At 39.4% G+C, this 72,089-nt stretch overlaps 1 long non-coding RNA gene and 1 pseudogene across 2 annotated transcripts; one reads left to right on the forward strand and one right to left on the reverse strand.

The window, feature by feature from the left end:
* Window positions 1-2,971: 2,971 nt before the first annotated feature.
* LOC138923613 (uncharacterized) lies at window positions 2,972-14,365 on the reverse strand. 2 transcript variants are annotated; one of them, XR_011437485.1, is made up of 5 exons: window positions 14,124-14,323; window positions 13,769-13,991; window positions 11,904-11,997; window positions 5,239-5,327; window positions 2,972-5,114 (listed from the first exon to the last, which is right to left on the reverse strand). It is a non-coding gene; the product is annotated as an uncharacterized lncRNA (long non-coding RNA). The 2 variants fall into 2 exon arrangements; XR_011437484.1 differs by having other exon boundaries at window positions 2,974-5,114; window positions 14,310-14,365.
* An 11,592-nt stretch (window positions 14,366-25,957) lies between these two features.
* LOC111772994 (all-trans-retinol dehydrogenase [NAD(+)] ADH7-like) lies at window positions 25,958-57,355 on the forward strand (annotated as a pseudogene).
* Window positions 57,356-72,089: the final 14,734 nt, after the last annotated feature.

Below are 72,089 nucleotides of genomic sequence, written 5' to 3' on the forward strand. Positions count from 1 at the left end.
AGAGAGAGTCTAATGGCTAAGTCCCACCTACCTTCATTCCAGGCTGCACTCAGTGTTTGGAGAATTCCTCACCACCTCCCACCCCGCGGCCTGTCAATACAGGGGTTTAAATGACCCTCCAGTAGCACATCCCTACAAATTAAACGAAGGGAAATAACCAATCAGCAGGCCAAAAAGGAACACAAAATCAAGACTCGCTGCATTGTAGATGTCTTAAAAATGAAAGAGAAAAGCAACAGCGGGTACGTTTTCATGAATAGTTTCCAAATCTTTTGTAGTCAGAGGGACTCAAACTAATGATCCTCTCTCAACCTTCAGAACTTTCAAAATCAGTTTTCTATAGGCAGGGCGCCCAAGGACATGTAACACCGACAGATGCAGCATTCTCCCACAAATGCGTACACAAAGCCACTTACACTAAGGAGTGGTATTCATATAACGCACACCTTACGGAAAAAGACCTGTAAGAAGATTCTCCAGCTTGTTAGGAGTGGTTTTTCTGGATACAGTGATGACAGGTGATGTTGAATTTTTTCTTTCTAGTCTTTAAGTTAATTTTCAGATTGAATGGTATAAACCATTTTGCTTTGATGTTCTTTTTGTTCATATTTAATTATAAAGATAATATAAGAATCCATTTTCAGTGTAAAAAATTGTAATGGATATTGAGAATATAGAAACTGTAGAGCCGTGCTGTCCAGTGTGGTAGTCACTGGCCACACATGGCTATTGAACACTTGAAATGTGGCTGGTCCAAATTAAGATGAGCTGTAAGCTTAATGTGCAATATCTGGTTAATACTTTTTTATCTTGATCACACGTTAAAATGGTAATATTTTTGTATATATCTGGTTTGATCAAAACCAGATACTATTGAAATTAACATGGCAATTCCTTTTTACTTTTTATCGTATAGCTGGGGAAAGTTGAAGTTTCCACGTGTTTGGCCTTTGCTGCGTGTGGTATTTTTGTTGGTCGGTGCTGGTGTGGAGCGCACTCTCCCGGCTCCCAGGGTGCTCTCTTCCGCAGATGTAATCACTAGTAGTAGTGTAGTCGCATCCTCTACTTCCATGCGTTTGACTCCTTTACACATAGAAAAAATCTGCTCTTTTCCCACAAATGGAATCACACTCTCAATACTGTGGTGGGGTTTGCTGTCTGCACCGTCAGGTGTGGCAGATAGCATGTATCTCTGTTGTTTACTGCTGCTTAACAAACCGCCCCCAAACCTAGTGGCTTAAAACAAGAGCAAGTTATTTTTTCTCATGATGCTGTGGGTTGACCGAGAGGTTCTGCTCGTTTCACCCGGGCTCACTCATGCGGCTACATTCAACCAGAGGCTGGGCTGGGCTGGAAGACCCAGCAGGACCTCATGCATATTTCTGACGCTGTGGTGCTGGCTAATGGGCAAGTGTTTCAGTTCTTGACTACATGGCCTATCGCCATCTGGTAGGCTACAACAGCTCCTTTATGTGGTAGTTTAGAAATAATGGTTTAATAAGTTACATAGCAAATTAGCACTTACTATAGTAGCTGTTCATTGAATACTTCCTCTTTTTTCTTTTTTTTTTTCAGGAAGATTAGCCCTGAGCTGACTACTGCCAATCCTCCTCTTTTTGCTGAGGAAGACTGGCCCTGAGCTAACATCCATGCCCATCTTCCTCCACTTTATATGTGGGATGCCTACCACAGCATGGCTTGCCAAGAGGTGCCATGTCCACATCCGGGATCTGAACTGGCGAACCCTGGGCCGCCAAAGAGGAACGTGCGCACTTAACCTCTGTACCACCGGGCTGGTCTCTTTTTTTTGTTTTGTTTTGCTGAGGAAGATTCGTCCTGAGGTAACATCCATTGCCAATCTTCCTCTTTTTGTATGTGAGCCACCACGCCAGCATGGCCACTGACAGACACGTGGTGTAGGTCTGCACTCTGGAAGCAAACCCAGACAGCAAAAGTGGAGCATGCCGAACTTAACCACTAGGTCACCAGGGCTGGCCCTGAATACTTCCTCTTTTTAACGTATTTGCTTTTTCATATTGATATCTTGTCTATCCAACTAGATTATAAATTTCTGAAGAAAGGAAACTTTTTATATTATTTCTTTGTAGATCAAGAAGCACTTAACATAGTGTTTTCCATATAATTGCTTTTAAATTAGTAGTTTGTTGATTGATTCATTAATCTTCAAGAGTAGACATTAGAATGCTTAGGGAGCTGGGCTGGCAATGGAAACGTGTAAAGCCAGTGGAGGATGAAATGAGATGGAGTCGCATGGATTACAGTAAACTGAGGAATGCAAGTCTGGTCTTGAGAAAAAAAGAATGTTGTAAGTGAAACAAATCATATCTCCTGGCCTCATTTAGCCTAACATGTGACAAATTGATTAGTACTTTTCAAAGTGTGGTCTGCACACCTCCCACATCAGAATTATGTGGGAAGGGGGCATGTTAAAAATATGACTTCTTTGGGGCTGGCCTCGTGCCTGAGTGCTTCCCACGCTCTGCTTCGATGGCCCAGGGTTTTGCCAATTCGGATCCTGACCGTGGACATGGCACCCCTCATCAGGTCATGCTGAGGCGGTGTCCCACACAGCAGAGCCAGGGGACCTGCACCTAGAATATACAACTATGTACTGGGGGGCTTTGGGGAGAAGAATAAAAATAAAGAAGAAGATTGGCAAAAGATGTTAGCTCACGTGTCAACCTTTAAAAAAAGTCTTCTTTTATATAAGCACCAGGATGACTAAAATGAGAAAAATAGATCACGCCAAGTGTTGGTGAGGATGTGGAGTAACCATCTCTCATCCTCTGATGGTGGGAGTATCAATTGGTGTAACCGCTTTGCAGATCTGTTTGGTAACATTTACCAAACCTGAAGACATGCGTCCTTCCACGACTCAAAAGTTCCACCCCAAGGTACACTGTCAAAAGAAATGTATTCATACACACATCAAAAGATTCGAACAGCAATGTGTACAGCAATATTAGTTTTAATAGCCAAAATTGGGAACCACCCAAAAGCCCAACCAAAGTAGAATGAATACATAAGTTGTGGTGTAGTCACACAGTGGAACACCATACAGCAATGAAAATGGATGGTGCGTGATTACACACAACAGTATAGACGAATCTCACAAATGTGTGCAGTGAGAGAAATCAGAATCCGAAGAGTATAAACTGTATGATCTTCCATTCATATGAAATACAAAAAGAGGCAAAACTAATCCACAGAGTCAGAAGGGAGCATAATGGTTATCTTCGTAAAGGGAGAGTGAGAGAAAGGAGCATGAGAAGTCTTCTGGGTACTGGGAACATTCTGTTTCTTGAACTGGGTTCTGTTTACATGTGTGGGTTCAGTTTGTGAAAACTCATTAAGCTATTTATCAATGATATGGGTACTTTTCTGTCTGCATATTATACTTAGGGTAAAAGTTTTTAAAAATGTAGTTTCCTGGGCTCCATCCCTCAGACTTACTGAGTCAAAACTGCTAGGAACAGAGCCTGGAAATCTGCATTTTAAACAAGATTCCCCCCCACCAACCCTAGAGATTTTAATGCCCCCTAATGTTCAAGAGCCATTTGTCTAGGAACCTTTTAAACAAAGACAGAAACGTAATTAAAATTATTTTTCTGAGATCCCATCAAGATGGCGGTATAAGCAGACTCTGAACTCATCTCCTCCCACAAACACAACTAGGTTTCAGCTATTTTTGGAAAACTTACCCTGGAGAGAAAACTGAAAACTGGATAAAAAGAACCCCCACAACAAGGGACAGTCCTGACTAAGGCAGAAGAGGCAGCAATTCCTGCTGGAGAGGAAAAAGCCACCTTTGGGAGCAGCAGAGCTTCTCAGCTGGCCAGGCGGGAGCCACCCTAAGGTACGCAGCCCTCCCTGGAGGAGTGAAGACTGGAGTGGGGCTGATACTGCTATAAGCATCCTTCGGACTCAGCCCAACTGAGATGGGGGTCTCATTGTCTAGCTTTGCTGGCTATTGACTGCAGCGAGGACACCCCCAGAAAAGCTATCAGTGGAAAGCTGAAAAGATCCGGGTCTGAAAGGGCCCACGCACAAACTCACCATTTCAGCAGCCTAAAATCACCAGAGAGAAGGCTGACAGTCCTTTATTGAAACGAGACTCACCTGGTGGGTTCTGGGGGCATCTTGGTGAGAGGAGGAACATCTCCGGAGAATGAGACATTGGTGGGGGCCATTGTTCTGAACTGGTCCAGGCGTGCTGACACGGACCCCAGTGGGCACCATTGAGGTTCATCCCTTGGCCTGTTAGCCCAGGGGTCTGCCACACCCACTAGAGCACAGATTTAATCTAGTTCAGCCAGGGCAGGCAACCTGTCCTAGGGACTGGCCCCACCTAACAGCAAGCCCTCAGGCTACTTTTCAGCCTGCATTGACTGAGTGCCTTGATCCTCTACAGGCAGGCAAGGGTGTCTCCCTCTGTGGGGCAGGGCCTGTGTGAGGACCAGGTGAACTGTGGGGGGCATTGGTGGAGAGGTGGGGGCCTCTGCAGTGTGGCATGAGGGTACACTCCAGGGGGTTGAGAAGTGTGCACGGACCAGGACTGTGTTGACAGTGTGTGTCAATGTCAATGTGGTCCTGTGGGGGGTGAGGCTTTTCAGCGGCAGAAGACCCATGCTTCACAAATAGCCATAAAAAGGAGCAGCCTCACCTTCCAAAGCCTGAAACAATTGAGTGCTCCATGACCAGGGCCAGCCCCACTCAGCTGTACTCCTAAGAGAACTGACAACAGCCTTGTGGGCCTGAGGCCTATAGCAACTGTAAGCCCCTGAGCCTAGCAACCAGCTACACTGGGTACCAACCCAATTAAGAGGAAATCTGCAATAGGAGTGTGCAGATAGACTTTGTGGCCAACGGTGCTGAGGCTCCCCAAACCGGATTTGCAAACAGCTGGCCAGGGAAGGAAAGACTAGACTCCCTGGGTACCTGCAGTGGCAGCAACCTTGCCACAGCAGAAGGACACAAGTAGTCCACAAATGGGTCACTCCTGGATCTTCTGGTCTGGTGATGAGAGGGAAGCACACTGCTGGGCCTCACACATAAGGCCACTTCTCCAAGATCAGGAGACACAGCCAACACACCTAACACATAGAAATAAGCACAGAGAAAGAGGCATAATGAGGAGACAAAGGAATACTTTCCAAGCAAGGGAACAGGACAAAACCCCAGAAAAAGGACTAAATGAAACAGAAACAAGCAACCTACTTGACAAAGAGTTCAAACAAAATATCACGAGGATGCTCAGAGGTATGGGGAGAAGACTGGATGAAGACACTGAGGACATCAGCAAAGACCTGGAAGATATTAAAAAAAAAACAATCAGACATGAAGAATACAATACTGGAAATGAGAAATTCACTAGAGGGACTCAATGGCAGAGTAGAGGATACAGAAGAACAGATCAGTGAGCTAGACAAAAGACTGGAGGAAATCACCCAAGTGGAACAGAAAAAAGAATTAGACAGAATGAAAACAGTCTAAGGGAACTCTGGGACAATATCAAGTGTGCTAACATTCGGATTATAGGTGTCCCAGAAGGAGAAGAGAGACACAAAGGGGCAGAAAATTTATTTGAAGAAATAATAGATGAAAATTTTCCTAATCTGAGGAAGGAAACAGACATCCAAGTTCAGGAAGCACAGAGAGCTCCAAACAAGATAAGCCCAAAGAGGCCCACACCAAGACATATTATACTTAAAATGTCCAAAATTAAAGATAAAGAGAGAATCCTAAAAGCAGCAAGAGAAAGGCCACAAGAGGCATAGAAAGGGAAGCCCATCAGGCTATCAGCAGACTTCTCAGCCGAGATCCTACAGGTGAGAAGAGAATGGCATGAAGTATTTAAAGTGCTAAAAGGAAAAAACCTACAGCCAAGAATACTCTATCCATCAAGGTTGTCATACAGAATGGAAGGAGAGATAAAGAGCTTCCCAGACAAGCAACAATTAAAGGAGTTTATCACCAAGAAACCAGTTCTACAAGAAATGCTGAAGGGACTTATTTAAGTGGGAAAGCAAGGACCACAAATAGAGATTTAAAAAAAACTATTATCAAATAAAACAAAACAACAACAACAAAAACCAGGAAATAAAGTCACTTGTAAAGGTAAAAATATAGTAAAGGTAGCAGATCAACTACCTGTGAAGATAATATGAAGGTTAAAAGACAAGCATACTAAAATCACCTATTTCAATAATAATAGGGTAATGGATAGACACACACTAAACAAGAGACTATATATGATTTGAAAAACATAAAGTGTGGGAAGAGGGGAGTGAAAAAGTAGAGCTTTTAGAAAGAGGTCAAGCTAAAGAGTCTATCTACTTGATATAGACTGTTATATGCATAGAATATTAAATAGTATCCTCATGGTAATCACAAATCAGAAACCTATAATAAGCAAGCAAAAAAGTAAGACAAAAGAAATCAAGCATATTACTAAAGAAAGCCATCAAACCACAAGGGAAGAGAGCAAGAGACAAAGACAGGAACAGAGAAGAACTACTAAAACACCTGGAAAAAAAGTAACAAAATAGCAATAAATACATATTTATGAATAGCTACTTTAAACATCAGTGGACTAAATGCTCCAATCAAATGCCATAGGGTGGCCAATTGGATAAAAAAACAAGACCCATGTGTATGCTGCATACAAGAGACACACTTCAGACCTTTATAAAGACACTCACAAACTGAAAGTGAAAGGATGGAAAAAGATATTCCATGCAAATGGCAAAGAAAAGAAAGCGGGAGTAGTCATACTTATATCAGACTTTAAAACAAAAGCTGTAACAAGAGACAAAGATGGGAACTACATAATGATAAAGGGAACAGTCCAACAAGAAAATATAATGCTTGTAAATAGCTATGCACCCAACATACGAACACCTAAATATATAAAACGTCTATTAAAAGATATAAAAGGAAAAATAGACAGTAACACAATAATAGTAGGGGACTTTAACACTCCACTTACACCAATGGATAGATCATCCAAACAGAAGATCAATAAGGACACACTGGCCTTAAAGGACACATTACAGCAGATGGACTTAGTAGATATATACAGAACATTCCATCCAAAAACCACAGAATACACATTCTTTTCAAATGCACATGGAACATTCTCCAGGATTGATCATATATTAGGCCACAAAACAAGTCTCAATAAATTTAAGCAGATTGAAATAATACCATGCATCTTTTCTGACCATGAAGGTATGAAACTAGAAATCAACAACAGGAAAAAACCCAGAAAAGCCACAAAAATGTGGAGATTAAACAAAATGCTACTGAACAACAATTGGTCAATGAAGAAATCAAAGGAGAAATCAAAAAATTCCTGAAGACAAATGAAAAGGAAAATATGACATGCCAAAATCTGTGGGATACAGCAAAAGCGGTTCTACGAGGGAAGTTTATAGCAATTCAGGCCTACCTCAACAAAGAAGAAAAATCCCAAATAGACAATCTAAAAGTGCATCTAAAGGTCCTGGAAAAAGAACAACAAAGCCCTAAATCAGCAGAAGGAAGGAAATAATAAAAATCAGAGCAGAAATAAATGAAATAGAGACTAAAAAAAACATAGAAAAAATTAAGGAAACCAAGAGCTGGTTCTTTGAAATGATAAACAAAATTGACAAACCCTTAGCTAGACTCACCAAGAAAAAAAGAGAGAAGGCTCAAATAAATAAAATCAGAAATGAAAGAGGAGAGATTACAATGGACACCTGAGAAATGCAAAAGATAATAAGAGAATACTATGAAAAGCTATACGCCAACAAATTGGATAATCTAGAAGAAATGGATAAATTCTTAGAAACATACAACCTTCCAAAACTGGATCAAGAAGAAGTAGAAAATTTGAATAGACTGATCACCAGTAAGGAGATCGAAACAGCAATCAAAAACCTCCCAAAAAATAAAAGTCCAGGACCAGATGGCTTCCCTGGTGAATTCTACCAAACATTCAAAGAAGACTTAATACCTATCCTTCTCAAATCTTCCAAAGAATTGAAAAGGAGGGGAGGCTTCCTAACTCATTCTACGAAGCCAACATTATCCTGATACCAAAACCAGACAAGGACAACACAAAAAAAGAAAATTACAGGCCAATATCACTGATGAACATCAATGCAAAAATCCTCAACAAAATACTAGCAAATTGAATACAACAATATATTAAAAAGATCATACATCATGATCAAGTGGGTTTTATTCCAGGGATGCAGGGATAGTTCAACATCTGCAAATCTATCAATGAGATACACCACATTAACAAAATGAAGAATAAAAATCACATGATCATCTCGAGATGCAGAGAAAGCGTTTGACAAGATACATCATCCATTTATGATAAAAATTCTAAATAAAATGAGTATAGAAGGAAAGTACCTCAACATAATAAAGGCCATATGTGACAAACCCACAGCAGATATCATGCTCAACGGAGAAAAACTGAAAGCCATCCCTCTAAGAACAGGAACCAAACAAGGATGCCCAATGTCACCACTCTTATTTAACATAGTATTGCAAGTCCTAGCCACAGCAATCAGGCAAGAAAAAGAAATAAAAGGGATCCACATCGGACAAGAAGAAATGAAACTGTCACTCTTTGCAGATGACATGATTTTATATCTAGAAAACCTTAAAGATTCCACTAAAAAACTTTTAGAAACAATAAAGGAATACAGTCAAGTTGTGGGGTACAAAATCGATGTACAAAAAGCAGTTGCATTTCTATACACTAACAATGAAGCAGCAGAAAGGGAAATTAAGGGGCCAGCCCAGTGGCGCAGTGGTTAAGTGTGCACGTTCCGCTTCTCAGCGGCCTGGGGTGCGCCGGTTCGGATCCCGGGTATGGACATGACACCACTTGGCACACCATGCTGTGGTAGGCATCCCACCTACATAAGGTAGAGGAAGATGGGCACGGATGTTAGCTCAGGGCCAGTCTTCCTCAGCAAAAAGAGGAGGATTGGCAGTAGTTAGCTCAGGGCTAATCTAATCTTCCTTGAAAAAAAAAGAAAAAAAAGAAAGGGAAATTAAGAATACAATCCCATTTACAATTGCAACAAAAAGAATAAAATACTTAGGAGTAAACTTAACCAAAGAGGTGAAAGATCTGTACACCAAAAACTATAAAACACTGTTGAAAGAAATCCAAGAAGAAACAAAGAAATGAAAGATATTCCATGCTCTTGGATTGGAAGAATTAACATTGTTAAAATGTCCATACTTCCTAAAGCAATCTATAGATTCAAGGCAATCCCTATCAAAGCTCCAACAACATTTTTCACAGAAATAGAACAAAGAATCCTAAAGTTTATATGGAACAACAAAAGACCCTGAATAGCCAAAGGATTCCTGAGAAAAAAGAACAAAGCTGGAGGTATCACACTCCCTGATTTCAAAATATACTACAAAGCCATAGTAACCAAAAAAGCATGGTACTGGCACAGAAACAGACACACAGATCCATGGAACAGAATCGAGAGCCCAGAAAGAAACCCACACATTTACAGACAGCTAATATTCGACAAGGGAGCCAAGAGCATACGATGGAGAAAGGAGAGTCTCTTCAATAAACGGTGTTGGGAAAACTGGACAGCCACATGCAAAAGAATGAAAGTAGACCATTCCCTTACACCATGCACAAAAATCAACTCAAAATGGATTAAAGACTTGAATGTAAGACCTGAAACCATGAAACTTCTAGAAGAAACCATAGGCAGTACACTCTTCAACATTGGTCTTAGCAGCATATTTTCAAATACCATGTCTGACTGGGTAAGGGAAACAAAAGAAAAAATGAACAAATGGGACTACATCAAACTAAAAAGGCTTCTGCACAGCAAAGGAAACCATCAGCAAAACGAAAAGACAACCTAACAATTTGGAGAAGATATTTGCAAACCATATATCAGATAAGGGGTTAATATCCAAACTATGCAAAGAACTCATACAGCTCAACAACAAAAAAACCAACAATCCAATTAGAAAATGGGAAAAAGATCTGAACAGAGATTTCTCCAAAGAAGATAGATGAATGGCCAACAGGCATATGAAAAGATGCTCAACATCATTAGCTATCAGGGAAATGCAAATCAAAACTACAATGAGGTATCACCTCACTCCAGTCAGAATGGCTATAATTAACAAGACAGGAAACAACAAATATTGGAGAGGATGTGGAGAGAAGGGAACACTTGTTCACTGCTGGTGGGAGTGCAAACTGGTGCAGCCACTATGGAAAGCAGTATGGAGTATCTTCAGGAAATTAAGGATAGATCTACCATATGATCCAGATATCCCACTGCTGGGTATTTATCCAAAGAACTTGAAAACGCAAAGGCATAAAGATACCTGCACCCCTATGTTCCTTGCAGCATTATACACAATAGCCAAGACTTGGAAGCAACCTAGGTGCCCGTCAAGGGATGAATGGATAAAGAAGATGTGGTATTTATACACAATGGACTACTACTCAGCCATAAGAAATGACGAAATCCGGCCATTTGTGACATGGATGGACCTTGAGGGTATTATGCTGTGTGAAATAAGTCAGAGGGAGAAAGTCAAATACCGTATGATCTCACTCATAAGTAGAAGATAAAAACAACGACAAACAAACACATAGCAACAGAGATTTGATTGGTGGTTACCATAGGGGAAGGGGGAAGGGGGGAGGGCAAAAGGGGTGATTAGGCTCACATGTGAGGGGATGGACTATAATTAGTTTTTGGGTGGTGAACATGATGTAATCTACACAGAATTCAAAACATATTATGATGTACATCCAAAAGCTGTATAATGTTATAACCCAATGTTATTGCAATTAAAAAAAAATAAAAAAATTATTTTTCTAAAATGAGTAAATATTTATAAAACTAAAACATCTTAACAGCCTTGTTAGTAACTAGTCTTCTGGTAACATAAAAATGTGATCCGATACAAAATCTCCATATTTTGGCACATGTTCTGTTTTGTTTTGATATTACTTGTTTTCGCTGTTGAGGGAAAAGATGGTACTCTTAAACTCGTGTCTGATTTTATGGCCAAAAAAAATTAATGTGAATATATTGATAACTCATGTGTTGCACATGGAACAAATTCAGGAAGGAATTGACTTGCATCATTTGCAAAAGAGGTGTGTGTTAATAGAATACTCTTCATTGAATAAAAAGAAAGAATTTGAACTGAAATTGAAATAACAATATATATCAGTGTATTTTATAGGTGACATCTATTCATACATTTCCAACCTACGGATACTCTGTTTCTAAATTATCACAGTAGTTAGCTTTTGTTTTATTCCCGTTTTATACCTGAATAAAGTCTTTTTCTACTTTTCTACTTTTGTGTATTTCTAATACAGAATGTTCAAATTAAGGAATGCAAGCATAATAAATTCTCATGTGAATATATTTGCATTCTCCATATGCACCACAAAATTATATAAGCAATGGTTAGATACCCTTCTCATCGTTCACTTGTTTAGTACCTTGAGATGTTTCTTTTGTGTTTCTCTTATCATCTAGGAAAAAAGAAGGGGTAATTAAATCTAGAATGCCCAGAGAAGTCTTCATTTCTAGGTAAGTCTCACTGAACCATGGCTCCAAGGATTTTTAAACTGCATTCAAACTTGAGGACACCTGTTCTGAAAATTTCCATAGCTGATTGACTCGCAAGAATCCCTTCAAAAATCTTTGACAAGTGCTAGGAGGAGGGAAGACCCAAAGAATAGGAGTCAGTACCCATTTTAGACGGCAGGAAATATTAATTTTACAAGTACTGTAGCAGTGTTAGCAGCAGAAAAACAAAAAACACAAGTATTGTAAAAATAAGGCATGACAAGTCTATCTTTCTACCTTAAGATTCTTCTGCTTTCTCTGATATTGGTTGTGCTGACTGAGGGCAGGTCCATGTGCAATGAAGGCAGACAAGCAGGTGCAGGATCCACATCTAAATTGTGAAAACCAGAGAGTTCTGTGGTACTCATGTCCAGGCAGCAAGCCAACTCATCTCTGAACTGAAGTGACTCACAGGAATAACACGAAGCCAGAATTTTCATCAGGAAGAAACCTCGGTTCTGCTCCAGCATACAAATAGTGATCAACTGTGTGTATTGGGGGTAGGGGAGTGTATACAAGACAAATATAAAATTTTACAAATGCTCTGAAGAAATGAAAATGGTAAAGTGATCAAGAATAATAAATGTTGGGTTTATAATTTTATAGGTATCTGAAAAATTATCTTCATCTAGGCAGGACTTGATAGGATTGTGTAGGAGAAAAGGAAAAAGCTCTCTGGATTCAGGAAATTTGGATTCAATTCCCGGGTTTAAATCCCAACTTAACCACTTACTGCGACCTCCCTGCACCTCAGTTCCCTTGCCCGTAAAATGAGAAAAATACGATTTACTGCATTGGGCCATATCTGAGATCAGATAGGGAACTAGCCTAATTAAAGAGCATTATAAAGGGGATTGGGAAACAGTATAGCCTTACTTTGTCCGTATCGTAATGCACTGCTAATAAAATGTTGTTCCAGAAGCCTATGCACTAACGGCCTCTGTTGTTTTTTGTTGAGTTTATGATAGTTTACAACATTGTGAAGTTTCAGTTGTACGTTATTATTTGTCAGTCACCATACAGGTGCACCCCTTCACCCTTTGTGCCCCTTCCCCCTGGTAACCACTAATCTGTTCACTTTGCCCGTGTGTTTATTTATCTTCCACATATGAGTGAGTGGAGTCATACAGTATTTGTCTTTCTCTATCTGCCTTATTTCTCTTAACATAGAACCCTCAAGGTCCACCCATGTTGTTGAGAATGGGATGATTTTGTCATTTTTTATGGCTGAGTAGTAAGTATTCCATTGTATACATGTACCATATCTTCTTCATCTTAACTGCCTCTATTTTTATATTACAGTGGCAAAATTGTATTTCTGCTTTCAAAACCTTGATGACAAGGAGCATGAAGTCTTTCAAGAAAAAGATCTGGAATATTTGAATCATCATGGCACTGTTTGCCAATTACAATGAAATTTTTTTTTCCTATTCCTCCATTTACTAAATCTGAACCGTTCTCAACAAGATTCCAGATAACTTAAACTTTCAGTCCTAGATCATCAGCCCTGTCGTGACTATACAAATTTTCTACGCAGCCTCAGCCATGTTTTGCCACATCTACCACATCCTAAAATTCTTCCCAATCACTGGCAGCCTCAGACCCCAACAGGGCTTCCCCCACTGGGTCACCTCGAGGTTCTTTCATCTCTGTGTGCCCTAACTGGTGTTTCCCTCTGAAAAATAGCATGTTTTAATGAGTTTACTAAATAAAATGGTTTGTTGTATTATATCATGCCATTGATACCTGTAATTGTAATGACATTACCCATTTCGTTACAGTATTCAGGAAATGATTTGATAAGAATGACAATTTATGAAGGGAGGAAAGATGGAAAAGAAATACATCTCACAGAATAAGCCTGGTGTTTACATTAGAGTGTTTACATTTGTTGTCTTTGTAGCTTCTAATCTGATCTATGTCTTAAAGAGTAAAGTAATTTAAAGTGATTAAGGAAGGATTCTAAAATCTGGAGATGTGTAATTATTAATATGCAGCCAAAAAGTTTTCAGGTATACCATATTGCAAGACATGCAATTACAAAATCATTATTCATTAATTCAACAAAAACTTATCAGGTGTCTATCGAACATGCTACGCACCGAGTCATTTCCATTTCTTCAAAGACAGCACATTCTTGGATCAGAAGCAGAGGTTTCCTATAAAGATTTCTTAGGTGCTAATTTATGCAGCACAGCGAGGGTAAAATACTGTGACTAGAAGCGTGGACTCCGGCAGACTCCGGTTTATATTCCAACTCCAAACTCTACCAGCCGTGTGATTTGGGATCCAATTACTTCACTGCAGAGGCTCCAGTGTCCTTATCTGTTTATTGTAGATAACAAAAAATACCAGCCTCAGAAATTTTTAGAATTAAATGTGACAATGCACAATCTCTAGAACATGGTGAGCACACCACACATTTTTTTTAACAAAAGGTGGAAGAGTAACTTTTACCCTTGCAGCTCCGGAGAACGTGCTGTGCCCTTGCTGGTGGGGCCACAGAGGAGAGCGGACTCCGGCTCTGCAACTCCGACGACCCTTTGCCAGCAGCCATTCTTATCCATTTAAAATAGCTTAGAGACCTCAGTGTGAAATAGTCCTAGCACGCCAAACTTTCCATCTCTCCCCCAGCACAATTACCTGCGAAGGAAATCATCTCCTCATCCCGTAACTCCATTATGAAAAAGAAACTCAACAAACCCCGCCCCGTGCCCATCCGCCAACAAGAGGTGCCAGTTCCCTGCTGAGAAACTGTGTGCTTTTGCATCCGTGTCTGCCAATAAAATGAATAACACTTCCCATTTAGGTAGTTCTCTGTGAACTTCTGCATACTATAACATATTACAATTTACCAAACCACTAACGTATGCAGAATATGCGTTTAATTGAAGACTTCTGTCTATCATCTTTTGAGCCAGCACACTAAACTACAAATTAAATGTGTTGTTTATAAGGAACCATTAGCTGTATGTTAGTGAATTTCATTGAACTTGGCCTACTTCTCAAAACCTCCCAGGGATTACTATTCATCCTCAGGAAGAGATGGGAATTTGCCGCGTTTCCCCATGCTCCCCAACTCACCTGGGTGAAGATTAAGCCGACAGGGGGATGGGATGGGGAAGTGGTATGTACAGTACAGATACCCAAGTGGCAGCCAGGCCTGGGCTGATCACCCCCGATCAAGTCCAATTCCGTTCTCTAGGTCCCCAAGAAATTGAGGAGGAGGGGCGTGGCAAATAAAGGTGTCCAACAGGGAAGAAGGTCATGTTCAAGCAAATAAATCAAGGAATGACAGTGAAAATCTAAAATAATGCCCAATATGTAGCCTACAGATCTTCATAGCAGTGTTGATTTGTATAGCAAAAACCTGAAAACTGCATAAACTGAAAATAGAGGGGTTTGATTAAACATTTTGTAAAGCTACAGAGCAGTATACCATAGCATGGCAGATACTCATTATCTGTTACTACATGAAAAGAGCAGTTACAGGACACTGAGAACAGTAGAGCATTTTTTTATTCTTTAAAAATAAATATATTTATGCAACCCAGGTACATTCAAATTCCCTAAACTCCATGGCCACCAATGGAAATAACAATAGTTGAAATTTCTATTCTGTTAGATTGTCAAGAAGTCTAGATTTGTTTTTACCAGTTTCCCTTCCATCTGGGGGTTGCTCGGTAATATAAAACATTTCACAAATGACTCCTGACTGCTGCTCTGGGCTCTTCTGCTGATCCCTTCTTGCCACTTCACAGCCGGTTTCTCCAGGCTGCAGCAGCAGCACTTCCTGTACTCATCAACAAGCGCATCACCAACACGCTTCCCATGGACCAGCTACTGTCCTCAGCACTTGTTTTATTTTTTTATTTTTATTTTTCCTTTCTAGGAATATTAGCCCTGAGCTAACATCTGCCGCCAATCCTCCTCTTCTGCTGAGGAAGACTGGCCCTGAGCTAACAACCATGCCATTCTTCCTCTACTTTATATGTGGGACGCCTGCCACAGCATGGCTTGCCATGTGGTGCGTAAGTCCGCACCAGGGATCCGAACTGGCGAACCCTGGGCTGCAGGAGTGGAATGTGTGAACTTAACCACTGTGCCACTGGACCAGCCCTTTCCGTAGCACTCTATGTTTACTCTTCACAAAGTCCTATGAGAATGGTATTGTTATTAACATTGTTTTACAGATGAGTGAGTCTACAAAGGCTTGTGTAACTTGGTCACACAACCGGAAAATGGCTGAGTCAGGATTCAGAGGTGTTCTGGCTCAAAGGCTTTGCTCTTATCTAAGAAGCTATCACGTCTTCCCCAATTCCCCAGTGCACAGGAACTAGGTGGTAACATTTAATAAAATGTGACTGCAGGCTGGGGAAGAATAGGAGGGAGTTGAAGAAAACAAAACGGAGTTTGGGACTTCATAGCTCCTCGGTAGCCAGCATAATCCTTACGCTACAACCTCACGATATGTCCCAGGGCCTCGCCCACATCCCCTGCCCCTACACACACACACACACACACACACACACACACACACACACGCACACACAGCCCTCAGAGGTGATTGTGCTGACCACAGTGTACACACAAAACCATTGTGTTTCCAGTATCCTCAGTCCAGGCCACCTCCACCTTCTCCGGGATCAGACAGAGGGTGGCTCTCTGCTGATACTTCAGACTGGCCTGCCAGTCAGCGGATGAATTATTGGATGAAGGCTCTGGGGAAGAATCCTTCCTTGCCTCTTTCAGCTTTTGGTGGCATCAGGTGTCCCATAGCTTACCCCCAATCTCTGCCTCTGTTTCCACATGGCCTTCTCTATCTCTTTGTGTATCCCTTCTGAGAGTTCCTTATGAGGATAGTTGTCAGTGGATTTAGAACCCACCCAGATAATCCAGCATGATCTTATCACGATATCTTCAACGTCATTTCACGTATAAAGACCATTTTCCCAAATAAGGTCATAGTTGCAGGTTCCAGGGGATTGGATTATGGACACATCTTTTGTGGGGCCACCATTCCATCCAGTTTAAGATGTTTGAAGGGTCATGGGTCTTTTAAACAGGAGAGTGTGGCAGGGGAATCAGTGCATGTGTACGTGCATGTGTGCGCGTGTGTAAAAGAGTTAGAAGTAACCATAGAGCGTGTTTCTAGCATTTCCAGTCGAAACCCAGCAAACATGAGCAAGTGCTCCAGGGTCACACAGAGAGCTGGCGGCAGAACTGGTCCCATGTTTAGAGGAACTGAGAGCAGTGTTGAATCATCAGCCTGAGCGTGCTGCCGGCTCTGCACAATTCAGACTTAGACAAATGAGCTATTTGTTTCTCACACTTCTGTTCCCTCATCTGAACAAAAGAGAAAGATAACGGAAACATTTTTCTGAGTTCCTTGGGGAAATTTAGGATGGACGAACTTACTTTAGATCACCAACCAACAAAACAGAAAAGGGGAGATGATACGTTTACTTTTTCCAGCTTGTGGATCTAATTACAATCAATTCCCATCAAGTGCTCTCCCTAAAATGAGCTTCATCCCTCTTGGAACTCAGAATGGAGTGCTTCTGAAGTGTCCTGGCTCTGAGAAGAGAGATTTCATTCGTTGGAAGAAGTGTGATACAGTTGATGTTTAAGTGTTCACAAAAATAGTTGAAAGAACATTCTGTCGTTTGCATATCCACCTTAGATATTTTACAGGTATTAAGAGGTTAGGGTGATAGCTTGTTTCTGATTTTTAAAACAATTTTAAGGAAAATTACTATTGAATGTGAATAGAGAAAAGGCGGAAAAGGAGCATTAAGTGCCCATTTAAGAAATCTGATGATTGTATAATATCTAAACTTGTCAAAAGATACATCAGGTGCTTCTTTTGGGAAAGCGAGAGGGGAGTCAAGATCATTTTCCAATTGATGTTGCTAATCCAACTCTGTCTATTCTCTTCTCTCCTAAAGAGAGTTTTCTTCCAGTCACAAGGGTTCAGGGCCTTCTTCACCATGAGGTGGCAGCAACACGCCGTGCACAGACTTGGCTGTGGCCAGGGCAGCTGGGGCAGGCAGGAGCCTGAACAAAAGGCAGGAACTGCTGGGACCATTCAGTTTGCTAAACTAATAATCCCCTTAGAAGGTAAAAACCAACGAAAGCTTATGTATAGCCCTTACAATAAGATACTCTGGATAAACTGGAACGCCTGCAATAGATTTTTTCCACTAGTGGAACTGATGCTCCACGTCTTGGCATGGCCATTTACTAGCAACCATCTTCAGTTTTCTCTTCCTTAAAGTTAAGCCGTAAATACTTATACTATTACATGCCAGGATAAGCAGAGTGAACAATTAAAATGATTCCTACCAAAATCCCTTGCAAACTCAAAAGTGCTAGAGAAAAATGGGCTAGAGAAAAATGACACAGTTATTATTCTAGGATGACAATGTTTAGAAGCATGTTTCTCAGTCCTGTGTGTACCGAAGAATTACTTGAGGATTTCTGTTTTCTGACAGGCTCTACAGATATATAGGTAGAATTCACCCTCTGCTATGGTTCAATAAATATTTACTGAATGCATAAATGGATGATGAGTGAATACACAGGACAAGCAGGGGGCTGGCAAGAATGAAGTGTACTGCTCAGAGACAGACACTTCTGGCTGGACAACACACTGGTGGGAAGAAGGCAGAGGGAGACTTCCAGCAGTGGCAGCCACTGTGCTTCCAAAAAAGTTGGAGTCACCCTGAAGGACCTGCACACTAAGAGACCACCTGCAGAAATCAGCAGATTGAGGGTTCTCCCCGAGAATACTGAGTTGATTAATAGCTGGTGCCAGGACTCTATCCCCAAGTTGAAGAGGCAGCTCCTACCTCTAATCTATGGCTGGTAACCCTATGGTAAATGTTAGCATCCTAGCCCTAGGATTTTCTAAGTATTTGCTTTCTTTTTTTTTTTTTTAATTAATTAATTATTTTTTGAGGAAGATTAGCCCTGAGCTAACATCTGCTGCCAATCCTACTCTTTTTGCTGAGGAAGATGCCCTGAGCTAACATCCGTGCCATCTTCGTTGACTTTCTATGTGGGATGCCTACCACAGCATGGCGTGCCAAACGGTGCCATGTCCGTTCCCGGGATCCGAACCGGCGAACCCCAGGCCACTGGAGCAGAACGTGCGAACTTAACCACTGTGCCACCAGGCTGGCACCAGTGTTTGCTTTCTTTGAAGGCAATACGATTGGTCCCTGTGTGGTTATGGGCCAGAGGAGGACTCCAGGGTGTAGCCCAGGGCGACCTCTGCCCATGATGGTACCAGCATCCCTTGGGATAAGGTTCATAGCCCAGGCTGAACATCAGATGCACCTAAGGAGCTTTGCAAAAATTCCATAGACTCTGAAACAGAGCCTGCAATTTGCGCTTTAAAAAGCTTTCCCTGGTAGGTTGATGCAGAGCCAGAGTTGAGAAAAGCAGCTGTGGAGCCAGGCCTCCAGCAAAGACCTAATCTACAGCCAGAGGACATTGACTGCCCTCTGGCACCCAGCAACCAGTTCCCTTTTAGTGCTGGGTTCACACAGCGCCTGATTTTTCAGTACCTCCACGGTGGCCTCAAATGTTACAGCGCTGGAAGCAGACTCGACAGCTCAGCTGCTCATTTATGGCCAGCTGGGCATCCTTTTCTTATTTGTGGCATAATAATGTTAATAGCTAACATTAACCGAACAATTACCATGTTCTAGACTGTGCCAAGCAACGTATATGCATGTATTACAACCGTGCTGTGAAGTAGGAACTATTATTACACCTATTTTACAAATGAGAAAATTGAGGCTTAGAGAGAAGTCTTGGAGGGACTGCCTAGCTTAGAAGTGGCAGTCATGACAAGAATGAGTTGTTGGAAACCAAAGCTTGTGTTCAGCCAAACCTCCTCCAGAACACATATTTCTGTTAGCTATGATGGAGGGCCTCATGGAAGAACCTGACTGATAAATACCTGATTAAATTAAATATAAATATAGTCTACTATTCAAACAAAATCTAATGAAGTTTGGAAGCAATAATATTGGAAAGTGTAATAATTATTGTCGTGTCTAGTTCTAGCAGGAAATAAATGGTATCTTCAAGCTGAGTTACTGAAAAGAGTTTAATAGACTATTTACAAATCCGTGGACAGGATTTCTAAAAAGCAACAAGAAATAGTCTAGTACCCTGGAGCTAATAAGTCGTGGGAAAGAGGGAACATTTACTGGGAGAGAGAGAGAGAGGGAGGGAGGAAGAGAGAAAGAGAGAGAGAGAGAGCACGCTGGAGGGAGAGGGCCTCGTGACAGTGGCTGTGGCCTCTGGTAGAGGGACCCACAGGGAGGCGCCTGGGGAATAAATCCTCATCCTGTCTCTTTACCTCTTCCGCCTTCAGACCCCCTGCTTATGACACCTCTTGGCCAAAACCCAGCCTGAGGACAAGAGAGCCCACTGACTAATGTAGTCAGTTAGCCTACCCTGGGGACAGAGCAGAGTGAGAGGGGGCCTTGGAGAGTAGACAGGTGATATCCTGAAGACTTGTGTGAACTTAAAATATGTCTGTGGCTATTTGGGTTGGAAATTAAAAGTATTGCACTCCAAACTAATGATTACCAATCACAAATAAACAAAACTATCCCAGTGAGTACCTATTATGATGTGAGTTTTACTGATTAGCTTATTCAACCTTTAAAACAACCCCTTAAGACATGCCTTATTTACTGAGGTCCTGAAAAACGTACCAACGTGCTCAAGGTGTATGGCTGGTACCTGGCCAAGCTCAGACCCAAACGTCAATGTTTATGGGTTTTTTCACCATAAAACACTGAAAATGAACCAAACTGAGAATGACTAAGCAAATCATTTTATATAGAAAGACTTAGAAGGAAGAGAAGAAAAAATATAGTTAATATTTTTAAATGAATCATTAATATTTAAGTTCTTATAACATGATCATTCAAATATAAAAAAGTTTATGTTGCTGAGTTTTCTCTCATTTTTCTCTTTAAAAGAAACTATTCCAACCTAATAGTGTACCTGAAAAAGTTAATAATTTGTTTATCTTGATCAATCATTTTAGATTCACCTAATTTGTCTCGCTGATGTTCACATCTCCACTGCAGGGGATGGAGAAAGGCAGGGAACAGAATCTGCATTTACACGGTGGCTGTGTTTTAGCAGGAATTCAAGTTGGGCTTGAAGCTGGGATCCCAAAGGAAACGGAATAGGCAAAATATGGTGTGACCATGGCATGACTCAGACTACATTAAAATGACCTGATACTTTTCCGAAAGTACCAGTAGTAGAAGCCATCTGGAGCCAGCACACTTTGTAGGCGCAGTACCATCTCAATCCAGGAGCCTCAATTAGTTTGTTAGTTGGATTGACGAGCTTTCCCCTCATGTGGTTCAAAGTCAGAGTGGAAACAAGGGGACAAGTCTGGGGAGGTAGATGTAGGAAAGGCCCAAAGCCCAAAACATTTCAAAGGGGGAGCTCTACTTTGGGAACCCAGAGCTGCATGAGACAATCTAGTGGGGAGACAAGGCAAAGACTGATGAAACAGAGATTCATGACTAAATATGCATAATTACGCCTGGGACTAGCCACAGGCAAGAGGCATTCCATGGGATTGCGTGTCTTCAAGGCCAGGCTAAACTCCGGTGCCCTTGCCTTCTGAATTAATGCAACATTCTTTGTTTAATTTAACATTAGCTGCTTATATTCTTACTAAATTTTTCATGTGACTATGCCTTAAATTTTCTACCATACTGTAAATGTGTCTTTTATTTTGCACATAGTATGATATTGAGCCAGTGTTAAGAGAATGGACATCCAGATGAATAAGTGGAATGAAGGAATGATGGTGAAGAGGCTTGGCAGAGAAGGGCAGAGATGGGAGGGGTGTGAGGGAGCACCTGAGATGGTGATCACATTGCACTTCACAGCTCCTTTCGGATGACTTCTCAGTCAGACAACTCCAATTTCCTGGTTTTCTTCTTTTGTTAAAATGCATGTAACTCTTCTCTCAGAGCCTACTGACCGGAAGCAGCTCATATTCCTCAACCGCTGTCCTTCACTCCAAGACTGTCCTCTGCTGCATTCCTCTGCCATGCCAAGACTTCCCCAGGCCTCTGAGGCTTTGTTTTTCCAGCCTTAGTGGGAAATTATTCTTTATGAGATGTAATCAATAGAAACAAATGGGAAACAGGGAATAACTTCTTAGGAAATTTCTCAGTGTGTTCATTATTCCTTTTTGCAATTATTTACTGGATTGGAAAAAGTAGAATACACACTTTATTTCCAAGCAAAGCTTTTTGCACTTAAATCTCCTAAGAATAAAGTCTATGGGGGATTTGGAGCCCAGATTTGTGACTAATATAGAAGACAAGGTTAGATTCATGGTTTTTAAAATTTCTTTAGCCCTGGAAGCCTCCTCGCCTTTCCTTTCTGTTGTCCCTAAGAGGACTTAGTAAAAAACATTTGAAATCTCTGTTTCTAGACGATGGGAAGGTAGGACGCTCGACATAGTGCGGGGTAGTCGGCATTCAGGCTGAAGGAGATATTATGGAATCACTACCAGCTATTAGATTTAAGTAGTTGTCATGGTACATATTGGTGGGGATAATCTACCATTGGTTAGGAGTGTTGGTCTGGAGGAAGTTTGGATTCAAATCCCATTGCTGCCTAGCTGTGTGACATTGTATTAGTTGCTTAACCTATCAATATCTCCATTTACTCATCTGTAATATGGGGATAATAATATCAACCACTTCATAAAATCATTTTACTAGAATAAAATGGTATAACGCATATAAAGCACCTAGCACTATATCTGGCATAAGATAAACGTTCAATAAATATGAGCTAATATTTTTATAATTATATCTATTAACAGCTTGAATTGATTTTCATGCATGCACAGCACAGAAAGTCTGCTGCCCAATACCTCTTCAAACTACTGCTGACACATTTAGTCTAAGTCACCAGGAAGACACCCATAATCAAACAAAGGTTTGGGTTTATTTACATGATGCAACAAGAGAGCGCACACTGTTAAGAACCATGAGCCATTTCAATACGAGTGTTAGGAAAAACTTATTCTAAGATTTGGGCCTGTGTTAGGTGAGTCTAGGGAGGGTTTAAGGAAGGGGGGCTTTCTCTGGGCTCGATGCTGTCAGGAAGCAGAGGTAAGTCTATGATTGAGAACTTTAATAACATTTATCAAGAACAACATTATCAAGATAACACATCAAGATAACATTTATCAAGAAGGTGAGAGTAATGAACTGGGAATGAACATGTAATTGGTAAAGAAGCAGTAGTTACTCATTTTAACCAGGTGTCATAGTTATATTTGCTGTGTGACAAATCCTCCCCAAATTTAGCAGCTTACAACGACAACCATGTATTTTCTCAGACAGTTTTTGAGGGTCAGGAAGCCAGGAAAGGCTTAGCGTGGTGGTTCTGGCTCGGGCTCTCTCCTGAGGTCTCATGCAAGCCATCAGCTGCGGCTACATCCCTGAAAACTTGCTTGGGCCAATTTTCAACCTCCAATCTCACTCACATGGCTGTCGCAGGAGGCTTCAGTTCCTCTTCGTAGGGCTGGCTGTTCACAGCAATGCTTCTCCCAGTGTCAGTGATCTGAGAGAGAGAAACAGAGAGAGAGAGAGAAGAGGGGAAGAGAGAGAAAGAGCATGGAAGGAATAAGTTCCGATGACTTTTATGATCTAGTCTCAGAGCTGCACATCATCACCTCTGTCTTATTCTGTTCATTAGAATTAGAACTCAGTAGAATCAAGGCACTAAGTCCAGCACGTGCAAGGAGAGGGGAAGCTCTACCTCCTCAAGAGAAGACTATTTGAAAATTTGTGAATGTATTTTTTAAATCACCACACTAGGTAAGTAGGATGTTTGGTCATTTTTGTGATTTGGACAATGTTCTTGGTGTGTGTGTGACGCATGGGTGGTGTGTGTGTATGTATGTGGGTAGTCTGTGTGTTTGTAGAGTGTGTAGGGGTGTGTGTGTTGCTTGTGTTGCATGTGTGTGCTCTGTGTGGTGTATGTGGTGTGTGTGTGCTCAGACATGATTATAGAATGGCTATGCTTTGTTGGCCATGTTTTATCTTTGATTTTTTAAAAAATTAGGATTGCTTAGCTGAGAAAAAAGACTACTGAGAATCTATCATATGCGAATAGATTATATATATTGGAATAGAAACTACCTCATATTAATTTTAGTACTTGACCCCACCACCAATATCCCAGCACCTATGCCCATACTAGAAACTAATAAAACCTTGCTGAAAGAATGGAAGATCCTTTGAGTGACTGAATAAATTAGTAGGCATTTACACTGGTGACATTTGTGACTTTTAGAAGACCTGGTTGAACTGAGTTTCCCAGACCCGGATTTGATTCAGTTCTTCCCTTTCTCATGTGCCCAGTGAAGCCTTCTTGATCCTATTGTGACCAACACGAGAGAACTAGTCAAGCTGTTACTCACATTACTTGCTCCCTCCAGCAGCTGGAGGAGAGTTCTTCCCTCATCAGGACTTGGCTCTTTTCCAGTGCTTGTTTGATTTGCTCTTTGTTGAACAGAGCTCCTGTGTAAGTTTGGCAAGAAAAGTCTCCCAGCAGGTGCTAACATGAGGTCTTAGGATGCCATCTCAGGATAATCCCCATCCTGAGGCCTAGGATACCTAAAGCAAAACACCACTTCATAAAAATGATTTTTTTTTTTTTAAAGATTGGCACCTGAGGTAACAACTGTTGCCAATCTTTTTTTTTTCTTCTGCTTTATCTCCCCAAACGCCCCCGTACGTAGTTGCATATCTTAGTTGTGGCTCCTTCTAGTTGTGGGATGTGGGACGCTGCCTCAACGTGACCTGATGAGCAGTGCCATGTCCCCGCCCAGGATCCAAACCCTGGGCCACCGCAGCAGAGCATGTGAACTTAACCACTTGGCCACAGGGCCGGCCCCATAAAAATGTTTTTAAAAACATGTTTGGTTAACAGGTTATCCATGAATTAAAATTTGTAAGCATTATATTTAAAACTGGCTGATAAAATTTACTTTAATGCATTAGTTTAACTTTAGGTATCAGCATTGTCTTTGCAGTATATGAAGGTAGTCAGCTCCTGGCTATGTACTTAAATGGATTTGAGAGTGAGTGTTGCCTGGGGTGCTCCCAGCCCCTGGATCTGTCTAGTGGGTCATCCCTGAAGTACTGGTGTTACTGAACCAGGTTCGTTTTTGCCTGCTGCTCAGAAAGCCAAACACCAAGATGGCGAGATTGCTGCAGAGGGAGAATTTAATCACAAGGAAGGAAAAGCATGAGCTTCAAATTCACTTCCCTGAAAACAGGGACTCAGGGCTATTTATGGGATAGGGGCAAGGTAGTCTGAGATGCGGAGGTAGGTGATAGGTGGTGAGGAGAGGTGAGGTAATTGATGATGTATGCAAGCATAGTCACATTCCACGCCTCTTCATAGGACCCATGTCCACAAAATGGTGGCATTAACATGATCTAAGGGTGGAGTTTTTAGCCTCTTGATGTCAAAAGGTCACCTATCGGACATCTTTGTGGGCCCAGTTGATGAGCTGGTGTTCTCAACTGGCCTGAAGTGGACAAGGAGTTCTAATTCCTGAAAAACAGTTCACACACCCATTACCATGGTGACCCAGGCTCCAGGGAGATGTTATCTATAGGAGCCTAGTGAGAGTCAGACAGCATACTGACTAAGCAGCACAGTTAACAAAGGGTGGGTTAAACAGCTAAAAGCTATAATCGGTAATTGCAAAAAGGAAAAGAAACTTTTGTTCCTAGCTACTTAATCATCAATGGCTAACTCTCTGCCAGTTTAAATCCCCCATATTCTTTGGTCATTCCTCATTCTTGAGGGATTTGGGGCGACGACCGATCTAGCTACTTCCTGCTGAATCGGGGTGTGGATCTGGGTTAGAGGAATGAAACTGTTTAGTGCTCATTTGGAAATATTCTGTTGTTCCTGGCTTCATATTGACATTTTTGTATTCCTAGAATTTTGTATCTTGCTCAACATCTAAACCATCTAAAAAGCACATTTTATAGTCAAATGTCCAACCTGAAGGATAAGAAGTATAGACAACCCAAATTTTAACAGTCCCTGAAAAATAGACCTAATCCCAGTGGGGCCTCCATCTGATCTCCAGGTGGGGCAGACATCTGGTCTCAGTGCCTGATAGTCTTTTGTTTTGCCTGGTATGCATCAGAGACCAGAACAACAACGTATACCCTGATCTTTCAGTGTCATTGGTGATGGCCATCAGTACAGACTCTCTGGCTGGGGGTCATCACATTCCTAAAGAACTCAGAAGAAAAGTTACCAACTTAAAGCAGCTGGGAGGGTCCATAAAATCTACAGAGCATGTCTGGGTCAGTTAATCAGAGGGCATTCAAAGTTGCAATATGATTTCTTTTCTACAATATGGCTTCCCTTATGTCAACCTTGTGTTGACTGATATCAATCCTCCCTTTTGTTATTCATCCTCAATCTTGAGAGATTGTACTGTTGATGAGGGGCATAAGTTTTCTCATCTCATTGAACCAGTCTCTTAGTAAGACGGGGATGCAGGTGGGCTCCCAAAGTTCAGCCAGAAAATTACAAACCTTTCTGAGCCCAGGTGGCAGTCAGTCAAAAAGATTTCTATGTGTCAAAGTCAAAGCATCTTTTGCAGTTTGAAATGTCTGTGATGATATCCTCAGGTGTTCAGGTATCTTACACAGCAAGAGACACGAATCTCTCTTAAGTTTATATCAAGGTGTCCAGCTTCAGTTTGCAAGGCTTCAGGAAAAAGGGCAGGTTCAGTTCTCAATGATTCCAAATGAAAATGATGGGAAAAAATTGAAAACATTAGTTTGGAGATTTGTAGCCAGATATTTCAAGAAAGTAGAAGAATTTAGGATCCAGTCCAGTTAACAGATATAAAATAAAAACCTCAAAGACAATTATCATAACTAGAACATAATATCCATGAATGTGTACTATAGTTTTTATTGAAACATAGTTTTTCTCTCTAAAATCACCTCCACTTTTACCAAAGATAGCCAAATGAAGACTAACTGGTTTGCAAAATAAGTTTAGTTTCAATAAACTTGTCTCAATTATTTACATAAGTACAGCAAGAATAGCAATTTATCATACAAGTTCTTTCAAGTACAGCAAGAATAGCAATTTATCATACAAGTTCTTTCAAATCTGCTTTGCTGGATCTTTTTTTTTTTTTTTTTTTTAAAGATTGGCACCTGGGCTAACAACTGTTGCCAATCTTTTTTTATTTTTTCTTCTTTCTGCTTTATCTCCCCAAACGCCCCCGTACACAGTTGTATATCTTAGTTGTGGGTCCTTCTAGTTGTGGGATGTGGGACGCTGCCTCAGCGTGGCCTGATGAGCAGTGCCATGTCCCCGCCCAGGATCTGAACCCTGGGCCGCCGCAGTGGAGCACACGAACTTAACCACTCGGCCATGGAGCCGGCCCCTGAAACTTTTTATGAAGAATATTAGATTGAACTTTAAAGGCCTCTCCAGGCCAGGAAAGCCAAGCCAAAGACACCAGATTTCGCCTGTAATACTTACAGATTTGGATGGATTCCTCTCTTCTAGAGGTCCCCCAAAATATTTCAAGTTTCCAGCCACCTGCCAGATAAGAGGCCTTCGTTCCTTACCCATAAGTTTGCTAGGAAACAAGGTACCAGGCCAATATTTCCAAATGGCTTTATTCCATAAAGTCCAATCTTTATCTCTCAAAAGCTGTCTGGTCATATCTGAGTCTATCTCTGTTTCTCTCAAATATGACATTCCAGCCAAAGCTTTGGTGAGATAACCAATGTTTTCAGTTGTGTCCTGTTAGAAGGAGAACAGATTCTTATTGAACTTATGCAAAGAACTATATTGCCATGAAAACAATACTCACTCATTAATAGTTTCCAAATCCTGGAGGGATCAGGTAGGGAGAAAAAAAATGATTCAAATCTGCTTAAAGTATAATTCATCAAATTGATTAATTCAATTAAAGTATAGTTCAATTAAAGTATAAATTCATTCATTTAAAAATTTACTTTTTTAAAAAGTAAAAATTCATTCAATTAAAGTATAATTCATCAAATTGATATGTCATAGTTAGTATGGGAGAAAAAGAGAAAAAACTTCCTTAAATCTGGAAACAAAACAGAACATCAAAAAATCAGCAATATCTCAAATGAAAAGTCATATAAATCATAGTCATTCAGTCCTGTGTAATCGATTCTTGATCTTAATCTTCTGTTGGCAATTTTATGAGGTCATCAGTTTCTCTGTTAATTCTTACCCAGTTCAGTTTTATAATCAGAAATTTTATCAGAAGGCTGTATTCTAGAGTAAGTATCAGGGTCCTTTCCATGAATCTTTCTGAAGCTGAGACATATTTGCAAAAGCATCAGAGTAAAACAGCAACTATCTGCAAATGACAAAAGACTAAAAAGGGCAATTGACAAACTTAGCTATTTCTGTGACATTAAACACTTCAAGATAACTGGAATTATGGCTAACAACCAGGACAGATCAAAATTTTAGGAATTTTATATAATTTAAAAAACATTTATATCAATAACATTTATCCACATAATACCACCTAAGAAAGCTTATCATCACTTATTTGACAATGCTTCTCATGTAATTTAACATACCAAATAAGCCTAATAAGCTTCCTCCTTATAGGAAGAGAAAGCAAATCTCTTTGAGAAGTCTCAGGGGCCCTCTGAAAATCCACAGAGAAATTCTCTTCCTCCTTCCAGGCCAAAACAAAGTCTTTATTCAGGATTTGAATATTTTGGTGGGATGGGGAGCTTGTCAAAAATAGCAAAAGGTTTTAAAACACTTGTTCAAATAGGAAACAACATTCACTCTATTTAATCAAATTGACAACAGAAACAGTCAAAGGCAAACGGTTAGTCAAAAAAATCTTAATAGAAAGACCTCACTCTTTCTGAACATAGGAAATTATTTTAACAAAACAGATTTTCTGTCTTTTAGGTAGACTTACAGAAAAATAAAGAAAAAACCTTTGTAACCTCTTTATCAAGAGAAGACCAAAAGTTCAAGAAAATTATCCTTTTGAGAGAGAACACCAAATTTTAAGTTTTGGAGCAGCTCATTTATTTTTACATTACAACTCATTTACTTAATTGGATTTACTTTAATCTTAGACAGCTTGACCAGGCATAAAACTCTTTTCAGAATTTCTCTTTCACAAACCTCCTATAACTTTCTTTTTACATTCAGAATTCATCCCATGTTTCCTTTGCTTTTTCTAGTACTTTAGGACAAATTTATCTTTCTTAACCCAACAAACAAAAAATATTTCCATTCTTTACATCTTCTTTGCTGAAAACATACATTTTACTTTCCTTAGATACAAAGATGTTTGCCTTATTAACTTTTAGTAGCTTTAATTACATATATTAATTAGAATTTTTAACCCTTACAGACTCTAGTGGGATAGCTGGGTCATATGGTAGGTCTATTTTTAGTTTTTTGAGGACTCTCCATACTGTTTTCCATAGTGGTTGCACCAGTTTGCATTCTCACTAGCAGTGTGTGAGGGTTCCCTTCTCTCCACATCCTCTCCAACATTTGTTATTTTCAGCCTTCATGATTATAGCTATTTTAGCAGGCATAAGGTGGTATCTTAGGGTAGTTTTGATTTGTATTTCCCTAATGGTTAATGATGTTGAACATCTTTTCATGTACCTATTGGCCATTTGTATATCTTCTTTGGAAAAATGTCTGTTCATCTTCTCTGCCCACGTTTTGATCAGGTTGTTTGCTTTTTTATTGTTCATTTGCGTGAGTTCCTTTTATATTATGGAGATTAACCCCTTGTCAGACATATAATTTGCAAATACTTTCTCCCAGTCACTGGGCTGTCTTTCCATTTTGTTCATACCTTTGTGGTCAGAAAAGATGCATGGCATTATTTCAATCTTCTTAAATTTATTGAGACTTGTTTTGTGGCCTAATATGTGATCAATCCTGGAGAATGTTCTGTGTGCAGTTGAAAAGAATGTGTATTCTGTGGTTTTTGGATGGAATGTTCTGTATATATCTGCTAAGTCCATCTGGTCTAATGTGTCCTTTAACGCCAGTGTTTCCTTATTGATCTTCTGTCTGGATGATCTATCCATTGGTGTAAGTGGAGTGTTAAAGTCCCATACTATTATTGTCTTACTGTCTATTTTGTCTGATATAAGCATTGCTACACCAGCTTTCTTTTCATTTCTATTTGTATGGACTAACTGTTTCTATCCCTTCACTTTCAGTTTGTGAGTGTCTTTATGTCTGAAGTGTGTTTCTTGTAGGCAGCTTATATATGGGTCTTATTTTTTTTATCCATTCAGCCACCCTATATCTTTTTCCTGGAGCATTTAGTCCATTGACATTTAAAGCAACTACTGTTAAGTATGTACTTATTGCCATTTTGTTACTTTTTTCTGTATGTTTTTGTATTTCTTCTCTGTTCTTTTCTTCTCTCTCTCTCTTACCTTCTGATTTGATGGCTTTCTTTAGTGTTATGTTTAGGTTCCTTTCTCTTTATTTTTTGAGTATTTATTATAGGTTTTTGGTTTGTGGTTACCAAAAGATTCATATATAATAACTTATGTAAATAGCAAAATATTAAGAGGATGGTCTCTTAAGGTCCACACTTTTACTCCCCCTCCACACATTTTATGTTTTTGATATCATATTTTAACATTTTATTTTTAAGTATCCCTTAACCTCTCATCACAGATATAGATGATCTTAGTACTTTTGTCTTTTGACCTTCATACTATCTTTGTATGTGGTTAATCTGCTACCTTTCCTGTATATTTGCCTTTACCAGTGATATATTTTTTACCAATTATCAGTTCTTACATTTCACATCTTAGATGATGCTAAGGTTAGTTTAACCTCTCCAACAATGCAAGAGTTTGCTGTGTGTTGTTACTTGCCAGTGGGTCTACCCTTCTAATGATAAGCAGCTCAGAAAATTCATGTTAACCCATTTAATATTGGAAATGTCTTCCTTAAACTGAGACCAAATTAGTCTTAAGAATTTCACTCATGTTTCAACTTCCATGCTGTAGAAAACACAAAGCAGTTCTTTTCCCCTCCCACAGAGGCCCAGAAGAACCTCTTCTTCTTCCCAGACAAAAGCTTGCCAACGCAAAACTGGTTAAAGCAAAACTGTGAGAGTTGAGGAGGGGAGGGGACTGATGAGCCTACTCTCATGCCAGCCCAGCACCTAACACACTGCTGCAGCCCTGGGTACTTCTAAGAGTTCCTTTTGAATATGGGATGGACCTCTGCAATGGAGAAGAGGTGTGCAGCCACTTCTGGTGCACGTTCGAGAATCCTACTCCATGTTTTACAGAGACGAGCCCTGAGGGGAACCTGGAAACAGAAGCAAAGAAAGAACAGATTACCAGCTTCACTCAATGACATTCAGTGCCTCCCAGAGCTGTGTCTGTCTTCTTCCCAAGGCCATGCCTCCAGCCTTCCAGTTCTTAGCCATGCTCCCTTGGCAGTTGCTGTGATTGTTTGTGGCCTGACCTTCCTGTAAGAAACGATCCCTAGGCTCCTGTCTGTAAATAACAGCCAGGCCTTGGTGCCTCGGAGTTATTTTCAAATTGTTCTCAGCTAGATACATGGCAAAACTGATTTCTTTGTGCTTTTTTAAAAAAAAAATTGTATTTATTTTTTTCTATAATTCCTGACCTCCTCAAATGGAAAGTCTCAGCAGCCAGCACACTCTGTTGAAAGCTGAACGCAGTGGAGAGTTCACACTTAGCAGAGGTGAAAGCCCATGCCTTATTACAAAAATTCAGCTTTGGGTTCTTTTCTTGGACAGGGTTTGCATGCAGAAGAAAACTTTCTGAAACTTCCAAGCACAATTTCACACAACAGTTTTGAAAGCTGGCACAGTGTGCCTGAAAAAGGATTAGCAAAATATTCATTGTCAAGGCAGAGCTTCCGAAAGCCCACTCCAGCTCTGCTTTCCTGCATGGTTTCATCCTCACCTGGCTTGGCATAGCTGAAGGATTAATGGATGAGTCCCAGTTTGCATTTGGCTCTTTGACTTACCATCTGAGTATGCAGTGTTGGAGAGAGAAAATTTTAGGAACAAAGGCCAGAATAAAACCACACCCTTAAGTTTCACTGTTTGCTAAGGCAGAGTAAAAGTCAGTAGCATTCATTGTGATTCTGGATGTCTAGTAGTTGTACGCGATTCAGTGTTAAAATTGCATAATGATTTCTGCTATTAAGAATGATTCAGCAGGGCCTGGCCCTGTGGCCGAGTGGTTAAGTTCGCGCGCTCCGCTGCAAGCGGCCCAGTGTTTCGTTGGTTCGAATCCTGGGCGCGGACATAGCACTGCTCATCAAACCACGCTGAGGCAGCGTCCCACATGCCACAACTAGAAGGACCCACAACGAAGAATATACAACTATGTACTGGGGGGCTTTGGGGAGAAAAAGGAAAAAATAAAATCTTTAAAAAAAAAAAAAAGAATGATTCAGCAATAAACTGAGGTCCATTTCCCTGTGCACATAAAGGCCCTTTTCTTACTCTCTTAATGTTAGGGATATCATTTATTACATTTTTCATTTACTGTTTGACAGTTTAATAAGCACCTCCGCACACGTTACCTCACTTATGCTGGACCACAAGCCCTGAGTAGGTGTAATTTCCTCTCATTGCTAAGGTTGGAGCGTTCATTGTCTTGCCTCAAGCACTTACGAGTCACCGTGGGAACTGATGTTGAACCTAGTTCTCTTGACTTCAGTGACTATTTTCACTGCCCAACTGTGATTATGAAACTGCAGTGATCAGAGTCCTGGCCAAGGGCCATGACACAGGCTGTTACTGAGGGTGAAAGATCAGGGCTATGAGAGAGGCGGGCTGACAGCCCAAAGCTAAGACGACCCTGTACACCACACACACTCACAGGCTCTATGGCAATGCAGTGTGTGCATACAGTGACCAGTTTATCTCCATTTGCCTGGGACTCTCCTGATTTTAGTTGAAAATCCTGTGTCTTGAAATAGTAAGATCCAGGTTTTGCCCTTCAATCCTGGGAAAACCAGGATGGTTGATCACCCCATGTGTGTATCATATTTTGCCTCTGGTTCCACCTGAATTTCTGGTAGCCCCTCCAGTTCAGAAGATTCTTATCCCCAAACTCTTAGGAAATTCTGGGGGCTTCTGGGACCCTATGTTGATCTCCACAAGACAGTTTTTACTGAGCCTGGACTCCAGGTCATTTTGTCCCAGGTGGTTACATTTTAAATATTTAAAAAATCCAAACCCTTGGTTACCAATGGGAACCAAGTTAATGATAAGGATATTTGATACTGATTATGAACCAGGCACTATAGGAAGTGCTTTACTATTCTCACCACTAACACTCAGGACATCCATGCAATGTGGTTACTATTATTCTCATTTTATGAATATGGAAGCTGAGGTCACATCTATTCAAGCAAGTCTCCAGGCCCTGAACCAGGTATATTTGACTCCAAAGCCCATACTCCTGCAGCACCCTTCTCAAAGTCCTTCTAAGTGCCCTGGACCCTGTCCTGAGCACACTAGAGCTGCATGGTACTCTGAGATGAGCACCTTTCTTTAGAGGCTCTTGTAAACTTTTGAAGTAGAACCAGGCTCACAGCACTTAGGAGATTCAGTAACCTGAAAGAGTCAGACTATTTATCTGAAGGCATGAGATGCTGTTATTTACAGCAGAGTGAGCTGAACATCAGTTGGAAAAAGTCTCTGTTTACTGAAATGTAGAACCAAGAGAAAGGATGAGCACTGCTGGAAAAATAAACAGAACATTTCTGCATCCTCATTATCATGACCCAATAGTGTGGGACTGATATTTAGAACTTCGAGTACAGTAAAGTAATTAAATACTTGGGATATTTCTCAAGGAATTAAATGCCTGTTGAGCAAACATACACTGGGGAGGCAACCCTGGGGAGGGTGTTTCAGAGAGTGTCAACAGAAAATAAGATAAAACATCACATGGAAAATTTTTTGGTAAGACATTGGGAGAAAATGGAGAAATGTGGTTTATATTGACAAGATTAATAATTTGATTTCTGGATAGCTGGGCATGTGGTCTTGTAAGCAAAGTGTTTCCATAAGGAGACTTTCAATAGTCTCACTTGCCTGAGTTGCATTCACCTCTGTAATGAGGTGGGAGACCAGGGTCTCATTCCCAGCTGTTGGAAAAAATTTTCCTGCTATTGACATTGAAAAAATGCTAATTCTGGAATGCAAAGTAGACAAAAAAATACCGTGCCTTTAAAGTTTCTTAAGGACATAGTTTTCATTGAAATATAAATTTGAAAAACCTTTAAAAACAAGAATACATTGTAGATGAAATATGTTTATTCTTTAAAAAAATAGTTGGCATTAATTTAGAAATAGCTTTGGCATTTTTTTTTCATTTGCAAGCTGTCAAGTGGTCAGTCTAATTCCTTGCTTTAAATGGGTACACAATTGTTTATAGTATTAGGTGCTTTTGTCCCTGGCAGGACATTTGTCCAAAATGTCCATGGAGACATTTGATCTACACCAAAAAAGTCCACGATATTTTGTCCTGTTCAAAATGTCCATTGAGACATTTGGTCCACACCAGAAGGTCCTTGATATTTGGCCCATGATTCCTTAAATAATACATTTAATTTCATTAAAATTTTATTTAAATTATTTTTATGGTAATTCATGAAGACTTTTGGATTTCACATCTATTCTTGTTCTTCCTCATCATGAAGTTTGGCAGGGTTACTCTTAAGTCAATGAGCAATTGCTCTCAGGTATATATTGATCCGATTATTGGCTTTAAATACATTATATCTGTTAACAATTTCTGTTATATAAATTTGATTTTGTTGGTATCATTGTGAAGTTGGTGGTCATATTTGAGTGTGAGCACCAAGAACTTGGGTGAAAACCTGTTCATTGCTTTGCTGTTCATCTTTTAACACTTCAATAAATCTCCAGTTGAAGGATGAGGCACTATCATCAGCTTTTGAAATGCGCTATGCTAGCCTTCCATTGCATTATTTGTCCTGTGATGGCTGTTCAGTACTGACATATAAACATTCCAAGTTTCTGGGGGAAATCTTGCAGCTTCCGGTCTTCTTCTGCCTCTGCCATGCCTTCCATGGACGTATACTCTCTCAATATAATCCATTAGGTCATCTAAATTTTCTTCTGCATTCTCCACAATGTATTCAAAAGTTTCATTTACATCTTCCAGAGGCACAAATGGAAGTCCAAACAACATGGATGCATACTTATGAGTGCTACTTTTCATGGTCATATACTCATCTGTTAGACTCAAACAAGATATTTTTTGCCACAGTGATTGCGAAAAGTGGAACAAGCATCCTTTTACTTGTGCGTTTGGTAGGAGTGGTCAAATAGTATTTATATTTGCAGTCTCGAAATTCATCCTGCAAAATGAAGTGTTAGTGTCAAGATTTCTTTCCTGTGTAAATGCAAGTACTTGTCTGTAAGCATCTTCTTACCTTTTCATTGTTAGTGAATAAATCAATGTCATAGTATAACCTAATACTATATCATGCATGGTAAATACTGAGTGAACTGTGTTGGTACCATCTTGAAGGTGCCATCACTGAATGATGTGGTACTGGCACTTAAATATTGAATACTGTCAAGTTGTTTAAATAAGAATTCTTTTGTCATCCTGAGCACAGGAATCATGCATATGAAATGGTTCTCCTTGTCTGGTCACTTTATACTTCTCTGTAATTTCAATTCCATGACATAGAGTTGGGTTTGGAGGTCGATGTCTGTTTTGTATTCTATTTATTTGCCTCTTTAATGAGTTTCTTTCTGGTAGCATTAACAGAACGTCTTCATCATGAATATTGCAGAGAGTTCTTTGAAGCACCTGTGATGATAATTGCATTTGGTTCTCCTTCTGTGTGTCATTTTCACCTAGTCAGGGTTTTCCTTGCTTCCCTTTCAACACCAACATCGTGCTGATGTTGTTTTGTCCCATCTTGAATGATTATAATGTTATCCAAATCCTAACTAGCTGCAAAATTGGCATTGAACATTCTCCTCTCTTCACAATGCCATACCTTTTACTTCTTTCTCTGTTAAAGGATTTGAAATGGTAACAAAAATCATTATAATATCGCATTGGCTTTTCCTTTTGTGAGTATACTACTTCTGCCGTATTCTGCTGAGAATTTTCAAATAAAGATGTCATATTGCCAAATAACAGAAGGGTTATCTTTTTTCTTTTGAAGCCATCTGGACCAACGGTTGCTTGTTTACTGATAATGGAACCCTTACTAATGCCTTACGGGTTTGACAGCTGGTTCAGCCAGCTGGATCAGCTAGTAGATAGGCACCAGCCAAGAGCACAGTGGTCCATGCCAATTGCCAGGTAAGTGTAGGAGTCATACCCACTAAAATCTCTCCAAACAGCTGCAGAAGCTTCTTGCAGTCTACCACAATCATATCTCTATAGGACATCAATTCAAGGGAAACATCATCTATTAACCCTGGGTGATGGGATAGTTGTAGGAGCTAATTAGATGTCTGGCATCCCACTCATGGCTCTATTACACCCGACCACTGTGTGGTGGGAGAGCCACGCCCATTCTCACTGCTCCTGAAAAATCAAGACACTGTACAGTGTTTACATCGACATGCTCACTGACCATTCTACACAGCGCTTGACCAAGCTCCTCCTTTCAAACTCCACTCTTATTGAGGGACCCAGCCATATCCAATCAAATTCCCATGCATTGCAAAAGCCCATCCTCAACTTTTCGTCCTCTGTGCATTTCTCTAACTGTAGGATTTTTTTTTTTACATTTTTTTTTTGGTTTATTTTTTTTTAAATTTTTTATTGAGTTAATGATAGGTTACAATCTTGTGAAATTTCAGTTGTACATTATTGTCTGTCAGTCGTGTTGTAGGTGCACCCCTTCACCCTTTGTGCCTACCTCTCACCCCCCCTTTCCCCTGGTAGCCACTAATCTGTTCTCTTTGTCCACATGTTTAAATTCCGTATGAGTGGAGTCATACAGAGATTGTCCTTCTCTATCTGGCTTATTTCACTTAACATAATTCCCTCAAGGTCCATCCATGTTGTTGCAAATGGGACGATTTTGTTCTGTTTTATGGCTGAGTAGTATTCCATTGTATATATAAACCACATGTTTTTTTATCCAAAAATCTGTTGATGGGCACTTAGGTTGCTTCCACGTCTTGGCTACTGTAAATAATGCTGCAATGAACATTGGGGTGCATGGGACTTTTGGAATTGCTGACTTCAAGCTCTTTGGGTAGATACCCAGTAGTGGGATAGCTGGATTGTATGGTAGTTCTATTTTTAATTTCTTGAGGAATCTCCATACTGTTTTCCATAGTGGCTGCACCAGTTTGCATTCCCACCAGCAGTGTATGAGGGTTCCTTTTTCTCCACAACCTCTCCAACATTTGTTACTATTTGTTTTAGTTATTTTTGTCATTCTAACGGGTGTAAGGTGATATCTTAGTGTAGTTTTGATTTGCATTTCCCTGATGATCAGTGATGAGGAACATCTTTTCATGTGCCTATTGGCCATCCATATATCTTCTTGGGAGAAATGTCTGTTCATGTCTCCTACCCATTTTTTGATCAGGTTATTTAATTTTTTGTTGTTGAGTTGTGTGAGTTCTTTATATATCATGGATATTAAGCCTTTGTCAGATGTATTACTTGCAAATATTTTTTACCAGTTAGTGGGTTGTTTTTTTGTTTCAATCCTGTTTTCCCTTGCCTTGAAGAAGCTCTTTAATCTGATGAAGTCCCATTTGTTTATTCTTTCTATTGTTTCCCTTGTCTGAGAAGACATGTTGTCCAAAAAGATCCTTTTAATACTGATGTGAAAGAGTGCACTGCCTACGTTTTCTTCCAGAAGCCTTATGGTTTCAGGTCTCACCTTTAGGTCTTTAATCCATTTTGAGTTTATTTTGGTGAATGGTGAAAAAGAATGGTCCATTTTCATTCTTTTACATGTGGCTTTCCAGTTTTCCCAGCACCATTTGTTGAAAAGACTTTCTTTTCTCCATTGTATGCCCTCAGTTCCTTTGTCAAAGATAAGCTGTCCATAGATGTGTGGTTTTATTTCTGGGCTTTCAATTCTGTTCCATTGATCTGTGCACCTGTGTTTGTACCAGTACCATGCTGTTTTGATTACTGTAGCTTTGTAGTATGTTTTGAAGTCAGGGATTGTGATGCCTCCCGTTTTGTTCTTTTTTCTCAGGATTGCTTTAGCAATTCGGGGTCTTTTGTTGCCCCATATGAATTTTAGGATTCTTTGTTCTAATTCTGTAAAGAATGTCATTGGGATTCTGATTGGGATGGCGTTGAGTCTGTAGATTGCTTTAGGTAGAACGGACATTTTAACTATGTTTATTCTTCCAATCCATGTACATGGAATGTCTTTCCATCTCCTTATGTCGTCATCCAATTCTCTCAGAAAGGCCTTGTAATTTTCGTTATATAGGTCCTTCACTTCCTTAGTTAAATTTACCCCAAGGTATTTTATTCTTTTTGTTGCGATTGTGAATGGTATTGTGTTCTTCAGTTCTTTTTCTGTTGGTTCCTTACTGGAGTATAGAAATGCTACTGATTTATGCAAATTGATTTTATACCCTGCAACTTTGCTGTAGTTGTTGATTACTTCTAACAGCTTTCCAATGGATTCTTTGGGGTTTTCTATATATAAGATCATGTCGTCTGCAAACAGCGAGAGTTTCTCTTCTTCCCTCCCTATTTGGATTCCTTTTATTCTTTTTTCTTGCCTGATTGCTCTGGCCAGGACCTCCAGTACTATGTTAAATAAGAGTGGTGATAGAGGGCATCCTTGTCTCGTTCCTGTTTTCAGGGGGATGGCGTTCAGTTTTTGCCCATTGAATATGATGTTGGCTATGGGTTTGTCGTATATGGCCTTTATTATGTTGAGGTAGTTTCCTTCTAGGCCCATTTTGTTCAGAGTTTTTATCATAAATGGCTGTTGGATCTTGTCAAATGCCTTCTCTGCATCTATTGAGATGATCATGTGGTTTTTATTCCTCAGTTTGTTGATGTGGTGTATCACGTTGATTGATTTGCAGATGTTGAACCGTCCCTGTGTCCCTGGTATGAATCCCACCTGATCATGATGTATGATTCTTTTGATGAATTGCTGAATTCTGGTTGCCAAAATTTTGTTTAGAATTTTTGCATCTATGTTCATCAGTGATATTGGCCTGTAGTTCTCTTTTTTCATGGTGTCCTTGTCAGGTTTTGGTATCAGCGTGATGTTGGCCTCATAGAATGTGTTAGGAAGTGTTCCATCTTCCCTAATTTTTTGGAATAGCTTGAAAAGGATAGGTATTAAATCCTCTCTGAAAGTTTGGTAGAATTCCCCAGGAAAGCCGTCTGGTCCTGGGGTTTTATTCTTTGGGATGTTTTTGATTGCTATTTCAATCTCTTTCCTTGTGATTGGTCTGTTCAAATTGTCTGCCTCTTCTTGAGTGAGCTTTGGGAGATTGTAGGAGTCCAAGAATTTATCCATTTCCTCTAGGTTATCCATTCTCTTGGCGTATAGTTTTTTGTAGTATTCTCTTATAATCTGTTGTATTTCTGCAGAGTCTGTTGTTATTTCTCCTCTTTATTTCTGATTTTGTTTATTTGAGCTTTCTCCCTTTTTTTCTTTGTAAGTCTGGCTAGTGGTTTGTCAATTTTATTTATCTTCTCAAAAAACCAGCTCTTTGTCTCATTGATCCTTTCTACCACCTTTTTCATTTCAATAGTATTTATTTCTGCTCTGATTTTTATTATTTCTCTCCTTCTGCTGACTTTGGGCTTCATTTGTTCTTTTTTCTCTAGTTCAGTTAGGTGTGCTTTAAGGTTGCTTATTTGGGATTTTTCTTGTTTGTTAAGATGTGCCTGTATTGCGATGAATTTTCCTCTTAATACAGCTTTTGCTGTATCCCATATGAGTTGGTATGACATGCTATCATTTTCATTTGTTTCCAGGTATTTTTTTATTTCTTCTTTAATTTCTTCAATGATCCATTGCTTGTTCAGTAGTGTGTTGTTTAGTCTCCACATCTTTGTGCCTTTCTCAGCTTTTTTCTTGTAATTAATTTCTAGCCTTATAGCACTATGATCTGAGAAGATGCTTGTTATTATTTCAATTTTTTTAAATTTGTAGAGGTTTGCCTTGTTTCCCAACATATGGTCTATCCTAGAGAATGTTCCATGTGCACTTGAGAAGAATGTGTATTCAGCTCTTTCAGGGTGAAGTGATCTATATATGTCTATTAAGTCCGATTGTTTTAGTTTTTCATTTAGCTCCACTATTTCCTTGTTGATTTTCTGTCTGGATGATCTGTCCATTGATGTGAGTGGGGTGTTGAGGTCCCCTCCTATTATTGTGTGGTTTTTAACATCTTCCTTTAGGTCTGTTAATAGTTGCTTTATGAATCTTGGTGCTCCTGTGTTTGGTGCATAGATATTTATAAGTGTTATTTCTTCTTCATGAAGTGTCCCTTTGATCATTATATATTGTCCCTCTGTGTCTCTCTTTATCTGTCTTACTTTGAAATCCACTTGGTCTAATATGAGAATTGCAACACCTGCCTTTTTTTCCTTGCTATTTGCTTGAAGTATTGTCCTCCACCCCTTCACCCTGAGTCTGTGTTTGTCCTTGGGGCTGAGGTGTGTTTCCTGGAGGCAACAAATTGTTGGATCATGTTCTTTAATCCATTTTGCCACTCTGTGTCTTTTTATTGGAGAGTTCAATCCGTTCACATTGAGAGTGATTATTGATGCATGTGGACTTAGTGCTGTTAATCTGTCGCTCATTATCTTGTTTTCCTGCATTTCTTTTCCTGTTTGCTTTAGACTACCCATTTAATACTGCAATTTCTTATGCTGGGCTTCTTAGATTTTTCCTTGTTTATGATTCGTGACTCTGTTCTGTACTTTATTTTAGTGTCTACCTTGAAGTTTGTATTTAGAATCTCGTGTATAATATAGTCTATTCTCTGGTGGTCTCTTACTTACTTGACCAATACTGATTTAGACCCTTTGCTCTTCCCCTCCTAAATAATTATTTTCATTTTTTTATTCCAACTTGTCTTATTAATTGGTAGTTAGAGTGCTAAGATCGTCCTTGTTTTGGTAGTTTCCTTACCTTTACCCTAATGCTATAATTGAATATTTGCTATCCTGTTCTGGTTCTATCCATCGGTCTCCCTAGTCTGTGGATTGTGTCCCCTTTCTCCCTTTTTTCTTTTTTCAGGTATGAGAGCCTTCTTGAGGATTTCTTGTAACGGAGGGCTTTTAGTTACAAATTCCCAAACTTTTGTCTAACTGTAGGATTTTTTTTTTTTTTTTAAGATTTTATTTTTTTCCTTTTTCTCCCCAAAGCCCCCCGGTACATAGTTGTATATTCTTTGTTGTGGGTCCTTCTAGTTGTGGCATGTGGGACGCTGCCTCAGCGTGGTTTGATGAGCAGTGTCATGTCCGCGCCCAGGATTCGAACCAACGAAACACTGGGCTGCCTGCAGCGGAGCGCGCGAACTTAACCGCTCAGCCATGGGGCCAGCCCCTAACTGTAGGACTTTTTGTCCACACACATAGTTGATAGAAATCCAGCTTTTCTGCAAGATTCAAACCCCAACCCATTTACCTAATCCCATTACCATTACCAGCTAGCCTACCAAGGCAAAAAGGGTTATTATTGGCAATGTGGGCACAACACAATTATTGGACCAATAAAATATGATACTATTTTTTACATATTAATGCTGTAAACTAAAAGTATAAAAAAAGTTATAAGATATTTGAACCCAGAAATGTTTTATGCATGTGGACATTTTTGATGGGACCAAATATCAAGGACCATTGACATAGATAAAATATACTTGTGGACATTTTGGATAGGACCAAATTTCAAGGACCTTTAGGTATGGACCAAATGTCTCCAGGGACACTTTGGACAGGAGTGAATGTCTGTTAATTACTTTTGCTTGCTTCATTTTTATTTAAACAACTTTGCATTTAGCCTACCGTAAGGTTTTGGAAAAATGAAGATGACACTTGAAGTCTGGGTAACATGACAAGTGATGAGGCCCTATGATGTTAGAATTTGAACTAATTTTCCTAGAATTGAGAACTAGAATAAAAGCATTCTAGTTTGGGTCAGGAATCCAGCAAAACTAGATTAATTTGGAAATTAATTTTGCACTACAGAAGCTAGGAACTCTATCTACAGAAATTAATAAATCCTGGAGTTGGAAGAAATCTTAAAAACTTGCAACTCCATCCAATGAAAAGATGCTTGAATTCCAGTTATGCTACCTCTTAAAGTGGATATCTAGTCGTTGTTAGAACATTTCCAATAATGGAGAACTCAGTAGCATCAAGGTAGCATTTTCCAGTTATAATTAATGAGACAGTGTATAGTTTAAGATATAGCATAAAAGCTACATAATTTTGGTTTGCATAAGGGTTATGTATTTCCCAAGTTGCTCTAGTATTTCAGTGTAGTTCATGAAAGAAAGGGTTCTCTTTCTTTCTTTTCTATAATAATTTTTTTTTCACCAAAAAAGTGAAAGATGATTGTTTAGACTTCTAGGGCAGCCATAACAAAGTGCCACAGCCTAGGTGGCTTAAACCACAGAAATCTGTTTTGTCACAGTTCTGGAGGCTGGAAGTCTGAGCTCAAGGTGTGGGCAGGGTTGGTTTCTTCTGAGACCTCTCTCCTTGGTTTGTAAATGGCTGTCTTCTCTGTGTGTCTTCATATGTCTTCTCTCTGTACGTGTCTCTGTCCTAACCTCCACTGTTTTATAAAGACACCAGTCATGCTGGATCAAGGCCCACCCCCATGACCTCATCTTAACCTAAGTGCCTCTTGAAAGCTTCTATCTCCAAATACAGAGACATTCTGAGGTACTGGGGCTTAGGACTTCAACATATGCCTCTTGAGGGAACACAGTTGAGCCTATAACAATGCTTATTCTAGAAAATTTGGATAATAAGGAAATATATGGGGAAAACATCAGCCATAGTCTTACGTCCTAAAGACTACCATTTATTTCATTTTTGTTTGTATTTCCTTCCTTACATTTTTCAATTCATATTTTATATAGTTGGATTCACACAATATATAAATACTTTTGTCCTATTTTTCCAACTTAATGGAAGCATTTTCCAAATTTATTAGAATTTATAAGCATTTTTTAAATGCCTAACTCTAATATCTTCATTTACCACAATTTACTTTATCATTTCTCTATTATTATTTACATATTTGTTTATACATATTGCTTATATATTTCCCTTTATAAATAGGGCTGTGATGACTTCTAATATATATTAAGATTTTTCTGAGTTTAGTATTTCCTTAAGGTAGATTTTTAAAATGGAATTCTAGGATGAAAGGGTCAAAATATTCTTAAGTAGGGTAAAAAGTTTCTGTTATGCAAGATGAATGAGTTCTGTAGATCTAATGTACAGTATGTCGATAATAGTTAACATTATTGTATTGTATACTTGAAATTGAGAGATCTCAAATTAAATCTTTCAACACACACACACGTGGAATAGTAACTATGTAGAGGTGATGGATGAGTTATTTGGCTTGATTGTGGTGGTCTTTTCACACTGTATACATATGTCAAAACATCAAATTATATTTCTTAAATATATACAATGGTTATATGTCAAAGATATCTCAACAACGTTGCTAAAAAAATAAAATGTGACCCATCTACAAGAAAAAATAAAACATTCTTATATATCCTGATGTATACTGCTAATTATTTTCCAAAGGTGTTGATGCGAGTGACATCGTCCATTTAACCACTTTGACAATACTGTATATTTTCATTAAGTAAAAAGTCATTATCAACTCAATAGACAGAGAATTACGTCTCATTATTTTAACTTAAAAATGCTTTTTATAACCAAAAAGAACCAACACTTCACTATATGTTTACTAATTTGTTGTATTTTCCTCCTTCCCTCTTTGCATGTGACTCTGGTGTGAGGATGATGCGTGGGAGGGCAGGAGTAGTAGCAGTGAAGTCTGCATGATTTCCACATAAACTCTATTAAGCATTGTATATACTAAAAATATTCACTTTTGTCATTTTTGCTTTAAGCATTTCTCCCTCAGACTTGCTTAAATGTCTTAAATTTGGAAGACCTATTTACTGCTCAAAAATTTCATTCTTGGGAGGTTCTTTTATGGCTGTTTTCTATCATTCTTAAGCATAAAAGCTCCTCCATGCTCCATATATTTGATAAAAATTATGTCTTTACTGATTGATAAAATAGTTCGATTTAAAAAATAAATCTCAACTATTAATCCAGCTGGAATTTGTGTGGGATTGTGAAGTGAGATTTCTAACCTCCACACTGGGCCACATTATTCAGTGACCCATAACATTTTCCTTAGAGAGGCAGAGAATGAATATTAACTTGAGTTACTGATGGCTTTCAGTCACCCATCTGTTTCCAGCATTTCATTTCTCACATTTAATTTCTTTGCAAAAGAGCCATGTAACCATGTAAAGCGGCACTCTGGGAATGCTGCATTAGGTGACAAATAGGATAAGGGATAATTCATTTTGCATGTGAGCAAATTAATTAAAATATTTTATGGGATTCCTACACATATTTGGGGATGAGAAGGCAGGAAGAGTTTCTCTTTCTCTGAACTTGATAATGTCAGCAAAGCCATTTGATTGAACAATTGCAGGAAAACCACTTGAAGGACTGGAGGCTAGTCAGTGAGTATCCCCACTCTTTAATTTTCAGTTCTAAAAGATGAGCAGCTTTAACTTCCCCAACTATCAAGAATTGCAAAAACTGGGCTAGGTGCAAAAAGGGATACAGAGATTTTAATTGTAGTATAAGAACCTAGTTTAGTGAAATATCGTGTGAACACAGGTAAAAAGCAAAGCACTGGAAACGGTGTACTTCAGAGCCAGCCGAGCTCTGCTTCTCATGTGCTGTGTGACCACAGATCAATCGTTGAGTCTCTCTGGGCTACCTTTCTCATATATCAAACACACGTGTACACGAGATGATCTCTTAGGATTACAATTCTAGTGCTCAATGAAAACCATCCCGGGTAAATTAGACCATTATATGGAATCTTCTGTCCATATTTATATTATTTGAGGAGTCCTTATTTGTAAAGACATAATTTGGACCCATTATAACTCTCAGCTTTTTCTTAGGTTACTAAATGCAAAGCAGCAGTGCTATGGGAACAGAAGAAACTCTTTTTTATTGAGGAAACAAAAGTTGCCCCATGAAAGGCTAAGGAAGTTTGTATTAAGATAAGGAGCCCTAGAGTGCATAAACATAAACTATCACACCTATATTGTACACATCATTTTTGTGAAGTTGGATGCTTAAATAAGGAGATGTTTCCCAAATTTTGGATATTAATTCTCGTACGGATTCTTATTTATTGTTCAGGAGCTAGTCATACTGGATACGAAATTAATGACAACTATTCATTAAAAAACAATGCTGTTAATCTGCTGTATTCAAACTTTTATATGTTGAATTTTTATTGACACAGTGTCTGATTTTAAAAAATGGTTAATAATCATGATTAATAACTTCTTTTAAAATCTTCTGGGAGTCAGATAGGATTGAGATTACTTTTCCCAAAGAATGGGGAACTCATTTGTGCCCAGATAAACAACTTCCTGGAGTGTTTTCCCTCCACTCCTTTGGGCAGAACCCAAGCATTGGTTGGGACGCCAAGTTGTTGAGTAGGCATCCCTGCTGCTATTTCTTTGACCTTCTCCTGTTACCTGAGTACTGTAGTAACAGTAAGATTTTGCCTCTCACTTTTCTTCTTGCATGCCATTCCCCCGACCTTTCATTAGGAGTCCTAGGATGGCCTAGCTATAAAAAAAGATCTACTTTTGTGCTAGCCACATGGTAACATTTGCAGTCTGGTTCCCTTATAAGGGCATCAATTTACTACAGAAAGGCACTGAGATTTAAAGTACGGCCAGAGGCAGCAATATTGTAAATCCCTTGATGATGGGGCTCTTGTTTGATGGTTGATATTAGGCTCAGAATCTTCTAGGAGTCAACACTGTTATATTAGGCAATCATAGTAGATGATCAATTATAATCTTTTCAAGAGCGAGTTAAAGATTCTTCCAACTCTAAAGTGACCAGTTTGCCGTTTGGTGCAATGTTCTTGTCTTCGAACACAGATTTTGGCTGCAGGAATCTGTTGCATGGATGACCATGTGAGAAAAGGAGCAATGGTGTCTAAGTTTCCAGTGACTGTGGGACATGAAACAACTGGGGTTGTGGAGCGCATTGGAGAAGGAGTCACTACGGTGAAACCAGGCATGCGGATGTCAAGTCACCAGTTTGAGAGAAGCAGTGTTTGATTATCCTATCAAAGGAAACAGCACAACTAGGAATTATTAGAGAGAGCCTTAACACAATTTAGGAGGGTAAGAGCATGAAAGAATGGATTGTACAGAGTGAGGTTTAGTTTGGCAAAATCTCAACCTTTAGCAAGCAAACTTAATGGTGTTTAAAAATCTTAGAATACTTTTAAGAAATTCTTGCATGTGGCGTGGGCTCAATTCATTTTTATTTAATATTCTAAAATTAGTGGCCAACATCTTATATCATGATGTTTTTCCTTTAGGTGACAAAGTCATCCCTCTTTTTCTGCCTCAGTGTAGAGAATGTGACGCTTACTGAAACCCAGATGGCAAACTTTGCGTTAGGAGTAAGTTTCAGTCGTTTTTATTCTAATGCCATTTAAATGGTTTCTGTGCTAATTTTTAAATTGAATTAATTAATGTATGCATTTGACATATCAAATGGCATTACTGGTTGTGGAGTACCAGGTGATGGAACTAGCGGATTTACAAGCAAGGACAAATAAGTCTATCGCCTCACGCACACTAGCACATTTCCTGAGCACACAGCGGGGAATGACTCTTCTGTTGCCAGGACTGATGACATAGCTCCTCCAGAGAAAGTCTGTTTAACTGGCTGTGGGTTTTCCACCAGATATGGGGCCGCTGTTAAAACTGACATGGTAAGAAGCAGAGGGAGCTACTTTCTTCCTTTTTTTTTTTTAAATGATTTTCTTGGAATCCTGAAGATTTTTGGAAAAAAAAACCTCTTGAAAACGTATTTTACTTGCAAGCCATTTCTACACAATACCAAATAAACTGGGAGAAAAATAAAAAATTCATATTAGAAGTTTTATTTCTAAGTAAGTGGGAATAAAATGTCTAGATTTGATTTTACTTCCTTCACACTTCCTCCACATTCAATTTCTAAAATTTGGATTCACATCTAAAATTAATTTTTTTCTTTCACAATATAAATACCAATGCTGGTGTGTTAATTAGCTGGGGCTGCCAGAGCAAAGCACCACAGACTGGGTGGCTTCAACAACAGAAATTTATTGTCTCCCAGTTCTGGAGGCTGGAAGCCCAAAATCAAGGTGTCAACAGGGTTAGTTCCTTCCAAGCGCTGTGAGTGAAGGATATGTTCCAGGCCTCTCTCCTTGACTGTCTTCTCCCCATGCCTCTTCACACTGTCTTTCCTCTGTGCCAGTCTTTGTGTCCAAATTTCCCCTTTTTATAAAGATACCAGTCATGTTGGATCCGGGTGCACCCTAATGGACTTACTTTAATTTGATTACCTCTGCAAAGATCCTATCTCAAAATAAGGTCACACTGTGAGGTACTGGGAGTTAGGACTTTAACATATAAATTTTGGGGGACACAATTCCACCCATAATAGCTGGTATATAATATGAAAGCATGAATGAGCTTTTAAGAGTGATTATTTGGATTCCACTTACGGTACTCTTATTGAGTCAAAGAAGTAAGTCGAATAACGTACAATTCATAAGGAGTAAAACCACTCCCGTAAGCAATCCAAGCAGTCTGCATACTGTGGTGGTCTCATCCAACTCCAAAGGCTTAAAAAATTATCGCTATGTTAGTTGATTCCAAATTTATGTCTTTAACTCTCTGAGCTCCAAATTCTTTTATTCAACTCCCTACCTGACATATCTATTTAGAGGGCTCACAGGTATCTCAAACTAAATATGTATAAAACTGAATTCTGAATTATCTTTCTCTCTGCTCCCTAAACATATTTATGCCCACTCCAGTTTTCTTCATTCTTGATCTTTCCTCTCTGCCATCTTATATGCAATCCAGCAGCATGAACGATTGACTCTACCTAAAAGGTATATTTTAAATCTCTCCATTTCCTTCACCTCACTACCATCATCATATCTTGACTAGTCAGATACAATGGCCTCCCTTATGTTGTCCTCATTCCTCTTCTTGACCATCTCCAGTAATTCTCCATTTACAAGCCAGAGAAATTTTATAGAACATAAAATGGACCACGTTACTTTTTTGTCAAAAGTCCTGCAGTAGCTTCCATACTGGTAACAATCTCATCCTCTCTCTGTCATCTAGCCATCCTTGCCTCTTCTGCTATCCTAAGACCTGCTGAGCTGTTCCTGCATGAAGACGTTTACACATGCTATTCTGATGGTCTGGAACACTCATCTACTGAGCCCTCATGTGGTTGGTTCCTCAACATCACTCTCCGTTTAACAATCACCTGCCTGCTCAGAGAAGTTTGGTTTTTTTTTCTGTCTATTCCATCTAAGCAGAAGCCTCTTCCCATTATGCAAGTGAACATGATTGCTTCATTAATAGTTTGTGTCCCAAATCTCAAACTCTCATTATATCATTGGTCTTTATTCACCTTCTTTCACCTTTCCACTAAGAGTTTTCTACCAAGATAGGGGTGAAAGAAGGGACATTTGATATAGTTTTACGTTAGTATTTGTAATTTTTTTTTCATCGTACTTGATGTATTGCTACCATATTAGTACTTGGCTAATATAATGTTAACCAAGACATTCTCCACTTTTAGGTATAATTTTTTCCTGGAACTATATCTTAAGTCAAATAACTTGAATGAACACGTTTTTCCCTTTGCCTATGGAAAATACGTCAAACTTATAATATGAGGGTGTGTTGGGGGTCCCACAAAACCCCCCTTTGGTTCGATGATTCACTAGAAGGACTTACAAAACTCAGGAAAGTTATTATACTCATAGTTATAATTTATTACAGTGAAAGGATACAGATTAACTCCAGCAAAGAAAAAAAGCACATAGTGTGGAGTCCAGGAGAGACCAAATGCAAGCTTCTAGTTGTCCTCTCCCAGTGGTGTCACATGCACAGCACGCAATTCTGTTTGCAACGTGTCACAACACATGTTGTCAACTAGGGGAGCTCACCCAAGTCATGGTATCTGGGTTTCTTTTGGGGAACAGTTACATAAACATGCAGCACCCATATGACTGACCTCAGCTACTAAGACCCCAGCACCATCAGCGGTCAAGCTGATGGCTCAAAGCCCATGCTACAAAAAAAAGAAAATCTCATTGTTTCCATAACATTCCAGAATCATGGGTTACTCCAAAGGCATATCGAATATCAGTATAGATGTCTGCAGTTTTACCTTTAGCTAGAATAGATGCTTTAGTGAGAACATATAATTCAGCTTGTCAAGCCAAAATGGTTAAAAGTAAGTGTGCAGCCTCAATGACCTCAAAAGGGGTTGATATCGCACATCTAGCACAACATTTATCATTTTCATTTTTCAGGTGAGAGCGATCAATAAATCATGAGAAATCAATCTTTGTTAAGGGGGTTTCTTGTAAGTCATCATGAGGGATTATAGGTGATCCATCAAAATCAAACAGTCACGGGGAATCTTTTACGTGGAAGACAGAAGAAGGGTAGCAGGGTTGAGATTGTTAAAACAAACAAGAGTGATATGAGCAGCAGTTAGCAAGAGAATTTCATTAGAAGTAAGATGGCTTGCTGACAGGTGTTGGGTGTGGTGTAAGTTGAAGAGAGCTTCAACAGCATGAGGTATAAAGATGGTCAAAGAGATCCTATGACTATTTCTTCAGTGATCTTTACCAGAACAGCAATAGCAGGGATAGCCCTAAGGCATGAGGCTAACCTTGGACCACAGCACCTAGTTATTGACTGTAGTAACCTAGAGATTGGTGGCAGGCCACAGGTTTTTGGGTAAGTATTCCCAGGACGTTTCTTTCTTTTTTATATACAAAAACGAAAAAAGGGTAGCTGATAGTTTGGATGTTGAAGGCCAGGTGGATTTATTAAGTGTTCCTTCAAGGTTTCAAAGGCCAAGTCGTCTTGGTTTTCCCAGATAATAGGGTGAGGTGTAGTCGTTTTTGTTTTTGAGGAAGATTAGCCCTGAGCTAACTGCTGCCAATCCTCCTCTTTTTGCTGAGGAAGACTGGCCCTGAACTAACATCTGTGCCCATCTTCCTCTACTTTATATGTGGGATGCCTGCCACAGCATGGCTTGCCAAGTGGTGCCATGTCTGCACCCAGGATCTGAACCGGTGAACCCTGGGCCACCAAAGTGGAATGTGCGAACTTGACTGCTGCACCACCAGGCCAGCCTGGTGTAGTCATTTTTAATAGGCATATGGGGCCAGGCCATTAAGGAGAAGTTGGGAATCCAATTGTGACATAACAAGCTAACCCAATAAAATCCCATAATTGATCTTTGGTTTTAGGTTTTGAGAAGCTTAAGATGCTATGAAGCCTACCAAGATCTAGGTATAAAATTTGTTCTGAGATTAAATGTCCTAAATATTGGACTTGAACAAATTGCAACTTTTCTTTTGAGACCTTGTGTCCCTTAGTGGCTAAGAGTTTTAAGAGGTGAATACTGTCTTCTTGTGAGGAAGCTTTGGAGGGTGAGCAGAGAAGTAAATCACTGAAGTATTGTAGTAAGGTGGAGCCTCCAGAAAATTCTGTATTATCTAGGTTAGCTTTTAAAATTTGTGATGTGTATGGTGATGGATTGTAATTAGTCTTTGGTTGGTGAACATGCTTTAATCTACACAGAAATCGAAATTTAATGATGCACTTCTGAAATTTATATAGTGTTACAAACCAATGTTACTGCAATAAAAAAAGAGAAGAGCCTGAGTATCTCTGAAAATTAAACATGACAGCATGTTTTCAATAATAAAAAAAAAATAAATAAAAATAAAATAAAATGTATGAGAAGTAAGAAGGACTTTCAGTAAAACCCTGGGGCATTACTCTCCAGGTAGATTGTTGTCCTTCCCAGGTAAAGGCAAAAAGATACTGGCCAGCCTTATCAACTGGAACACTAAAGCATGCACTGCATAAATCAATCATGGTGAGATATGGATGCTAATAATGTATGGGAATTAGGAACAACAGGATGGTGAGGAATAATAATGTTATGTATTGTTTAGAGATCTTGGACAAATCTCCATTTTCAACCATCAGGTTTTCTTACAGGTAAAATAAGGGTATCACAAGGACTAGTGCAAGAGAGAATTCATCCCTGTGCTTTATAGTCTCTATGAGGGGTCTGATGCCCTGTAAACGCCTTTGTTTACAGGGTATTGATTAATTCTAGGGAGATTTTTTTGAGGGATAAGTTTGGATATTAATGGAGGGAGATGGCACTATGAATTCCTGCTTATGTTCATGGAGGATTTTTCCATAGAGTAGAGGACACTAAATTTAATAATGGAGATGAGTCTAAAGTTTCATTTTTCCCTGTTTTTTCAAGTACATATGAAAGAAAAAGGTTTGGGATTTTCTTGGGATTAGACTCAAGGGATTTAAGTTCAAGGATTCGAACTTGAGTTATTTCTCCCTTTCAGGAGAAAGAAATGGCAGCATGATATTTTTCTAGTAAATCTCATCCCAATAAGTAGACAGCAGCTGATTCACTGAGGAGAAAAAGATGTTTTTCTAGCAAAGGTCCTAATCAAAAGGGCATAGGTTTAGAAATAGGGACATGTTCTGGCTTATTTGAGACCCTCATTATTTGAATAAATATGTTACTCCAAGGAAGAAACTGTTTAATTGTAGTGGGGTTGAGCACTGATGGAGTAGCTCCTGTCAACCATCATTGTAAGGGATGTATCTCTAATCCGGAGAGTAGCTTTCCCCAGCCCATTTAATGGTAGAATGGGAAAAAGTCCATCTTCTTCCTTGGAGGCCCATCATTGGGATGAGTCTGACTCTTGGCTCTTGGAAAGCTGTAGTCGTCTAGACCTTTTTCCTTGTAGCGGTCCCTTTTCCAATGGCCAGGCTTTTACAATAATGACAGAGTCTAGTAGGGAGCCTTTGCTTGGGAGAGTCCATCTGTTGAAGTTGAAGATTTAAGATTTTATTTGCCCTTCTTTTGGAATTATCTTCTATGGTGCAGACGTTGATTAGCTGGGTTGAAGAGATCAGGGTGGACATTGTTTCCTATTCTATGTGGGTTCTCTTGACTAATGGAGATAGATCTCTGTTTAAATGTTTATAAACATTGAATTGAAGGCGACACCGCTGGAGTTAACGTCTACAGGAATTTCCGTTAAAATTCCTGTATTTTCCTTGAAATTCCTGAAATTCCAGAATTTCCTTTAAAAACAATTTGAAGTCTTCTGTAGTAACCATGAACAGATTCATCAGGCTTTGGGTGCATGCTTGAATTTTATTCCAGTCTACTGACGTAGGGAGAGCCCTCGGGATGGCAAGAAGCAGCGTTTGGCTATGGAACGAGCTTGCTCATGTGAAAGAGCTGGTGGTTGACTTACTTGGAATTCTAAAAATTGTTCAGGACTTTCCCAATTAGCAGTTTTCATCTAATGCTGGGCTTGACCTTCTCCAACAGGCATGTGGATTAATTCTGGGAAGCAAGGTGGATAAGTTTGAATCACAATATTGAATTCTTCAACAAATCTATGAGGATCATCAATTACCTTGGAAAATTCTTTTACTATAGCTCTAAATTCAGGTTTGTTCTATGGGATGTAAGCAATTACTGGTTTAGTAGGGTCCTCAGAAGGCCTAATTTTAAAAGAGAGAGATTTAACAGGCTCAGCTGGTAAGGTTTCAGCACTAGAGAAGAAAGGGAGTTCAGACAAAGGAAGGGGTTTAGAAGAGGGCAAATGTGGCTGTAGAGGAGGTGGGGCAGTGGGGTTAGGGGAAACAGCCAACCTTGCTGAGGAAGAGCCCTCAGGTGCTTTTGTAAGTCCTTTCTGTTGTTTATTTCCTTCAGTTAACTTAGAAATAGTATTCTGTAAAGAGGCAATTTTAGAATCTTGAATATGTTTAGAAGCCTCTAGATACCAATTAAAATACCTATTTAGGGGCCGGCCCGTGGCCCAGTGGTTCAAGTTCCACATGCTCCACTTCAGCGGCCTGGGGTTTGTGGGTTCAGATCCTGGACGCAGACCTACTCTACTCATCAGCCACACTGTGGAGGCACCCCACGTAGAAAATAGAAGAAAACTGGCACAGGTGTTAGCTCAGGGACAATCTTCCTCAAGCCAAAAAGAGGAATATTGGCAACAGACATTAGCTCAGAGCCAATCTTCCTCATCTTTTTGACAAGTCCAAGCAGTAAGTTTCTTGGCTTAAGGATGGGGAGAGATTCTTGGCGAATGTTCATTAGCCAAGGGATATATTTCAGTCTTCTGTAATCAGGCATTTATGAGAACAAATAATCTCTCAGTCCTTATGTTTTGTTTTCCTGAGGGTGTAGGTATTCGATTTTCCATTTTATGTCCTACAGTTTCCATTTTAGATTGAATTCTTTCACACTTACGCACAGGTCTGCCGGACCAAAGTTAAGTATCACATCACACCACGCTCATGTGACTAGAATGCAGGTAGTCAACCATCTAGGCAAACTTTTTAAATGTTATCTACCTTATATATGTGGATTTCTTGGCAAAGGTGCTTCCATCTCTTGAACTTTAATCAGCCAAATAGCACAAAGTGACTCCCTAAGCAGAGATAAGGAGGGGTATTAGGGGGAAAAGGGATTATTCCCAATTTGGCAGTTTCTTCCCCCAAATCCATAATGTATCCAACATCTCACTCTTTACACGTGACCTTTGTTTTCTCATATCTGAATTTCCTTAAAATAAGAGCCTTCAACTTTCTAAAATATGCCTCCATTGTGGCAGCACCAGACCTCCATTTAGGTCTGAGAAACAGGTCCAGAGCTCCTGGAATTAGAAAGCCCCAGCCTGGCGTAGGATAAGGAGACTTGGAAATATGGGACAAAGTCAATCTTGCTTACAGTTGAGTAGAAGATTCAATTTGCTTTAATGCTCTTGGTAATTTAAGAATAAGTAGCCTTTAATTTACCATTGTTGTCACACCCCTTTCCTCATGTAACTTAGAGTTATTCTATAGCAACAAATGGCACTCTAAGTTGTATGTTCACAGACCCAATATGCGGGATTGGATATATTATTAGGGCCTGTTGTTTTCCAGATGATACTTTGATGAACATTGATCTCTGAAAAATGCCAACATCTACTGCCACAATCTAGCAAATATTCAAAAAACTATTAATGAATAACCAGATGGGTGAGTGACCAGAAAATGTGGGTTAGTCTCAGAGATGCTGCCAACAAAAGGAACTCCATTGTCCCACATTTAAGTATTTTAGTTAATTTTCATACTAAACTTCAAAAAAAAACTAGGTTAATTGATTTAGTATGGTTAATTCAACTTATCTTAGTTCAAATGATTTTTCAAGGCTTATCCAAAGTTGTGATATTGGTCGGAAAATATCACAGGAATTTCCCCCTGTGTTTTGTCCATTGTACACTGAAAATGCTGTGAACAATGACCACATTAATTTCTGCTTTCTGCATTAAAGGGAAAATGTATGGAAGAATTAAGTTAAGACTAGAGTTGTGTTAAGAATTTTTTAAAGCAAGCAGAAAACAAAAGGCATGTGGGCCTAATTTAACATCATGACTTGGAATCTGAACTAATTACTGGAACTGTGATGGTATATAGTGCATTTCTGAACCCAGGAGATATTAAGAAAAATAAGAAATAATCTCCTTCATTTTAAACTCAGATTGATTCCCTTGGATCCTGCCATATGAACTATGGGACCAGCGTAGTGGTAGGTGCTCCTCCATCAGCCAAGATGTTCACCTATGACCTCAGGCTGCTCTTCACCGGTCACACGTGAAAGGGATGCATTTTTGGAGGTGTGGATGGCAGACCCTCTGGCCTGGGGGTGATGGCTTTAACTCTGTTTCTTTGGTAAGTTAGAGAAGCCTGTTTTCTCATCATATCTCCCTTAAAGGTTCTTCTTCCAAGGATGGGTCTGAAGTAATCTAAAATGAGACTGTGACCACGATGCAAAAGATAGTTACCTACTCCTCACCTTGATTTAGGGCTAATATTGATGGGTGTATTTTTAATATTAGGATCTGGAAATCAACTTCCCCAAAGGCCTGAATGAGAGACATTGGCAATGTCTCTATTGGAATGATTTTATGGGACAGGAAGTTCTGATTTAATCCGTTATTTTCAATATACACAAGAACATATGAAAAATAGAATTGCTTCAATTCACAATAGCATCAGAAAAAAATTGTGGACCCAAAGCCAAAATAAACAAAAGGAATTGTCACGTTTTATAGTTGAGATTCACACCAGAGTGACTGACACAGACAATGGTCAATTATCAGTCCTGATCTTACATGAACTATCAGCAGAATTTGATACAGCTGGCGGCTCCCTTTTTCTCAAATACTATGTTCACTTGGCTTCTAAATATTTTCTCCTCCTCTCCCTCCTTTTCCCTCACTGGGGAATCTTCCACGTCCCTCAAACCTCTAGCTTTGGTGTGCCCTAGGGCTGGTTCTCAGATCTCTTCTTATTTACATTTACAATACTTCCAAGGTGATCTCCTCTGGTATCATGGATTTAAATACACCCTATTCATCACACTTCAGATTACATCTTGAGCCTAGACGCTACTTAAGCTACAGACTCATATACCCATATAGACATGCAAATTTAACTTTGCCTGAAACCACCCCTGATTCCACCATCTCCTCCCATCTCAATAAACGACAGTTCTGTCATTCCTGTTGCTCAGGCCTGGAACTCTGGATTACATGCTTTCTCTCATACAATGAATGTTTCAGCAAATCCTGTTGGCTCTGTCTTCAGAATATATCCAGGATCTGACCCTTTCTCACCAGCACCATCACTTGTCCAAACTCCCGTCATCTCCTTCCTGCATGATGGTAACCTTTTAAATGGTCTCCCTGCTTTTGCCCTTTGCTCCCATATAGAGTATTCCCCACAGAGCAGCCAGAGTGAGACCCCCTAAAAGGGAAATCAGATCAGGTCACTCCTCTCTCAAAACCCTCTCAATGGTTTCCTTTCTCACTCAGAATAAAATCCTCAAACGTGCCCTGGCTGTAAGGCCCCGCAGCTACTTCCTTCTGTTGCCACCCTGCCTCCTCCCTGCGCGGGCTTGCCTGCACTCCACCTAAATGCCTTTGCATTTACTCTGCCCTCTCTCTGGCATATTCTTTCCCAAGATTTCTGGCTAGCTCATTTATGTTTTGGTTCAGATGCCACCTTATTAGGCAAGGCTTCTCTGAGGTGTATAAAATAGCATTCCTTCCTCGCCTCCTTCCAGGGCCCCACCCCGGTCCTCTGGCACTGCCTAGCCCTCTTACTCTGCTTGCCTTTTCTCTTGTGTGCTCCTCTCTGTGTTGACTGATTTGTTTATTGTCAGTCTCTCTGCACTAAAATGAGAGGATTCTCATGCTTCCTGAGCGCAGGGACTGGGGATGTTTTGCCTCTGTTATAGTCCCAGCTTCTGGAAGGGTGCTTGGTCCTTCATGCGTACTCAAAGATATTTATTGAATAACTGAATTTTACTTCTAACAGTACTGAATAACCCATAATATCCCCACGTCCCACAAATAGTCAAAGTGAGGAGGCTTAGCTTATATCTCTTATTATTTGTTCCTCCATTCAAGGCTTATTTCCTCTAAGGACCCTTCTCTAAAGAACCTCATTCATATCAACCAGCCAGGTAATGTTATGGAAAGAGAACAAGCTTTAGCCTCATGTTGACCCTTGTTTGTGTCATGGGTGACCTTGACAAAAGCTGTAACAGCAGAGTGCTGAGTGGGCTCAAGACAGAATGGGTATGAAAGGAACTGAAAAGGGAAACAGTGAGTTGGAGACAATTCCTTCTGTAAAGGTTTTACGTAAAAGGAGAAGAGATATGGGGCAGCTAAAAGGAAATGAAGGGGTCAAGAAAGATTTGTGGGATTTTTTTGCCTTTGTTTTTTTAAGATGGGAGAAATAAAGCTTATTTGTGTGCTGTTGAGAATAGTCCAATGTGGGTAAAAGGTAATAACGTAGGAGAGAGAGGAGCAAATATAAGATAATAAAATATAAAGATTATTTAGTAAAGTCTAAAGAGAAAATGTGTGCTTATTTTACAGGTTGGAAAAGCAGAGATGATGTTCTAAAACTAGTGACTGATTTCCTGGCAGAGAAATTTGACCTGGACCAGTTGATAACCCATGTTTTACATTTTAAAAAAATCAAGGAAGGATTTGAATTGCTTTATTCAGGCCAAAGATATCTCCTTTTTAATGATGATCTTGTCTCCTCCCCACAGGCTACTTTTAAAATTTGATATTTATAAATGTACCTGTTTCCTTCATATCTTATTTCTGACTATTTAATCTAGCAAGTTTGATATAGCTGATTACTTCTGCCTCGTAGACTTAGTATATCATTGTCTATATTAACCATTTTAAAAAGTCCTCTGGACTTTTGCACTGGATTGATTTCATCTTGGCTATTTTTATTTCATTATAAAGATGCTCACTTCAAGTAATGCCACAAAACCTCCTTACTTCACAGTTTCTCAAGTGCTATTTCAAATGTACTTTCTTCTGATCCTTGCAGGCAAGGTATTATTATTGTTACCATTCTTAGTTGAAGAAACTAGTGTCGTGAGAAGCAAATAAATAACTCGCTATACCTTGTAAGGGCAGCAGGAGGATGCAAGCTCAATGCAAACACTGTGCTCCTTTCCCCACCCTGGAATTCCTCTGACAGAGCTGGCAAGCTCCCGGTAAACCTGGATGCTCTTGTCAGTACTCTTGTTGCTTCTGAGGGTTGAGCAAGGGTAGAAGTAGAACGAGCGAGGAATTCACACAAATGTCAGCTATGGTGTTTGCCTTTGGGTGTCTGGGACAGCAGTCAGAGAGCCTACCTGCTGGATGAAATGGGGTTTCTTTCCCTGGGTCTGTAAATATTTACTGAGAAGCCACTATGTGCTATGGATTTGGGTTTCATTAGCAAAATGCAACTGCACATGAATCTGAGATCCAAATTCTCACTGAGTTTTCGCCTGAGTGATTCTGCAATGTTGTGTCTTGTCTCTACATCTGATCTAGACCACGGAGTCATTGTATTATGAACATATGTTTAAATTCTTTCTAAGCAAGAAAAAAATGGGCTAAACTGTCAGAACTCCCCCCCACCCCCCCAGACAAGTTTACTCAGTTAAGCAAAACTAATAGCTTAGTATGGCCAGCTTGAAAAATAGCTACTCATTGTGGACCAAAGAAACATAAATTCCTCTCTCAGGAATTTTGCTTCAACTATCACCTTAATGCAGTGACTTCCAAATTGACATTTACAAACCTAAGCTCTTTAATTTCCATCTACTTCCTGCATAGTTCCACTTGCATGTCTCACTTGCATCAACTTCAACCCAAAATAATTCTTCCACTAGTATGTCTTATCTCAGCAAACAATGCCACTTATTCTTCTTTTACAAACTAGAAGCCATAGCATCACATTTGACTTCTTCTTCACTCCTGCCTACCACATACAAACTGATGCTAAACCCCAATGATGCAACCTCATTTCCCCTCCAACATCCCTCCCTCTCCTTGCCCATGATAGTTACCTTAGTTCTGTCTAATCATCTCTCACCAGGACATGTTGACACAGCAGCGTGATAATAGGTTTCCTGCCCTCTGTATTCTACCATACTAGCCAGGCTTTCTCTAAGCTGCAGAAACTCAAGTTGCTCCAAAATGTCAATGCCTCAGCATGGTTTTGAAAGCCTTTACTATTGGACCACAATCTATTTTCATTTATTAAGGTATCCAGTCATGTGCAACTAAGAATTTAGTAGCCCCTCTACTGCAGCCTCTGTGCTGGGCTCTGGGGCTAAAGTGAGGGAGTAGGTCTTATCTACTTTTACAGTCTCCTAGGCATCCAGAAGTCTAAACACACTGGATTAGCCTTCCTTTTCCACTTTCCTAGTCTTATTTATACTTTCTCCTCGGCCTGAAAATCCCTTTCCTGTTGTCAGCCTGTTGCAATTGAAGTGATGCTTCAAGAATCAGTTTAGATTCCCTTATCACAGAGCCGCAAGAAATAAAATTAACTGGTGAGGACCTCTGGCACAGAAGAATTTCCAGTAGCAGAATTTCCCTGAAGTTTGCCATAACAGATAGGAAGGACAATTACTTCAACTGTTCTTGTTTTACATTTCAGCATTCAAACCGTCCCGACGTTTCGAGATTCGAAGTGGCAGGAGATCCGTGTTATGTGGTAGTGACCTGGGGCTTCCCTTTCCACACTTTCCTCCACTGTGTGGACTGCGGCTCTGTTTCACAAATACAAGCAGAAGTAGAGGATTTGGTGAAGAGATATAATCTTTATGAAATATATATATATAGTTTTTTGAGGAATATTAGCCCTGAGCTAACTACTGCCAATCCTCCACCTTTTGCTGAGGAAGACTCGCCCTGAGTTAACATCTGTGCCCATCTTCCTCTACTTTATACGTGGGACGCCTACCACAGCATGACGTGCCAAGCGGTGCCACGTCTGCACCCAGGATACGAACCAGTAAACCCCGGGCCGCCCAGAAGTGGACCGTCCACCACGGGCCAGCCCTGAAATAAATATTTAGAGTCTTACAAGCACCTGAGAATTAGCCGGGGCTTTGGTCAACAACATTAAAATTTAAAATTTACATTCTCTTTGGCTGTAGTTACATATCTTGAAAAAAATATGCTTGGATTTTTATGTTGGAATAGAGCTTTTTTAAAAGGAGTTTTAACCAGCTGCCACCACTTAGAGCAGATTTAGCATGTAAATATATGGTATTGTATTTCCTAAAGTAATATTCATTTTACAGATGGCCTTTAACACATTGGAACTGTTTTTTAAAATTCAAATGTAAATATTTTTTAAAAACACTTGTCATAGATTAACTTGCATTAGATTTTGAAATCGGCCCATTGTGTGATACAAGTTAATTGATTAGATTAGAAAAGAAATAGGGAGATTTAAGGGAAAGGCACATTTGTCAATGATTAACTTTACGAATCATCATTATATAACTGAGAGAAATGGAAGAAGCATACTATAAGGGTGTATGAGACTATTTGCCAGCATATATTAATATTTCAGGAAATATGCCTTTTTATACTACTTAGATATAAAAGTGCAGCTGGAATCACCTTGTAATTTGTATCCTGGTGTTCAGGTCAATAAAGTAGAACCATTAGTCCCTAAGTCCTTATTTACTTAGTAATGACTCCACTTAAAAAATGTTTTAGATTTGGTCCAACTGCACTGGCATATCTATGTGCATATAATACATTAAAAATTCTAAATAAAATTTAAATATTTTACAAAATATTTTGTAGTGATATATTTTCTTTCAAGAGGGCAGGTTTATTTTGTTATTGAGCTTTTATTGGCCGTGGATAAAACATTAAAGCACATGAAAACGTAAAACACTTTATAAGAAAAATAAGTAAGGTAGACATAGCAAAAATTGAGGGTTTCCATTTAAGGATGTCATGTAGCTTAGACAGTCCTGCCTAGGTAGATTGCAAAGTGTCCCGGTAAATATGAGCCACGTTACACAATGAATATTTCCCAATGAAAGTGACTTCAGCCCAAAGGTCAAAAGCTTTCTTTTGTTTTACCAGTTTGTTGATCTAGGCTCAATCGAGGTTTAAAAAAAACACCACAGCTGAAACACCTGAAAAGGATATGGAGCTGGTCTGTGAAGTACCTGCATCAGCAGCCAAGGGCAGCTATGGCAGTTCTCAAAGTCCTGATAAATCACCATGGCTTATAAAGATGTACACTCTACACCTAAGAATCATTTGAGACATTTCCCTCATCCATTAGACATGTCTATAGTTAGGACACTAGGACCTAATCAATGAAGGAAAACTGTCCCCAAAAAAGCGTTTTTAACCAGAAAAATATGGAAAACAAAAAAAACAAATTAATGCTTATGTCTCTTATCTCAAATTTAAACAACATATTAAATAAGGATATCTAAAGTTGTATATGAATATAGTTACATCAAAAGAAATAAATTCAAGAAGGAATAAACATTTATATTCTCAGATCAGTTTTTGAAATGAACTCCACTTTATGCCTAGAGCTTCCGTAAATTATATTTTTACAAATGATACATGTTACGATTTTACATATTTAATATTCATTATGAAACTTTGTGGAATAATTTCTCACTTCTGAGCTTGTCATTGGCCAAATAGTGAACAGAAAGGCCTCCTACTATCTTGCCAGGAAAACTTACTTAGGAATAGTTTTTTATCTTTTCTCCACTGTATGTTCTTGGCACCTTTGTTGAAGATGAGCTGTCTGTAATGTGTGGTTTTACTTCTGGGCTTTCAGTTCTGTTCCATTGATCTGTGTGCCTGTTTTTGTACCAGTTCCATGCTGTTTTCATTACTATAGCTTTATAGTACATTTTGAAGTCAGGGATTGTGATACCTCCAGCTTTGTTCTTTTTTCTCAGGATTGTATTAGCAATTCGGGGTCTTTTGTTGCCCCATATGAATTTTAGGATTCTTTGTTCTATTTCCATGAAGAATGTCATTGGGAGTCTGATAGGGATTGCATTGAATCTTTAGATGTCTTTGGGTAGTATGGACATTTTAACTATGTTTATTCTTCCAATCCATGTGCATGGAATCTCTTTCCATCTCCTTATGTCATTATCAATTTCTTTCAGTAATGTCTTATAGTTTTCATTGTATAAGTCCTTCACCTCCTTGGTTAAATTTATTCATAAATATTTTATTCTTTTTGTTGTGATTGTAAATTGAATTGTATTCTTGAGTTCTCTTTCTATAAGTTCGTTATTAGAGTATAGAAATGTAACTGATTTTTGTAAGTTGATTTTGTACGCTACAACTTTACTGTAGTTGTTAATTATTTCTATTACTTTTCCAATGAATTCTTTAAGGTTTTCTATATATAAGATCATGTTGTCTGCAAACAGCAAGCGTTTCACTTCTTCACTCCCTATTTGGATTCCTTTCTCTTGCCTAATTTCTCTGGCTAAGAACTCCAGTACTGTGTTGAATAAGAGTGGTGATAGTGGGCCTCCTTGTCTTATTCCTGTTCTCAAAGGGATGTCACTCAGTTTTTGCCCATTGAGTATGATGTTGGCTCTGGGTTTGTCGTATATGGCCTTTATTATGTTGAGGTAATTTCCTTCTATTACCATTTTGTTAAGAGTTTTTATTGTAAAAAAAATAAATGGCTGTCGTATCCTATCAAATGCTTTCTCTGCATCTATTGAGATGATCATGTGGTTTTTATTCCTCATTTGGTTAATGTGGTGTATCACGTTGATTGATTTGTGGATGTTGAACCATCCCTGTGTCCCTGGTATAAATCCCACTTGATCATGATGTACGATCTTTTTGATGTATTGCTGTATTCGGGTTGCCAATATTTTGTTGAGGATTTTTGCTTCTATGTTCATAAGCAATATTGGCCTATCGTTTTCTTTTTTTGTGTTGTCCTAGTCAGGCTTTGGTTTCAGAGTGATGTTGGCCTCATAGAATGTGTTAGGAAGTGTTCCATCTTCCCTAATTTTTGGGAGTAGCTTGAGAAGGATAGGTATTAAATCCTCTCTGAAAGTTTGGTAGAATTCTCCAGGGAAGCCGTCTGGCCCTGGGCTTTTAGTTTTTGGGATGCTTTTGATTGCTGTTTCAATCTTTTTACTTGTGATTGGTCTATTGAGATTCTCTCTTTCTTCTTGATTCAGCTTTGAGAGGTTGTAAGAGTCTAAGAATTTATCCATTTCCTCTAGATTGTCCATTTTGTTGGCATACAGTTTTTCATAATATTGTCTTATAATCCATTGTATTTCTGTGGTATCCATTGTTACTTCTCCTCTTCCAATTCTAATTTTATTTATCTGAGCTTTCTCTCTTTTTTTTCTTTGTAAGCCTGGCTAGGGGTTTGTCAATTTTGTTTATCTTCTCAAAGAACCAGCTTCGTTTCATTGATCTTTTCTATTACCTTTTTTGTTTCAATAGCATTTATTTCTGCTCTGATTTTTATTATTTCTCTCCTTCTGCTGATTTTGGGCTTTGTTTGTTCTTTTGCTAATTCAGTTAGGTATAGTTTGAGATGGCCTATTTGGAATTTTTCTTGTTTGTTAAGGTAAGTCTGTATTGCAATGAATTTTCCTCTTTATATGGCTTTTGCTGCATCCCATATGAGTTGGTATGGTATATTTTCATTTTCATTTGTCTATAGCCCTTTTTTGATTTCTCCTTTAATTTTTTCAATGATCCATTGTTTGTTCAATAGTGTGTTGTTTAGTCTCCATATCTTTCCCCCTTTCTCAGATTTTTCCTTCCAATTAATTTCTAGCTTCATGGCATTGTGATCAGAAAAGATGCTTGTTATTATTTCAATCATCTTAAATGTATTGAGGCTTTCCTTGTTTCCCAACATATAGTCTATCCTTGAGAATGTTCCATGCGCACTTGAGAAGAATGTGTATTCTGTTTTTGGATGAAGTGTTCTATATATGTCTATTAAGTTCAACTGGTCTAGCTTTTCATTTAATTCCACTGTTTCCTTGTTGATTTTCTGTCTGAATGATCTATCCATTGATGTGAGTGGAGTGTTGAGGTCCCCTACTATTATTGTGTTATTATTAATATCTACTTTTAGGTTTGTTAATAGTTGTTTTACATACTTTGGTGCTTCTGTGTTGGTACATAGATATTTATAAGGGTTATGTCTTCTTTGTGGAGTGTCCCTTTAATTATTATATACTGTCCTTCTTTGTCTCTCTTTACCTGTCTTATCTTGAGGTCTACTTTGTATGATATGAGTATTGCAACATCTGCTTTCTTTTGTTTGACATTAGCTTGGAGTATGGTGTCCCATCCCTTCACTCTGAGCCTGTGTTTGTCATTGGAGCTGAGATGTCTTTCCTGGAGGCAGCATATTGTTGGATCTTGTTCTTTAATCCATCTCACCACTTTGCGTCTTTTTATTGGAGAATTTAATCCATTTATGTTTAGGGTGATTGTCGATATATGAGGGCTTAATGCTGCCATTTTATCACTCGTTTTCCAGTTCTCCTGCATTTCCTTTGTTTCTCACCCTGTGTATTTTGGTCTATCAACTGAATTATGCAGTTTTTTATTTTGTGTTTCTTTGTTTTCTCCTTATTTATTATTTGTGTCTCTGTTCTGCTTTTTTGTTTAGTGGTTACCATGAGGTTTGTATTCAAAATCTCGTAGATAGAATAGTCCATTTTCTAAGGGCCTCTTATTTCCTTAGACTAAACCGATTCAGTCCCTCTCCTCTTCCCCTCCTAAGTTGTTTTTCTCACATCTTATTCCATCTTGTGTTGTGAGTTTGTGATTAAAATGACAAGATTATCTGTGTTTTTGGTGTTGTCCTTTCCTTTGTCTTTAATGTGATTCTTGAGTATTTCCTAACTTGTTCTGATGTATAGCTACAATTTTCTGATTTTGTCTACCTATTTACCTCCTTACTCTGTGCTTTGTAACCCCTTTCTCCTTTTTTTTTTTTTTCAGGTATGAGGGCTTTCTTGAGGATTTCTTATAGGCGGCATCTCATGGCTATGAACTCCCTGAACTTTTATCTAGGAAAGTTTTTATTTCTCCATCATATCTGAAGGATATTTTCACTGGATAGAGTATTCTTGGCTGAAAGTTTTTGTCTTTCAAAGATTTGAATATGTCATCCTAGTCTCTCCTAGCCTGTAAGATTTCTACAGAGAAATCTGCTGAAAGCCTGATAGGGGTTCCTTTGTAGGTTATTTTCTTCTGCCTTGCTGCCCTTAATATTTTTTCTTAGTCATTGACTTTTGACAGTTTTACTATTATATGCCTTGCAGTAGGCATTTTACATTGACATATTTAGGAGATCTGATAGCCTCTTCCACATGGATTTCCATCTCCTTTCCTACCTTTGGGCAGTTCTCTGCTATTATTTCTTTGAACAAGCTTTCTGCTCCATTCTCCTTCTCTTCTCCCTCTTGAATACCTATAGTTCTTATGTTGCATTTCCTAATTGAGTCGGATATTTCTTGGACACTTTCTTCATTTCTTTTGAGTCTTAGTTCTCTCTCCTTCTCTGTCTGGAGCATTTCAACATGTCTATCCTCGATTATGCTGATTTCCTCCTCTATGAGGTCTACTTGAGTGTTGAGGGAATCCGTATTTTGCTTTATCTCTTCCATGGTGTCTTTCATCTCCAATATTTCTGATTGGTTCTTCTTTATTGTTTCAATCTCTTTTGTGAAGTAGCTCCTGAACTCGTTAAATTGTTTCTCTCCATTCTCTTTTAACTCATTGAGATTTTTAATGATAGCTGTTTTGAATTCTCTGTCATTTACATATTTCTGTGTCCTCAGGACTGATTTCTGGGTACTTGTCATTTTCTCTCTGGGCTGGAGATTTAATAGAATTTTTGATAATGCTAGAGGGTGTGGCTGTGTTTTTGCACATCATGGTATTATTTGATTGCAGTTACTGCCTATCATCACTGAGTGGGCATCAAGAGCCAAGTATTCTGAGCCCTTTGTGTTCCACCAAGATTGCAGACAGTGGAGCCAGCACTGGGTGGGTTGCAGGGAGGGGCTCTTTCTTCTGCATGCTCTTTGGGCTTTCTTGCTCTTCCCTTCCTATCTGCTCTCCTGGGGTGTTGGTTTGATGAGGTCACCCCTGCATTAGCTTTAAGCTTGGTAAGGGCTTTCCCATAGGCTGCAAGGGCCCTCAGGGATCTTTGATGTTCCTGCAAGTGAAAACCCCCTCCCCCCTGCCCTCCCTGTCAGAGGCAGCCCACAATCGCAGATCCCAGTCTTTTGGGGAAGGAGTGGAGTTTTATTTTACTCTATTCTACCTCCTCTGAGGGGGCTGCAGCCTTTCCACCCTCTGTCGTATGGCTGTGTGGGTCTCGCAGATGTCTTTTGTGTTGTGTTTGGAAGTCCTCTGTTGGAGTAGGAATGTCTTTTTAGTTGTATGGGGGAGGGGAGAGATAGCTGGGAAAGCTCACTCTGCCATTATGCTGACATCGCTTGGAACAGTTTTTTAAATCATCAGAAAACACTGATTCTAAGTAGAAATCTGGAAATTGATAGTTTTTGTATATTTCTCATTTCTAGTCATTAAAGCTTTGTCAAACTGAGTTCTTGCACGTTAAACCAAGGGATAAATGAGAAGAAATAGCTAGAGGAATGTTAAACAAAATATCCTGCTTCATGTTTAAAGAATAATCTAGAATTTTCATCTTTTAAATCATGTGTGAAGAGCATTCATTCAGCATTTTTTTTCACTTCAACCATGCACCAAGCACTGAATTAGGTAAACATCCAGCTCACAGCAGTGAATAAAACAGACATGGTTTCTGCCCTTACAGAGCATATAGTGTAATATGAGACCCATTTAATAAGAAAGTAAACATATAAATATATCGCTTAAACTTGTGATGTGTTAAATAGGGCAATGATCAAGGTACTGTGTTAGAGAAAAAAGGAGAAGAAAGGGAAGAAATTTCCAACTTTCTATAAGGTGTCTTGGAAGTCCACTCTGAGAAGGTCAATTTAAGCTCACATCTGAAGGATGAGCTGGAGCCAGCCCTGTGAAGAGAGGGGCAAAATTCTCCCGGTTGAAGGAGTTACATGTTCAAAGGCCAGGAATTTGGAAAAGTTGACCATCTCTAACTGGGAATTGTAAAAAAGCCAGCCCAGCTGGTATTTGCCTCCAAACATTAAAGATATTGTTTAGGTTCATGAACCTGAAAATTGCTAATTCCTAATGGACATTTTTATACATTTATTTATTTCAGTAGCCAGCTTTCTCACATACTTGTCTGGAAAAGAACATTCTTAAATTATTACCAAGATTTATATGAAATAATTTTTACTTAGAGGAATAAAATGACTACATATAGCTTCCCCAGGAATATTCTTTCCCGCAGGATCTCAACTCCAGTCTGCAAAAGTTCCTTCTACCAGAATTTTCCTTCTTGTTTCTTGCTCCTCTTTATATGTAAAATTTTCTATGTTCCTCTCTAATAATTAGCTAACTGGACTCAGAAACTGGTTTATAGTATTTATCTCCTTTATTCATATGCATCTGTCCATCTTTTTGTTCCTTACTCCCACACAGAGTGGTATTCCTTTCACTAAGGAAAACGAAAGTCCCTGTTACTCCAGAAAACCAGCCTTAGGTTCTAGTACTTCCTTTGACTACTCTTCTGACATTGCCAGTCACCCCACAGGCCCAGAGAAGTGACTGATGCCTTTCCTCAGAGTTCAACTCATTACACATGCAAAGTTTCAGAAGATAGGGACCATGCTCCAAATTCTTTCTTAAGTATCTAGTGGAATATTTTGTTCCCAGTGGACACCACACAAACATTCTTGAACAATTCAACAATTGAATTGAGGGGATTATATAATTCTGGCTGTGTCACATGTCCAAAGCACTAAATACATCGTCACGTTAGCCAAAGAATTGAAGAAAGTAGCAAGATATATTCTTGGCAACTCCTCCTTCAGGTAGTCAAATATTTAATTTCAAATTTTGGCTTACTTTCCCCTACTGTGAATGAACAAGACTCTCACTTAAAATTCAAGTCAATATTTTAATTAAAAATATTTGTTTGAGTTTTCAATTGCACATTTGGTAACAGCAATGTTTTACCTTTGCTAGCATTTTATAAATTTCAATGCAAGTTTTGGCAAAGAACCGTATACTTATATAACTATCTGGCATGCTTCAAATGGAGTGCTGCTTATTTAGCAATGTCTTTTGTGAAACAAACTTTCCTACGAAAAAGTCATGAAATACAAATATTGTGCTCTGATTGTGGATTACAACTCTAGTCAATGCATGATGTGGTGGCCTGATTCCAAAGGCCTGGGTTAAAACTCTCCACATCTGAGGCCCCATTGAGCTCCAACTTTCAAAGGCTTTAATGAGAAGGAGGACTCTTGGTTTCTCTTTACTCTGGAAAAGAAGACTGAGGAGTGTCTCCCTAGGAATAAAAAGTGCTAAAGCACTTTCAATTTGTCTTTGCAAAATAGGGGATCCATGCTAAGCACTTTAGTTCTGGCAAATGAGAATCATAGGCATAGACTCTCCCCAGGAAGACATCGAAGGTTCTGGGAAGCACTTGGTGGAATTCGAAAGAAACTCTCAAGTGAGTCAGCTTGACCAAGGATTAAATAACTTGGCAAGAAAGAGAGAGAGGACTGGGTTCTAGGACTCAGCCCTAACACTATCAGGAGGCTCTATTTCATCCTATCTGTTTCTAGGATGCTTGCTATGGCAGAATTCTACCCTAATTTGGGCTGTTGTCCCTTTGAAATTTTAAAAATTATCACTTTAACATATGGTTTTCTTGAAAGCCCATTTCCCCCTCTTTTGAGGTTTGTATTATTTAAAGAATAATTCCTATCTCTTTCCTCCACTTTCTTTGTTAATTGATTAAACCATGGGAAATATGCCATGTTGTTTAAATTACTTCCTCTGCTTGTAACACGGGTAAAATGAAGACACGGGGCTACTTCCCTACTTGGGAGGTCTATATCAGAGGCTACCAGACTAAGGACTTTCACAGAGGAGCTCAGGCATGTTCCTTTGGTGTTGCTGCATTAGGTAATGCTTTTAGGAATAGTAAGAGTCCCTGAAAGGGGAAACACCTAATCATTCCCTGAAGTCTCCACACCTCACTTTGAGACCTCTGTTATGAGGTTTCTCTGCCTTTATTCCAGAATATTTTCCTCCTTTTAAAAATTTACACAATGGAAATATCCGTGAAAGCCCATGTCCCACTACTTTTCCCTAAAACTAGCTTAGCATTTTGACCTTACCCATACGGATTAATTCTCCAACTACTGGGAATAACCACATGGATACTCCATGGGTAATTCAAACTAACATGGCCAAATTAAACCCCTTCTTTCCTCCAGAGCTGCTCTACCTCCTGTGTTCTCCTCTTTAGTTTGTGGCCCCACCATCCACTCAAACTGGAAAGCTGGGCATCATGCTCGATTCCTTCCTCTGTACCAGTCTTCACGTCTAATGAATCACCAAGACCTCTTGGTTTTACTTCTTAAATATGAATCAATCAATTCCCTCTCCTTCTTCCCAGTTAGCAGGCTTCCCTGCTTCGTTCCTTCACCTCTTGGCCAAATTCCTGTGATAACCAGCTAACGCACAACCCTGCCTATTGTAGAATGGCTTTGGACTGTCTCATCCAAATCCTCTAAGCCCATCCACAGGAATGTCCAAATTGAGTACTCTCTTTTTTCTGTTCTTTAAAACACAAGAAGGGGGCCAGCCCCGTGGACAAGCGGTTAAGTTCACACACTCCGCTTTGGTGGCCCAGGGTTTCACCAGTTCGGATCCTGGGTGTGGACATGGCACCACTCATCAGGTCACTCTGAGGTGGCGTCCCATATGCCACAATTAGGAGGACCTACAACTAAAATGTGCAACTATGTACTGGGGAGATTTGTGGAGAAAAAGCAGAAAAAAACAAAACAAAACAAAAAACACAAGAAAGCTTTTTGAGAGCAAGGGAAGAGGCAGCACTAACCTCCTTGTACCACATTCTCTCACCTCAGGCCTCAGAGCAGGATACCTCACTGTCCTGGCATGGACAGGATGTGTAGGGTGTAGAGAGAATGCCCTGTTCATTGTGGACCAGCTCTTCTGGGGCCCTGGTTACTTCCTGTTCAGTGGGAGTGAAAGGAACAGGCTACCACCTGAAAAAGATGGATATAATGCCAAGCACAGGTGTACTCTATGGCCAGGGCTCCGATCTTATTGATGACCTCTCCTCCTTTCCATCAGAGCAAGAACTCTTATTACACCTTTTCCCTTAAGAAGATGGGGATTTATCTTTCACTGGCTTGTTTCCCCTGAAAACCAAGATAGAGGATTTTAAATATCATGGACTTAACTGCTTTATCTTTCATTGGAGACAAGCTTAGTAATACTTTGGGAATCATGACATTCTTTTAGTTAGATTTACTGAGTTTTTAAGTATAAGTTTACTCAATACTCACCAAAAACATCATCTGTGAGACTTCCTAAATCTTCCTTATTCTTTGTAAAATTGCCAATACTTAAAGAGAAATTTTCTAAGGTAATTACAAAGAGAACTTTGGGAAACTCCGTATACCCTGTCTCTTCTCTCATTACTCTCAGACTTGTCTTCCCTCAGTATCTAGATTGAGACATCCAAAAGACAAATCTGACCATGCCATTCCTTTACTTAAAAATCTTTCAGTGGCTCTACTTTGCCTCTAGGATGTGAGCATGAATCAAAGGCCCTTTGTGATGGGCCAGCTGACTTCCCACCATGCTCAGGCAACACTAAAATGCTTGCACCCACCATACTCAGGGTTTTTTTTCTTCCTTGCTTTTTCTCTTACTATTCCCCTTCCTAGCGTCTTCTCCCTTCCTGCCCCCTTGTTTTAGCACATTCCTGCTCATCCTTCAGGGTTCAGTTTAGTCTTCACTTCTCCAGAACTTCTCCTCCAATCTTAGCATCTCCCTGCACTCTCAATAACCTGGCTATGATTCTGTCACTGTGTGTACCATGTTACACTGTAGTATTTTGTTCATGTGATTGTTCCTTCACGAGTCTATTCATTATGTCCAGCTGCTGGCAGAGAGGCTAACAAGAATAGATGTCTAACAAATGCATGAATGAAAAGCTCTTGATCCCATGAGGACTGGTTTCCTTGGCATGACTCAGAAGTGGGCTGAAGGTGACAGTATGTAGGTTGAAGAGTCATGGGAGAGTTCATAGTTAAGATAGGAGAAATTAGAAATATCTACTCCCTTTTTTCTTTTTACAAAAAGGTATTGGCTTTTTTCTTAAGATTGGCACCTGAGTTAACATCTGTTGCCAATCGTGTCTTTTTTCCTGCTTCTCCCCATATCCCCCCAGCACATAGTTGCATACTTTTAGTTGTGGGTCCTTCTAGTTGTGGCATGTGGGATGCTGCCTCAGCATGGCTTGATGAGTGGCGCCATGTCCACACCCAGGATCCGAACCAGCGAAACCCTGGACCACCATAGCGGAGTGTGTGAACTTAACCACTCAGCCACGGGGCCAGCCCTACCTGCTTCCTTTTGCATGTGCTGTGGGACACTTTTCCAGCTGCCTGGTTCATTTCTCTTTTCCAGTGGAGTAGAGGAAAATGAAACCACAGCTGAAAACTCTGTACTTGATGGAGACACCAAAATGAAATGCTGCACCAGTTGTGCAACTTGCATAAATTACTTTCTCCCACTTTTCTCATGCACAACCTAGAAATTGCTTTAGGAATGAGAACAAATGTACAGAAAATTGTCTGTCCATCAGTGTATAAATAATTTTCTAGCTTATAAACAGTTTCCTAGGCTCAGGGAGTTATTGCGGAGAGTTATTATTCGATTCCTACTGTGACTCCAAGTTTTTCCAGTGATCTCTAAGTGTCCAAACTGAGTACTCTCTTTTTCTCTAAGTGTTTACTTTGGTTGTTGCTATAATTTTAATTTTTCTATTTTCTCTTTCTTCCTTATGTTGGTGAGCTTCCAACCCCCATAAGCCAGGAACCAGAATTGTCATCACAGTTGTGCTCACACTGCACAGTCACTGCTTATTGACTTGTCTGCTGAACAACTTGAGCACAGGATCTATGTCAGTCATGATCCTAACAGGGAACAGGAGACTTAATCAAACTGAGTTTAATTGAAAAAAGTTTAATAAAGAGTTTTTTCTGAGGTGTAGGCAGGGTTAGACACTCTAACAAGGGGTGATGAAGTATCCAAGGTCTCATTTCAGTGGGAAACTATTGTTACTTCTAGGCCTGAAGGGCAAGGGCAAGGAGAGCTCTAGAATCTGGTGAGAGCTGGAGCCCAGCATAGGGGCTGCCTGAGGAGCTGTGGCCGTAGCAGAGGACACTCACTGCCAGACCAGGCGGGCAAAGGGGAGGACAGGGAAGGAAGACCCAGCCTCTCTCTCCTCCTGCCCTCTGACCTTCTGCAGGTGCTTTGTCTTGACCC

This window comes from Equus caballus, chromosome 3 (genome assembly GCF_041296265.1).
Source record: "Equus caballus isolate H_3958 breed thoroughbred chromosome 3, TB-T2T, whole genome shotgun sequence".
NCBI classification, from domain to species: domain Eukaryota; kingdom Metazoa; phylum Chordata; class Mammalia; order Perissodactyla; family Equidae; genus Equus; species Equus caballus.